This window comes from Adiantum capillus-veneris, chromosome 1 (assembly GCF_014529385.1).
Source record: "Adiantum capillus-veneris isolate H3 chromosome 1, ASM1452938v2, whole genome shotgun sequence".
Lineage (NCBI taxonomy): Eukaryota > Viridiplantae > Streptophyta > Polypodiopsida > Polypodiales > Pteridaceae > Adiantum > Adiantum capillus-veneris.
Genome location: NC_140931.1, coordinates 18,555,215 through 18,627,303, shown reverse-complemented (window position 1 = coordinate 18,627,303; position 72,089 = coordinate 18,555,215). Strand labels below are relative to the sequence as shown.

Genomic DNA, 72,089 nt, shown 5'->3' with positions numbered 1-72,089 from the left:
CTGGTAGCTAGGACATCATTGACATAAGAATTAATGGGAATAATATCCAAATCCAGCCACATTTGGCACATTGCCCAAGAAAATGAAAAATCATGTGCACTTTATGCTGTATCAGGGATGATTTAGCAGCGTCACCCCCTCTAGCTTCATAGCCATCATAAAAAACCTTAGGACTTCTTGGACTTGTATCATCAGAGAGATTTTTACCTGGTTTTTGAGGTTGATAATGAATAATAGCTTTATCCTGAAGATCTTCATCCATAACATCCTTGGAAAAATCACCCTTGGAAGTCTCAACGTTCAACAAAGCTTTAGGAGTTGGATCCTCTTGCAGCCCATATATAAGCATAGATGTAAAATCCATGTCAATATCATGTTCATAATCATCATAATCTAAGCAATCTTCATACTCATCCATATAATTCTCTGCTTTCTCATCTGCATCCATGTTACTTAGCAATACATCATAGCACTGCAAAGGCTCATCTGGCACCCCCTCTGAAGAGGTACACACATCAGAAAGCTCTTCTATACTGTCATAACCATCTCCTTCAGATCTAGACAAGAAATGATCGATTATGGCATCTTCTTCCATGATAATAGCATCTGCAAACATATGATTAGTAGCAATCATAGGTTCATTGACATCCTCAGGCTCATCCTGTGCTGGATCCACAATCTTCGTCACTTCATCAGCTACTGTGTATATAATAGCTTTGTTTATGCACTCATCTGCAACAAAGATGTTGTCATGCTCGGCTATAGTGCAAATAGTTTTAGTAATATCCTGTAGAAGCTCATCTGCTTGACAAACTCCTTCAGAATAACCCATATCAAGGTCAACAACTTGTAAACCACTTGATGTATAGTCTATGTCTTCACCAAAACCATTATTGGAGGTAGCAACCATGCCAACAATCTTTGGAAAATTTTCATATAATTTTGTTTCAACATTAAATTCATCGTTTACCTTTTCTTCGTTGCTCAAAATAAGTTCATCTGGAACTGAATCTGCTACTTCGAGCTTAGCATTTTCTTTGGATTTGCTTCTTGCAGAAATATGCTCCCAAAATTCATCATAGTTGAGGATTTGCATCTGATCCCCTTCACCTTTACTGAAGACAACCTTATTTCGTTCAGTAATCTCCTTTATTTCCTGATCTAGAATCCTTGAGCTTTTGTAAATAAATTCCTCTGCAAAATACTCCCACCGTGTGGGATATTCTTCTGCCAATTCTTGAACCTGCTTTTTAAAATCCGAGTTTACAGCCTCTTCAAAAGCTTCAATCATCCGATCTTCTGGAACATTTCGGCTCTTCATCTTAGCTTCGTAACATGCAATAAAACCTTCTGGATCATATCCCTGAAAAACATAATACTGCTCACATACAACATCAAGTGCTAGCTCTATAGCATCATCAATCTGCTTTTTTATCTGCATGGCTTTTGCTTCCTGCAGATACCTCTGAACCAATTCCATCATTTTTGGCAAATCTCCAACTGCTAGATTTTTATCAAATCCATTGGCACTAAAATCTTCAATAAACTGCTTTAACTGTTCTGGCATCTCCATCTTTACCTCCCACCCCGGCTTGTTTCGCGTTGGGTTCACCAAGAATGTCGGGGGATTTGTGTTCAAAAGGTGAGCCGGGAAGGCGCGGGGCCTCTTGCTGTGAGAGGTGTGTGGAAAACAGTTGCAGTAGACACAATGAATGTAGACAAAGCTTGAAATTAACAGCTTGAACAAGATCCTGAAGCTTGATTATCATTAACAGTACCACTGCTTACATTATTTAAAATCCTTCCATGATTAGAGTGGCTTGGAAGCATTAGAGTGGCTTATTGTGTCTTTGATTAGATTGGCTATGGAAGATTGGATGAGAGTGGGCTATGGAAGCTTGGCTTAGGATTAGAGTGCTCAAAGCTTATATAGGCTTCCTCCCCGCTAATACAGCATAGCACGAAAACTTGAATATCTCCTAGTCGGTGCAGAATTAGCCTCTGTGCGTGAGACACAAAGATGTTTAAAACGCCCTTTTCCTTTTGCTAGAGAGGGCCGTTTTCTCCAGAAACCTGTTTTACAAAAAAATTTCAGAATAGGACTTTTTCGGCCTCCCTCATGCAGAGATCTGAAGTCTCTCACACACTTTCCTTTTTACCACTGACCACATGTCTTCCTCTACCCAAGTTGCCTTATATGTCCTAAGAGCCCTTTCACATGTAAAACCTTTTCTTCAAGCATGAACTCTCTACGCTTAGGCCTTCATAACCACATAAAGCATACACTTTCTGGATCTCCTTGCTTGTTTTCGAGCCCTGGTCACTACTCAATAAATGTGTGATCTTCAAATAGACTTTTTCTGCTTCTCTTTACTCTTTTTTCCATCGTGGAAGTGGAGAGGCACGACATCGCACTAAAATTTATGCAGCTTCTATCGTAAGCTCGCTTCATACTCCTTTGAAAGACTTTGCGGCCTTAGCTTGCCAAACTTGCTAGAACCCTTGAGAGGGTATGATTACTCAGGGGGTGTGTGCCCATGGTGGATACACACCCTTAATCAATTTTAATTGGCCAAATTGTATGGCCTGGGGCTCCCAAAGGTATGAAAATACCTTCAAAGCTAAGCTATGGCAGCTTTGCAGGCGACGAGCGAGGAGAAGAGAGAGAGATTGCACGTTGTGTGCCGCTCTGTTGATGATGTCACAGGATCATGAGTTGCTTCCCCGTAGTAGGGTGACCCCAACGAGCCCACTCGCCCCAATTTTTCTACGATTGACATGCTCCTCCTTCTTGACCTTGGAGTCACTGCACACGACCACCCTCACTTCTTCTTCCTCGGCTCCACAACAAGCAAGAACATGCAAAATGCATGCAAAGACAAAGAGACCACGCCCTCTTTCCCCAAAATCTCTGAGCTCTGATACCATTTTGAGAACCCAGAGAACTGCCTTGAGGATTCTCCACCCTAGCATCCTTTCTATAAACCTTTGGCCTTACAACTAGATTCAGTTTGTATCTACTTGATCCACTTATTCAATACATGGAATCTCTCAAGATCCCATTCTGAGCTGTTGACTGCCTCACCACTTTAAAACTCCACATGCAACAATTGCCATTGATGGTCGACCACAAGACATCACGCCCACTGAAGAGAAATTAGTGGGATAAGCCACACCACCGTGAAAGCCTAGTTGCTGATTGTTTGAGATCCTTTATATTAAAAAAAAGGCTTTGTTATTGCCTCCCCCTGTGCACGCTTGTGTTCCAGCACTTCAAAACCTCTCTCTCTCTCTCTCTCTCTCTCTCTCTCTCTCTCTCTCTCTCTCTCTCTCTCTCTCTCTCTCTCTCTCTCTCTCTCTCTCCCGAGATCATTATGAGTTTTAACCTTTTTAAAATATATTCTTAACTCTCATGACCCCTCAATAGTCACTTTTTTGCCTTTTGAAGGCCCATGTGAAGACTTCACCTTGTTTTTTCTTTTGAGAGCACCCGCATGTGCGCACATATTGTATCAAACCACATTGTTTTCTTAGAACTAAACTTTTTCTTATGTTTGCTATATTCTCTAACTCGTGTTTTTAATTGTGTGAGATATGAGATTTAAGAATTTTCTATAAGGAGAATTGGTGGTCAAAACACTTCATAAGGGTTTTGACATGAGGGAGGACCTTTATAAAATTGAACTCAAGCAAACATGTCCCTTCTACACCAAGAAATATGAAAAATCTATGATTTTTTAGTAATCAAGGCAACGATCCTCTTTCCTAACAGCCAAGTAAACAAGCAATTTTGGGAAACCGAGTGCATTTCCTAAAGGTATGTGAAGATCTCTTTAATGATATATCGACCTACAATTGCATCAAAGTTGTGTATAGGATGAGTCAATTATGTATCTATTAGTGCATGAACCAATGAGCTCGTGGTCATGTACAAGTTATTATATGGATGTTGTTTAAAGCTATGGCTGATTAGATGAATGTTGTTTAAAGCTATGGATGATTATGTTACTATCGCATGACAAAGTTATGGTTGCAACTTAATGTACCCTTTTAACTTGAATTTCGTTGACATTGAGCAACTATACATCCACCAATCTAGTTTTTGTGTTGGGTTGTTAAGCTTGTTTCTTGAGTCTTTACATGTTTAAACCGGTGTGAAAGCATGCATATGCGTTGGATTGTGTCCTTATTGCATGCAAGTTTCAAAAAGTTGATTTGGTCCTAGGGTGGGGATAGAAAAAGCTCTTAAGTCCTTACATCACTATCTATAGTTATGTCCTTTGCAAAAACCTTTAGTCACACACGGTTTGGCATGCTATCTACTTTCTTATGACAACATCTGGCTCATTACGGTTAGTCATAAGCACTTTAACAGTAGTTTGGTGACCTAGCATGACATAAAAGTGTCCTTCAGGGTTTTGGAAAAAAAATCAAATACTCCTATCATATGTAAGTATTTGTAGAATTCCTTACTTCAGCTCAAAGCTAACACCACACTTCATGTGGAAAAAATAAGAAACAGTGATAACTCTTGATTCTATGTTCATAAGGAGCTCTCCAATCCAAATTGAGTGCTCAGTTTGACAAAAGTTGGCAATTTTCTAATTGAACCATTTTACACAAGGTACCAAAATGTAAGATCGCCAAGATTTGGGTATCTTTTGAAAATTAAAAAAAAATAATCTAATATTTGTTTTGTCAAATTCTGATTTAAGATGCTTGACTGACAGTATTGTAAGGTTCTAAAGTAAAAAGCAAGGTCGTTTCCATGTTCCAGTAGGTTAGGTGGACATTTGGTTTAGTTTTGAGAAAAACTATTATTTTTAGCGTTTTCACGCTTTTTATGCTTTTAGGTGCTTTTTTGCAAAAAGCAGGGTCGGATCCTTAACCTACGTATTCCAAGGAAGCTATGGTTCAATTTTGGAAAAATATGCTTTTCTCTCTATTTTTAGCTTTTCATGATTTTTAGTGCTTTTTAGTGAAAAGTGAATCCGCTTTCTTATTCCAGTGGACAAGGAAGGGGAACCCATGGTTCAATTTTAGAATTTTTCTCTTTTTTGGCTTTTTATGCTATTTTTAGTTTTTTGTGCTTTTTGGCATTTTTGAAAAGCAATGTGCTTTTTAGGATGACCTAAATGTAAAAATATTAATCTTAGTCTCCGTCGGATTTAAAAATGACCACCCGAAGAAAAAACGAGACCAAACAGATTTTTACGATAATCATTTTTACAAAAAGTAGTACCGTAAATATGCCGGGGCAGTACGGGAAAGTCATAATTATGTCGGGACATCACGGTTCGGCATAGTCTAGTCAACGTTTCATTAGTTGGTTCGGATATTGTTCAATTGGTCAATTTTACTGTAAAAATTAAATGGTAAGTGGAAAAGTTGACCACCAAAAGCCAAGACATGTTTTTAGCAAAGTGCCCAAAAGCTTGCAACTATTCCGAGCTGAAACACTAACGCTAGTTTTTGGCTTGGGCATCTCTGGCTTGCTACAGTGCCTATAAATTGGTAGGGAGTGCTCAGTTTTCAGTGCCGTCTATTGTGTCTACTACCGCAAGGCAATACTTACCTATTAAATGGAGTGGTGCAAGCTCTTCATCACCATATCCATAAGCTCTCCTCTCTCGTTTACAGGAAGAATAAGGAGGAGGAGGAGGAGGAGGAGGATACTCTCTCTCTCTAGTTGCTTACTATCTCCTCTCTCGTTTCATGGTGTACGCGCTCTTTGAAAGCTCTCCTGGTGAATACCTCTACGTAGTTCTTGTCATCGCTCTCTTGCCACAAAGCAATAAGCCTTTTGACAGACCCTAATCAATTCTAAATCATGGTGAGAAGCTCTAAACTCCATAGCCATCATCATCTCTCTCTCTTTATGTTGTTTTTCTGAGTAGACACCCTCTCGGTGATTGTTTTTTCATAGCTCCATGATTATTTTATCATTTTAGCACGCTGATTTATACACACAATGTGTTTATGATCACGTGCGAGCATAAAAAGCAATTTTTGTTTCACGTTGTGAGCGGGATGGAAACACACACTACGACTCTATAATGACCCGACACACACTCTTGGGATGATATAAGCACACACTATGGGGCACCACTCGGCTTACACATCCCACCTGGCCGAGACAGGGAACACACCTATGGAGTGAGAGGAGAGAGACTACCCATTTACCCACTCCACACAGAGAGACACACACACACACACCCAAAAAACTCAGCTCAAAAGAGAAAAATTTCTGATGTTTAGATACAATTGAGCTTGGGCCAACACCAATGGGGCAAATAGCTTATACAATATGGGTAAAATATGTCAGATACAATCACAAATTGAAGGAGAAGCTTCGCTCATACGAGAAACTTACATAGCCAAAACAATGAGAAATTTGGCAAAATGGACAGCACCATCGCGTCCGGAACGGCCCAAAACCCCAGTCTACAATGTCAAAGTGCTCAAATCCGACCTCAGATGAGCAGTTTACGGTCAAAACAGGCTTCAAAAACAGCAAAAACACAGTTGCGGTTGTTCCTCCTCTTCTCTCCACGTTTTTTCTGGTTTTCTCTCAGGTTTTTCAGTTCCCACACTTAGCTTTATTACTTGGGCACCCTTGGCCTTTTAGTTGACCTCAAACGGACCCCGAACAGGTCAAAAAGTGGCCTCGCAGTGCATAGTTGTCACTTTGCTGCATCCATCCGCACACCTGGCACTCAACTCTTTCCAATAATGCATCCCTCCACCATGTGAAGTGACCACAAAATATGGTCCTCATGATGACCTTTCTGCATAATTATCACAAGAAAGCACCAATGTTGTGTCCGTACTTATCCACGTGCAAATATTGACCCATTCAACCTCCTGACACCACTAGATGCCATCTGACGCACCTGCTTACCTCATGTCGTCGGCTCGCTGATAGCTTCCTCGAGAAGTTTTACGCGCTACCAACTCCTCATTATTATAGAAAAAACACACTGGTACTGGTGATAGTGAGAATCGATGCACTATGTACATGCTGTCCTACCTGTACACATATGGGCCCCATGTAACCACCTGGCCCTGGAAAATGGACAATTCTTTATTTTATGAATCATGCATGTGTATGTACATATGCGCAATCCCTTGCTCCAAAAAACTCCTGACATATTTGCCCATCCCCTAGCCTACTAGATCATTCATGATCAGCAGCAGCAAAAACAGATATGAGACTCGCCGCGTCACAGGTTTCCTCATCCCTCACCAACATTACCTCCTCCACAGACAGCTCATCTTGCTCCACCATCATTAACCTGGCATGATACAATTTAAGACGCAATCCATTTACCCTTGACTTATGTAGAATCCCATCCAGGTTAGCCAATTGATATGTACCATTTGGAAAACACTCCACTACCTTGAAAGGGCCTTCCCACTTAATTTGAAACTTCTTTTGGAAGGTGTTTTCCAGCTTACTATTGCAGCGCAAAACCAAGTCATGCTTCTTGATACCCTTACTTTTGACCTTTTTATTCATCTTTGACAAAGCCCTATCTTGCATCTGCCCATAATGCTCCAATGCACTCATCCTATCCAGCTGAACCTCTTGTAATTGTAAGAGCCTCTCTTTGAATGCATCACTAGGCGGCCCAAGCAACTTCTCTAGCATCTTTACGGCAGGCAACTCTACTTCCACAGGCAATAGTGCTTCCTTTCCATATACCAGATGAAATGGAGTAAACCATGTACCTGTCTTTACCGAAGTACGGTAAGCCCATAATGCACTAGGTAATTCCAAGTCCCAATTCTTTTCTTGATGCTCTATCACTTTCGAAAGAATTTGTACCAACTCACCATTGAATCTTTCATTCAAGCATTACATTGTGGGTAATAAGGAGTGGTTTGTTGGTGCCTAATCTTCATCTTCGTGCATAAAGAATCTAGCAGTTTAGCTCTAAATCCTGGCCCCTTATCTGAAAGTAGCTCTAATGGCACCCTACTCTTGCAACATATTTCATCATACACAAATTTTTCCACATCCTTTACAGTGATCTTTTTTACTGCTATAGCCTCTGCCCATCTAGAGAGATAGTCCACTGCATTCAAAATATAGCTTTTGCCCCTGCTTGTGATAGATAACGGGCCTATTGCATCAATTCCCACTTTTCAAACACATCAAACGCCAAAATGGTTTTTCGTAGCTCTGGCTTCAACACTCTTTCCCAAATGCTTGACACCTATTGCAAGACCTACACCAATGGTGAAGATCCTTGTGCAAACTAGGCCATACATACCCCTCTTGCAAGATCTTATGCAAGGTGATCTTTAAAGCAAAATGTCCTCCGCATGCGCCTTCATGATTCTCTTCCAACACTCTGTAAATCTCCTCCCGCCAAGGTACACGTCTCAACACGAGATCAGCCCCTTTCATGTATAACACATCACCAATCGATTTGTACCTGGATGATCTACGCACAAAACCATACTTCTTAAACTTTAGAATGTCTTTTGGAATGATTCTTGTTAGCAAAAACTCCTCTTCTTGAGCCAAACTTTCCCGGCCATGATAAAGAGGTAAATTGGTCCTCAACACAAATAGCTCCCCAATCATACTTTGAGCTGCTTCATGTGCCTCTCCATTTAGAGCACGTTCAATGTGTCTGATGCTCCATGATTCAAACGTTTTTAACAGGCCTTTAATTCTGAAACACATTTCCTTCAATGAGGTGTTCTTGCTCTTCCACACACCCAGCACTTGGTTCACCACTAACAAGGCATCACCTTTAATGCTCAACCTTCTAACCCCATGCTTCAAACAAATGTGTAATCCGGCTTCCAAAGTAGCATATTCAGCCTCATTGTTAATATGAGCATCCAATTTGAACCCTCTCTTGCATACTAGCTTCCCCTCTGGATCATAAAGTGCTATACCCCCTGAAGCTGCATTATGGCTCTTTCTGTATGAGCCATCAAAGAACAACACATGTGCATTCCTGATCTGTGGCACTTCTTCAACTACCTTTCTCACCACCTCTTCCTTAACAAGGAGGGGATTCTCCTGTAAGTCAAAAAATCAGCTAGGGTAGCCCTTGTACTGTCTTCCACTAGAAAAGAGAATTCAAACTCTTGCAGCTCAATTACCCATTTCTTGACCACATTTGACATGTTAGTGCCATTAATTAACTGTGGCAAAAAAGCATAACTCGTCAAGAAAAGAAAAGGTCGTGGTAGCAAGTAATGACAAAATCGTCGACAAGAAAATATTACACTGGCCATCACTAGCTCTACTTCCGAGAATTTTCTCTCTGCTACCAGCTTCACTCGGATTGCACAATACACTGGCCTCATATAATGACTGCCCTTCCCCTTTTGCAATAGCATTGCTCCAATGGCATCATCCTCTACTGATGGATTTACATAAACACTTTTTCTAAATCAGGAGCCTGCATGGCTGACAACCCCCCTAACACCTCTTTCACCTCTTGAAACACTTCTCCACACTTGTCATCCCATTGCAATGGATCATGCTTTGCCACTTGTTGTAGTGGATAAAGGAGCTGTGAAGACAACGAAATAAACCGCGCCATGTACTTCACTTTGTGTATAAAAGTTGCCAATTGCTTTGTACTCGTAGGTGATGGAAGAAGAATAATAGACTTAACCTTGTCTGGATCTGTAACATTTAATGGCCTAATAACTTATGTGTAGAGGAAATTAGCATAAACATAGTGGGAATTTCATTAGAATAGATTCCTAATGAGAATTACAAGAGTGCTTGGGTGGAGAGAGCAACAAAAACCATAACACCTAGTTAGATAGCATCGACAATACTTTCAAAAGAGAGAGAAATTAAGCTAATGACAACAGTTGAGGACCGGATTTGCATGGATCCGGTCCCCCCTCCAAAAGGCTTTGTATTATGGTTTCTCCCATCAAGAGAGACATTGTACAATACAATTCTTTGTGTTCCTTCAAGACTAGCTAGTGCAATGAAGATGAAAGATTCATGCACTAAGCAAAACACTTAGCAAACACAACTTGAATTATCCCCGTTCTCAGACCCAAGACCTCACACACCTTCGAAGATGGTGAGAGCTAGCAGGGTATGAGAGTAGATTGAGAGGAAGAAGGAGTATCTTACGAGAAAGATGTACATCTCCTCACATAATCACTCATATTAGCATAGCTTAGCTTAGTAATTAGCTTGGTAGAGGAGATGAGCATGCATTGAAGCTTGGCTCTTGGTTGGATTTGCATCCACATGCCAAGAGAGTGTTGATGTAGGCTTCTATCTCACAAGCTTGGAGTAGGTGATGAGCTCTCCATTAAAGCTTGGGAAGAGATAGTCTTCTTTGCTTCACACATAAACTGTGTGTGAGTGTGTGTGTGATAAAGCCTTGCAAAAATCAGCCCCCTCTCTCTCTCTTGGGCGAGCCCTCTTGCTATTTGCTCTTGCTGAGCCCTCATTTGCTCTCCCTAAGTCAAGCCAATGACCATTAAGCAACATAAGTGATAGCCTTTTGACATGTGTCCCCCTTTCCCCTTTTGTGAGAGCTTTAGGTAATTAAATAATTAAACTAAACTCTCATTGGACCCCTTGGCCTCCTGGCCAATAGGAATCAGGCAAGCCATTGGGCTCCTGGATGCTCATTGGACCCCTTGGGAGACTGCCCAATAGTCTTCTAGGAGACTTAATTCTCATTGGTTTCTTTTATTAAATGTTTTAAATTAATTAAACTAGATTTACTCTAGCTTAATTCTCATTGGTCCACTTCAAGGGTCATCCAATAGAAACTGGGCACACCTTGTGCGCATCTGGCCTAGGGAGCTGACATGTGTCCCTCATTCCCTTTGTGTAAAGGGAGCCTGTGTGTGTGTGTGTGTGTGTGTGTGTGTGTGTGTGTGTGTGTGATTTTCTCTCTCATCCCCTGCCTTTAGGGCTCGCCCCCTCCCATGTAGGGATATGCAAAGACTTTTTTTACACACACAAAGCATCCAATTTCCCCTAGGTTTGACCTTTGGACACAACCTTTGAATTTTGGAATCTTAGCATTTTGGAAGTCTTAATGGGCTGAACCTTAGAGTCTTTTTAGCCCATTGTTGCACATGGCTCTTTTGCAGATGCCCCTCCCCTTTGGATCCCTATTTTACCTCCTTTGGATCCCTACTGTGGCCGGTCTGCTAGCTTCACCAATATTCTAACCTTTTCTCCCCTGGCACTTCCCCACATTAAATGATCAGTTTAATATGAGAAAGTCATTTAGGAGAATTAGATATTGATTATTATGACAGGATCAGCCTCAATGCAATTTTCTAACACCATATGGCCCAATAACTTCACCGTTGGCTGTGCTAGATGACATTTCTTTGGATTTAATTGTCCTCCACATTCATCATATCGAGCCAATACAATCTACAGCTTCTCATGGTGTTCAGACCTACTGCTGTAGACACAGAAGTTGTCCATAAAAGCTTTAATACAACTACCAATGAATGGTGCCAATAACCATTCTGCTCTCTCTTGATAAAAGGGTGGTCCATTTCTCAACCCAAATGGCAATACCGTGTAACAATAACAACCCCATGGTGTAATGAAAGCTATCTTTGTTTGGTCTTTAAGAACAATCTTCAATTGAAAATAGCCTGAAAAACCATCACACACACTGTACCTCTCATAACCTGCCACTGAATCCAAGATCTGATCAATGAATGGAAGAGGATATGGGTTCTTCTTAGTGGCTGCATTTAAGGGTTTAAAATCTACACAAATCCTCCACTTCCCATCCTTCTGTGGTTTCCACTGGAACTATGAACCCTGCCTTCAATAACTTCTCCACCTCTTCTCGCAAGGCTTCCATCTGCTCTTGACCCATCTGTCTTAGCCTTTGCCGCACTGGCTTAGCACCTTCTTTTAGCTCTATATGCATCTCTTTGCCCTTGAACCCTCTAATCTCTTCATATGAAGTAATGAACATATCAGGAAAACTAGCCAGCATGTGCAAAATATATCTCCTTCTCCATAGCTGAGAGGTCTCCACTGATCATTTGTGTCATCAATTCCTGCTTCTTTGACAATTCAACCTTGGTTTGCATCAGCCCTTCAATCACTTCATAAGGCCCTTCACTTTCATCTTCAACCTCATTTGCAAATGCAACTAAACCAGACTCCTGGATTCCTTTGTCCTTCAAAAGAAATGCAACATCAACATCCTCATCACTGTTGGTAGTACTGTCACTGTCCTCGTCAGACATTGTGGAATAGTCTTCATCACTAGACTCATCCTCATCTTCATAATGCTCTTCCAATCATTTCCTTGTGTCCATATTGTATAGCTTCTTGGCACCTATCTTTCCATAGAGGCTAATAGTACCACGTCTCCAATCTTGAACAGCTCCCACTGCACGTAACCATGGTCTTCCCAATATAATAGGATATGCTCCCAACCCTGCTGGCATCACATGAAAATCAACCACCACCTTTGCATCATACGCCTCCACTTCTAAGCTCTTTACAACACCCAAAAATTTTACTTTTTGATGGTTTGCCAATCTGATCCGAAAGCCTGACACCCCAGTCACTGTAATACCCATCTTCTCAACGCATGAGTGTGTTATGACACATATTTGGGCTCGGCCATCAACATAACCTTGTCCCAAATTTTTTCTTTGTGCCACACATCTACTATTGGAAAAATATTTGGTAGCTCATCCATCGCCAATACCTTTACTGAACCTCTCTCTGGCTCTTTCTCCATTGGGTTAACCATCCTCTTCCACTGTCGCTTTAGCTTAGGCACCATCTCTATAAGCTGCCCAAAAGTAACATCGGCATTCTTGCTTGTCAGATCCTCCTTCAAGTCGCCCATCCCCTAGTGGAAAATCTGGACATGAAACTTGCGATGAGCCCTTCTTTTCCTCTTGGCCTTGACATCTTGGCCTTCATGGCTCTTTCCCTTCTTCTTAGTAGGACATGGGTCACTTCTTCCTTCCTTGTCCTCTGTGATCCTCTTTCCAATAGGCATCACTAATGTATCCTCTAGCTTTGATGCCTTCTCCAAGGTGACTACACTTATCACTTTTGTCTTTCCCTTTTCCTCCTGGGTTAATCCACTGGTTCCTTGTTCTCCCTTAATTTCGATGCCATAATCATTTGACCTAGTTAGCACCTGTCTTGGCAATGGATACATGTCTCCTGCCATCCTTGGTGGCTTATAATCACATTGCAGGCTGATGTGGCCTAACTCTCCGCAATTATAACATGTGGGCGTCTGCCTCCAAAACCTACCATTGCTTTGCCTAACACCATTCCTAGGTCTTTCTTCACCTCCAGGCTGATTTACAAACCTCCCTCAACCTCGATTATTTCCCACTTGACCTAGCATGTTTAAGCTGAGATTATTCATTAAATCTACCACTTGCCTCATGTCTTGCCTTAGCCCATCATCTTACACTGATGTAGTGACCACTGCTGGCATAACCTGAGGAGTAAGAGGAATCCCAAAATCCGAGCCAGTAAAAGCGAGCAAACCATAAACCGAGCAAAACTAACAATTTTTTTGGATATCCTTGTACAATATATTAGTTGCAATACAAAATTACGCAAACCATAAACTTTTTTTTTATATCTTTGCAAGACAAAATTTTTTGATATCCTTGTCCAATATATTAGTTGCAATACAAAATTATGCAAACCATAAATTTTTTTTGATATCCTTGCAATACAAAATTACGCAAACCGCAAACTTTTTCTTGATATCCTTGTAATACAAAATTATGCAAACCATAAACTTTGCAAAACTTACAATGTTTTTTTATATCCTTGTGCAATATATTAGTTGTATATATTGTGGTGTGTGGTTGTGAAGGTGGAGTCCGGCCACCTAGTGTGGTCAGACATGTTATGGTTGTAACTGCTTGATGGTAATATAAGGAGGTGCCGGATGAGAGAGAGGCACACTTGGTTTGGACGTGTAGGCAGAGTCGACAACACACCACAATATCTTGGATTTTTTCTGGTTAGAGATACTCCCTACCTAGTTTCTTAACCTAAAAAAATAATTTTAAATTGTTCTATCTCTAACACATGCCAAAAACCTTCCATCAACATTGAAATTAACCAAAAAGGTGTATTGCATCTACATATCAAAATGGAGTGTGCAACAAAAAAAATATTGTCGCACTGGAATATTTGGGGCAAAAGTTAATAGCCATAAGCACATATCACCGAAAAAGCTACTGCTATAAAATCATAGCAAGGTCCACAAGCCTTTAAGGCTGCATCAGCACCCGTGAACCTCCAAGTGCTTGGACTAACTCCAATTTCGTTAAAGCCGCCTGATGCATGAACTCATGAGCATGAGGGTCAAGGCCAAGTACTTGCAGAAATATGAAGTAAATGTGCTTACATGGCATATACACAAGGCGCTTGCTTTCTCGGTTTTGAAAATCCTCACAAGTACATCTAGGAAAATCTGACATTGTCATAGAGTATGTCACTCCCTTTGCACTTGACCCCACAGTATTAACATAGAAAACATGTGTTTCATTGAAAACCACAATGAACTCTCGCACCAACTCTGCTGCCATGGTTCTACCCACTTCAATCTTGCCATGAAACTCCTTTGTTAATCGTGATCTCCATTTCACAATCTTTCCATCTCTAAATTTGGGACGAATGCTGCTAGCAACTCTTTGGTTCAATGGAACTGTTTCATGCATTCTTGATGCTGATGCAACTCCTGCTCGCAAAACAAAACCATTGGCTTGCAGTTGCGTTACCTCTTGAGGTTGCAAATTTGTGCCCTCTGCGACCACCCAAACACCGGGAGCTAGACCTAGTGGCCCTTCGACTATGCTGTGAACCTTCCAGGTGTGCATGTTATTGGAATTACAAAACCAAATGAACCCTTCCACAAGGCCTCCCAATTGTGAACCAGATGGAGGATATTTCCTCCGACCCCAAAAACAAGGAGCTGGCACCCCTATTTTGGCATCCGTTGAACAGGCATTAATGAACCGTCCACATCGATCTCCATCTTTTGACACTACACCAAAACAAGTCATCTTTCGCCCAGGTTTTGTTCTCCTTATTGCCCAAACTGACTTTGCTACATTTACTTCTGGATATGGGACATCCTTTGAAGCTTTTTTTTGGTGTTGAATCCCACCAATTGAAGTTGTCATTGTAACATACTCTGGCCTGTGGCTATCCTCCTCCAAGACAATATTTGCATCAGCAAAAATTGGCCTCTTTTTTCTAATACTCTTCTCTTGGAGTATATTTCTATTCATTTCTGGACTATTGACACCCATTTCATGCATTGAAGAATGTGTGAGGTCAACTAGTTTCTTTCCAGCTGCCGCGGAAGCAAATGAAGGTCGGTTCATGAAGCGATTTGCCAAATCTTTAATGTCGGGACCGGTGGAGCTCCCAACACCTTTCAAATAGGCATTATATTTCACACTTTGAAGCACAGAAGCCAGATTTGCACATGCTGCCTCATACAAACTTATGTGATCCTTGTAACCAACCGAGGCACGCATACTAGCATGTTTTGACTCAGACAAGTTTGTGTTAGGAACAAAGATACCTGCAGCATCTTGTGATACAAATCTTTCCCCCCAATGAGGCACTCGTACATCCCACCAAGCCAAACATGTCTCCAATGAAGAAATATCCCCTTCAATGGCCATTCCTGTTTTCCAAAATCTTCTAAGGTCTCCCTTACAATGCTCAGCCGCATTCTCTGTAGGTGCAGTTCTCCACTTGAGACACAAAATCTTGTGCTCCTCTTGAAATGCTGGACGGATGCACTTGACAGTATGTTGAACCATACTTTTCTCCCAATGAAACAAACATGATCTCTCTTTGTCTGGAGTAGACTTCTTTGCTCCCCCAAAATAAACAGTACGCAGAGCAATCCAATTGGCACTGGCTTCATCTGCCATAAATCCCCTAAACTTTGGCTTATCAAAACCCTGTTGCTTAACCACATTGTTCAGCATCTTCCAAAATTCAATCTGAGCATATTTATTTTCCACGCTAAACTCAGCAGTTGCAATGGTGAGTAGCTCTCGTACATAAGGGTGATAGACACGCGCTGACATAGTCGGCCATCCTTGAACACGATGAACATGATCAAAGTGCACCCACATTTTCTCCAAATTACCTACAGGACTCATACGATTCACCAAATAAACTCCACTGCCCGGTCCCTTAATTGACATTTTAGATACATGAGGTTGTACTTTATCACCCAGCTGGCCTGGAAAAAGGATACTATGGATAAAAGGATATCTGCACTTGATTTTCAAGTCAAGCACTGCCTCAAGACCTTTTGAAGTGATATTCTTTGATCTTTTTGCAGACTCCAAACTTCGTTCGACTCTCCTTTTATTTGACAGGGGAGTCATACTGTCAAGGAATTCAGCAAATTCCAAATCTTCAATCATAGCACTTGCAGTTGAACCTGCTCCAATAAGCTTTTCCATGATAAGATCATTAGTGGTGGCCCTCTCCAATTGTTTCGCAGTCACCATAGGGTCCCGACTTGCTCGATCAAGCAACATTTCATCTATGTGACTTTCAACCATCCGACTCCTCCCTTCTGCACATGGATGATTATATTCTCCGAGATGCAAAGCACACCTAGTACAATTATTCTTATCTCTAGGCAAACAATAGTAAATCACTGCAGGACATGTAGATACACATTCTGGAATCTGTCCACAATGAGTGCATACCAGTGTGCCATATTGAGAAGAGATCAATCCTTTAGGACTGGATTTAACAAGCCAACCTCGCCATTGAGACTCATTGAACATATTTGAGCGCAAATAAAATGGACAATCAATGTTGATGCAGCGCAAATGCCCAGAGCATCTACTAAATCTGACAATGCCATTAAAACTATCACTGCTAGAAGTGACATACTCTGTCCACATGTGACTATCATGTCTTTGCTCCATACCACTCATACCTGAAGAATTACCAAATGGCGGTAATTCAAAAGCAATATACCCATCATAATGAGCTGGTAGCTCATCAGTACAGACCACTTCCTTGGCTTGATGGAGGGCAATATATAAATTGCTTTGCAATGGGATGCACTTAATCATGTCAATAACACTCGCATTGATCTCAGAGAGAGGCACTTTCTTGTCTTTCATGCCTTGAGAAACTCTGCCAATGCCAGCATCAATCTGATCCTCACTTCTCATATCCACCTTGTAGAACTGGTGTTGTTCATGATCAAGCATAAAAGCTTGCTCACAATATGATGATATAGTAGCTTCTACCTTGACTTGCGGTCCAGATAATGTTAGTGGACGAAGACAGAAATTAGCATCACGAAGCTAAAAATGTTCTTGCAAAGAAGCAACTGTCAAAGAATAAATTCTGGTATCGAACATAAGCACTAGCTTCTGTCCTCGCCCTGGACCAAAAACTGGAATGCATCTCCCCATGGGTTAATAGTGTGTTTAGCAGAGGGTAAGAATATCAAGGAGTAGTGGCATGGTTGTTTTTGATACAGCGGGTGTAAATAGAATAGAGTGATATCTTTAAAATTCTATCCATAAGCACAAGCCGCCAGCAATATTGCACGTTTGTGTTCACACGAACATTAATTATTGTTTTATAAAATATATATTAGAAATAATAATTCACTATATAATATAGTCAAAACATGAAATATAAAGTGTTCAAAAAACGAGCCTGCTTTGAGTGTTAAAACACTTAAAAAGGACCTGTTTTAGTTTTAAAAAACACTAAAAAAAGGAACCTGCTTTTAATTTTTAAAACACTAAAAAACGACCCTGCTTTTAGTTCTTTGAATTTTACGATTTTAAGTCAATCAAGCATATTAGTGACAACCGAACTTCACCTACCCAGTTAAATGTCCCATGCACAATATCCCATGCCGAAGTTAAGGGTGTTTACCCCATGCTGAGTGTTTTTGGTCACAAATTTCTAAAATGCTCTTCAAGTTTTTCAAAATTCCCAAAGTACCCCTTGTCGTGAGATTGAATTTCTTGAAAGGGAGAAAACCTGTAGCTTTTCATAAGAAGACTGACTGTCTATTAATACGAGTAATTGATTTATTATTTTTAGTTATAATTTTGCATGGTAATTTGTGCCAAATTACATGCTAAGAAATTAAAAACGGAGTCATGGTTTCATATTCTTTAATCAATCTCGGAAAAAACCTAGATATAGTGTAATCCCAACTACAAATTTTGAAATTTACCTTTAAATTTTATATTTGAAGGTGAAAAAACCCGTAAAATTTAGAAAACATTTGTGTAATTTGGTATAAATTACCATGCAAAATTTTTGTTGTTCCACATATGTAAAATTTAGAAAAGATATAGTGTAATTTGGTGAAAAAACCCGTAAAATTTAGAAAAGATATAGTGTAATTTGGTATAAATTACCCGTAAAATTTAGAAAAAATTAGTGTAATTTCCGTTGTTCCACATAGGTAAGTTTGCCAAGTTTCTGAAAAAAAGATTTTTTCAAGCATTGTGATCATTAGCTATACGCGGGAAACTCCATGATCATTAGCTATACTCCATGCACTAATTAATACCTCCTGAGAGAGAGAGAGAAAGAAAGAAAGATAGGGAACGATCATAATATGAAAGGGGCCCTGTAGGCCCCTACTATAGTTTTTTATAGCAATTCACAGGTATAGCTTTAAAGAAATTCACATGTCTCTGTAGCGCTCTATCTCATCTCTCTTTGCAGCGCTCTCTCTCATCTCTCTTTTCGTTGTCTCTGTAGTCTGATGCCGCTTGTAGAGTTGCCAAGCCTCAGGTTCCCTCTCAGGTTCCCTGTCACCTCTCCCCTCCACCTGCTCGCCACCAAGCGGCTTGCTTGCGCCCACCAAGCCTAATGTTCCCTCTTGCCTCTCCCCTCCACCTGCTTGCGCCCACCAAGCTCTCAAGCTGATAACGCTCGGAGAAGGGAGAACCTACTGGGAGTCAAGTTCGGAGCTCGGAGCTCGAAGAAGGGAGAACCTGCTGGGAGTCTAACTCGGCCATGGGGAGAAGGGAGTCTACGTCGGCCCGAAAACCTCCTGCCAGGTAGATTTGTAAACTACCTGTAGCCATCCACACCGGCGTGGATGGCTACAGGTAGTTTTTTTTTCAATGTTTTAAAGCTATGTTTCTAAGGGTTATGTTTTAATTAAAATGAGAAGCCTTCTATAATTAAAGCTATGTTTCTAAGGGTTATGTTTTAATTAAAATGAGAAGCCTTCTATAAGTGTAACTCTTCACTCTGAAATTGGAATTTGAACCTTTTTGTAACTATAACGCTCTCTGTAAAGCCCAAGAGAGATGTTGGAGGGGTAGTGCACCCCCCGCAAAGAGAGAGAGAGAGAGAGAGAGAGAGAGAGAGAGAGAGAGAGAGAGAGAGAGAGAGAGAGACCTTCTTGCCAGTGTATAGGAGAATCATGGCAGAAACTCAAACCAAAGCGCTTGTATTGGGATAAATTGCCAAGACTTCTGTGTAATTTCCTTATCATTATGATTCTAAGCCTAAACTACCTGTAGCCATCCACGCCGCCGTGGATGGCTAGAAGGATTTTTGGATGTGAAAATCTACCTGTTTATAAGCTCTCTCTGAGAATCTTCAGATCTATATAGCTTCTCTTAAAACTACCTGAAGCCATCCACGCCAGCGTGGATGGCTAGAAGTAGTTTCTTGCAACATTTGTTTAGCAGTAGTGATTCATTTTTGCTTGAATTTAATCATGTTTTATAAAGCTAAGCAAGCTCACTCAAGCTATCCACGCCAACATGGATGTCTAGAGGGAATTTCTCGAGATTAATTTTTATAATTGACCATACTTTTTTGAAATTGTTAGCTCCCCTCTATCAACCCAAGCCGACATGGATGCTTAGGTGGAGATCAATAAGATAAAGTTTTGATTTTTTGAATTGCCTCTAGGCATCCGCGTCGGCATGGACGCCTAGAGGGAATTTTAGTGAACTAATTAAATTGTTTTTGGTTTTGTTTTGCAAGTCCTTCAATTCGTGGACGAGGTCGCAGAGGGAGACAGCTTTCTTCAACTCAAGCTTCCAGTATCTTAGAGAGCAGTGATCAAATAAGTGCAGTCTCTGTCACAGATATGTCAGATGGTTTGGATACACAGGAGGAGGAGATGCAAAGTCAGGGCTTGGGGCTTGGATCCGTAAATGAAGTTGATGAATCTCTTGCCCCACAAGAGGCATGTTTTCAAACAGTGCCTTATGTCGTAAGAGATGAAGTAGCAGTAGAGACTGAGACAGGGGAAGAGCACAAACTTTACATGCATAGAGGACAAGATATTCTTCAATGTACTCGCATGTTCAGTTTTTTTGACTGTCCACCAATTCCTTTATGTCGATTGATCCCATATGCAAGGGTGAGAGGCTTACGAGATGATGTTAGAGGATTGAAAGCTGCTTTTGCAAAGGAGGGCTACATGCAAGAAAAAGGAGCTTTTATTGTTTGAGTTTGGAATTGCAAGAAGGAGGAAGCTTATGTGACAGGTATTTCATTTCTCTGCTTTGGTCTTTCCTGCTCTCTATTTCTATGTTGTTTTTTGTTTTTCTCATAAATAGTAGTTGAGTGTGCTTTTCTGCCTATGATTATCTTTTTTACAGAGGACCTTCTTTCTTCATGGGACCCAATATGGGTTGATATACATAAAGAGTTTGAAATTGAGCTTTCTAAAAGACCAAATCTTCAAGTTCTCTCTAATAAAATGTTCTATGTTTGGGAGGGTAATCATAGAACGGTCACTTGGATGGTTGCTATTAGAGAGAGATTCTCCGTTGATCAAGAGAAACATTGTAGTGTGCTTTGTACAGTTATTGATCCTACTCGAGTGCCAGAGATAGCTCTGCTTAGTAGCTTGCAAAGAATGAATTTGTAAGCTTCATGACTTTCTATATATTTTAGTAGAAATTTTCTATGTTGTATTTCTGACTTTGTATATATTGTATATGACCTTGGAATAGCATGAATACACATTCCCTTGTAGTCACGCATCTTAGGGATGAGCTTGTCAACTGCTCCCACATTTGTGCAGCAGATCATGAAGCCTATGTAGCAGGGCTACCAGAAAAAGATCAAAAGTTGATTACTGTAGTCCGTAAGAAATACTCCAAGGGTGTGGAGCCTTGGTATCCACTTACCCGTCGATACTTGGGAAAGCTCTTATACGATGTGAGTATCTTTCGCTTGCTTTTTTGGAACGATCTTATATTTTTACATATATTAAATTGTGTATTGAAGGATAAAATATGCAAGTAATTGAGCCAAAGAGTATGTGCTTGTTTTTTGCAAATTATTTATTGTTAAGTATGTTTTGAAGGTTCAAATGTCCAAGGAATTGAGCCAAAGAATAGAGCAAGCTAGGCACACAATGACAAACGAAGAACTAATAAAAGAGGAGGAGAAAATATTGAATGATTTAGCACTCAAATATGGAGAGCGCGTTGGGAAGGTGGTTGAATTATTTTTGTTTTGGGTGTTTTGCACATAGTGTAATAGCTGTTTAAACTTGGTTTTCTATTCATTCCTCAAAAACTGCAGCTGCTAAATATTGTTGATCCGAATCTTGGACCGCGAATTTTGGACCGGATTGGATGGTTCGAGTTCTTGCACTCAAATGGGGTCCTGATAGTTGGGCTACGCTTGAGAAACTGAACTTGATTGCTATGCATGATGCTCCTGTCTTGAGAAAACTGTTATGGGTTTCCTTGCTTGAGGCAGATAAGATTACTAGATCCTCTTATGGTTTAAGGAAAGGAGATCATGTGTATCTCATGTGAGTAAAGTTTCTTTTGACTTTCAAGAATCTTTGATGTAGAGTTTCTAGTTTTTGTGATTATTTTAGTTTTTTCTCAACTTCCTTGTTATGTAGTTGGATCCGTAGAGAGGGCCTTCTACAAAAGATTTTTGATAGGGCCACAAAGTTTGTGGAGGACTTGAGCAACATTGCTGGTGGTATTTTGTTGCCTCATGATTGCTCTCTTGCCTCTTACTTTGAGGAGGTCAAGTTTGAAGCACGACCATATGTTTATCCTTTGGAGACCTCTCTTGAAGCTAAGACAAAAGATGTTGACAAGCAAGCTATGAAGAAAGTGGACACGGTACGCATGGCATCTCGGCGGCTAGCCTACAGGTCAAACTCATCATACTTTTATTTCAAGCTTTCCATAATTACGAAGTGTGTAGTGATGTTATTTTGTTATTTTGTTATAGATTTCTATTATTCTTGGTTGGAAAAGGCTTTCTACCAGGGATTCCATTCTTAGCTAAGCAGTGGGCACAACTATCTACTGGGGAAGGATGCATGTACTCCCCTTCCATGCATAAGCTCACTACTTGGGAGATGGAGGCATGTCCATGGTGGATATACATGGCTTCTAGGCATGTATTGGCGAGAGAGAGAGAGAGAGAGAGAGAGAGCTTCACGATACTATGAGAGTTGGTGGCACATCCATCGATGTGCCTCTCCCTCTTAGAGTGGACGAGGTTATATCCGGTAAATGGCTACTCAAAATAGCCTCAAACATAATTTTTCTAAGAGCTTTAAATTCTCTTTTTCCTAAAGTTATTTGTTATACATACCGGTAATATTGTGTTTCTTTGGTTTTTTCAAGCTACAAATACTTCTCGCAAGGGAAAGGAGGTAATTGTTGAGACTAGGGTGGATGCAAACATGGAGATCATGGTGAGCTTTCACTTGCGATGCAATTGTTTGTTTCGTTTATTTATTGGAGTTAAGTCACTTTGTACTACCTCTTGTATCGCAGTACCTCTTGGGGAGATTGTTGCAAAGAAAATCATTTCTTTTGTCTACATCGTTGATACTCCCTTGTCTTCTCTGTCCTCATTGCCTGACTCACGATGCATGGCCATTTTTGGGGACTACATAGCCATTGTTGCTGCTGATTTTAGGGCCGGTGTTCGACATCTGGCATGGATTCGTGTTCATGAGCACATGGGATGTGCACGCCTAGATGGGACCTTGTGTGTGCGTGGTGGGAGAACAGTCTCATGGGCTGCTGATTTTATTTTTTTGGATCTTCCCTTTGGTGGTTCCCCATTAGCCTCCCCTGTTGTACCCCTTTGGGATTTTTGTAGCGCGGATCATGTTCGTGCAGGCATGCAACTTGCATATTCAAGTTTGTCAGACTTAGGGTGGTTGTTGATCATGGTCTCTATGGCAGGTTTTTGCTTCATTCATAATTTTATACAATACTTGTTGATTTTTGTTGTGTGTTTTCTATTGTGACTTTTGAAACCTCTTGCAGGAGATACCATTGGTTGGGTTGAGAGATTTTGTCGTGCATCAGAGATGGATATTCATCGTCGCATTGTGGTCCTCCATCATGGAGCTTATGGTTATGGTAACAACTTTGGTGGTCAGATTGAGATAATGCTCTTCTACATATTAACGGGTTAATTTTATTTGCGAGTTAATCAATTCGTGTTTTTTTGCTACAGGTGATGCTTTTTCGAGTTTATAGAAGCATGGATTCCACTCATATATATGCTCTCTAAGGTGGCGTTGTGGTATGTTAAATAAGTACCGAGGGAAGGAGAGAGAAGAAGGATTAGACGGAGAGAGAAAAACATACTTGTGAAATAGAGATAGGATCGGGGTGTGAGAGTACCGACAACGAGAGAGAGAGAGAGAGAGAGAGAGAGAGAGAGAGAGAGAGAGAGAGAGAGAGAGAGAGAGAGAGAGAGAGAGAGAGAGAGAGAGAGAGAATGAGGGGAGAGAGGGGGAGAGAGGAAAGATAGGTTCAAAATGAAAAAAGTCCAGCTAAAGTTTGGGCAAGAAGGTTCTCAAGCCGATTCAAATTATTTCATTTAGTAACTTGGTATAGAATTGTTTATGTGTTGGTTTAATGTATATATTTTATAAATATCCTACATTTTAATTGAGATGAAAGTGGAGTTAAGTAAAAGTGGAGTTTTGTTGTGAAGAAGGAGGTTGTGTGCACGTTTTCTACTCACGTGTGTGTGTGTGTGTGTGTGTGTGTGTGTGTGTGTGTGTGTGTGTGTGTGTGTGTGTGTGTGTGTGTGAGAGAGAGAGAGAGAGAGAGTGGGAGATGAGGGGGAGAGAGGAAAGATAGGTTCAAAATGAAAAAAGTCCGGCTCAAGTTTGGGCAAGAAGGTTCTCAAGCCGGTTCAAATTATTTCATTTAGTATCTTGGTATAGAATTGTTTATGTGTTGGTTTAATTTATATATTTTATAAATATCCCACATTTTAATTGAGATGAAAGTGGAGTTTTGTTGTGAAGAAGTAGGTTGTGTGCACGTTTTCTACTCACGTGTGTGTGTGTGTGTGTGTGTGTGTGTGTGTGTGTGTGTGTGTGTGAGAGAGAGAGAGAGAGAGAGAGAGAGAGAGAGAGAGAGAGAGAGAGAGAGAGAGTTTGCCTATTCATATGCGTGTGAAAAGGTTCCAAAGCCGGGTCCACAAATAATGTTTTCCGAGCCCTTAGAGAGGCAGTTAGTGGTGGTTACTCATTGCACTATTATATGCCTATAGTATTCATAGAAGAATAATAATCATAGTGTTTCCCGAGCCCTTAGAGAGGCTGTTAGTGTTGTCTACTCATTGCACTTTTAGATGCTTATAAATCTTATAGGGGAATAATAATCGTAGTGACAAATCATGCATATTTTATTGCACACCCCACTTTAAAAGTTAGTGGTGGAGTAGTAGACGATTATAATATTCATATTGACAAATCATGCATATATTATTGCACGCTCCAATTTAGCAGTTAGCATATGCTGCGTGGGACCCCTCATGTCACTAACACATGCCACTCTTCCATCACTATCAATGCTTTTTGAGAGCATGGTGCTTTAGCCTATATAAATGTTACAAGGCAAGCACCATATGCTGCACAAGTGAATCGGAGGTGCTAATCAAGAGAGATTTTTTCATTTTCCCTGTACTTATACAATGCCTATAGGATATGCAACTACTGGTAATGAGGTAGTTGCAAAAATCCATGAAGAGCTTCACAAACTCCCCCCCAACGCACCCCTTGAAGAAAAGAAGACGTTTACACAGAGAGAGCGTGACACAAACAAGGCGATCCGGATGTTCAACCACCTTAATCGCGCTCGCAACACAGGAGACCAGGAACTCAATGATGGATTTGAGACAATGCGAGAAGTTCTGGGCAAGTGAGAGACATGGGGGTATATAGATAGCTCTCGAAGGGCCGCTTTACAGGCGGAGATTGACCATTTGCTTGTCTGCAAACGCACAATCAACCTGGTCGACATCTCTGGCTCTAATGTGGTTGAAGATTGAGGCAAGATTTAAATAATTATGCACTAAATAATATAGTTAAATAAATATGCACTAGCACATGATAAATTGTACTAGTGTGATGCAAGTTGTACTGTGTGTGTGTGTGTGCAGGTTTGATTCCCTACCTAATCATGTAAACAACTTATTTTAATTATATGATGCTTATTTTAACTATATGATGGTGTTCCACTCTTCAGTGCCTTGGCGAGAATAATTCATATGTCTCTGTCTGACTTATTATTATTGAAGTAGCTGTGATACTTTTAATCGGCCTGGTCTACTAACACATCTTCAAGATCTGTCATAATTTAGGGTATTGTTGATATCTTGTAGCTAAACTGAACCGTCAAATGTAACTACAAGCTGTTTGAAAGCCAAATGTAAAGAAAATCTATGTGAGTTTTTTATATAATGCAAGAAAAAGATGAGCATGTCTTTAGTATTTACCCTACTTTTAGTAGAATATACTTTCCTGTCCATGTAGGTGTTGTGCGGCAAACAAGGATGAATGCCTAATAAGCCAATTTGAAACTAGGAATCTAAAAAATATTGATGGTTGTACTTTTTTGGGCAAAGACCTCAAAGTAATGATACACGCATAGACTCTTGCATATAAAATAGTAATTAAGAACACTTTACTGAGTTGAAGAACTGCATACGTACATAATCACACACATATAAATAACTATATATATTGTATAAACAAGTACTTAAAAACACTTTACCGAGTTGAAGATCTCCTTACGTACATAAACACACACATATAAATAAATAAATAAAAAGATATTATATATATATAATATAAATATTATATATAAAACTATATATATTCTTAGACCGACAGTGTAAAGAAATACTGACAAGCAAATGAAATTTTGACAGCATAACAACGTGAAAAATAAAAATAAAACCATTCCATACTTGCTTCTGTGAAAGCTTGCCTAACTTTTGTTAAGCTTTCCTATTCTTTACTTGCTTCCGTGAAGCTTGCCTAACTTTTGTGTATGCATGAAACCATGATTATGTTTCTAAACATGAACAAAAAGCATGATTATATTCACAAGCAATCAAAATTTCGACAGCATAACGGCGCGAAAATACAAACAAAAAAATTTCCCATTCCATACTTGCTTCCGTGAAGCTTGACTAACTTTTCTGTATACGTGAAATCATGATTATGTTTTCAAACATGAACAAAAAGCATGATTATATTGATAAGCAATCGAAATTTCGGCAACATAACGGTATGAAAATTCAAACTAAAAAAATTCTCATTCCATACTTGCTTCCGTGCAGCAGCGAATGCTCACGGGAAGAAGAAATTACATAAGCAAAAAAGCATATGTTGGTATATTACTTTGGTAAATCCAAAGCTCTCAACAAACTTCTATCTAGTATAATAAATATGAAATCATGGCTGAATTGATAAGGACGATCAACACCAACAACATGTCTTTAGTAATACCAAAAAAGTGGCACCCAAACACCATGGTCACACGTCGTTCCATAAAAATCACAAACTAGAAAAAATGATAGATAATACCAATGTTGATGTCAATCAAGGGCAATGTGATCCGGGCTCATATTGTTGCTAATCAGTCTCCTCATCGCTATCTGCATCAACTGCTGAAATAGCACGTACACATGGAGCCTTGAAGCGTGAAAGATGTTGATGGAAGACCTCTGGATCACTATCTATGCAGAGACAGTGTCTAGACAACTCAACACAAACATTGCCCAAGCCACCACATCCAAAAAACATATCAACAATGTAGGTGTGCTCCGCAGTAAATGTCCACACAAGCCAGCTAAAAAAAGCAAAAAATATGCGTATTTTTACTTTATGTAACATAGTCCAATAACGCATAGTAGGAAGCATATATTCTTACCGAAAGAAGTCAAGGCTACGCTCGGCGGCACCTCTAAGAGCGTGTTCTCCAATGTACTCTCCGTCGGCGCGCTCCACCAGTATTCCAGACTTGGCATCGAAAGAGTTGTTGTCCACGCTCTCTCCATCTCGTCGATCGTAGATAGGACGTTGACCCTTACGATAAAACAATCCTAGCAATAGTGTTTCCACCTACAAATTACAATTAGAATGTGATCTAATTGAAGAAAACTACAAGCATGATTTTCAATCAACAAATAAATTTACTTACTCTCTCAATCTCAATGGTCTTTCGCACATAACCATCGGGGATCAAAATAAGGATGGTGTGCATCATTTTGAATCCCATCTCGATGGCATGGCTAGACACAATGCCAAAGTGATCAGTGGAGCTTAGGGTGATGTACCACCCATTGTCTGCCACATACTTTGAAGCTATTACGGCCATTTTCTTACTTAATTTTTGAGAGAATTGATTCCATGGAGGGACCTTCATAATACGCATTGTTAATTTAATTAAAGTTCCAAAACTATCATAGACTGTCGTTCTCTGAAGGATGCATACCTCGTTCTCTGAAAAATTTTCAACTTTAAAGTTTGTTGGAAAATCCGCAAACAAAAGAGAGGCCACTTCATTGCTCTTTTCCCCATCAACATGGGCTGAATGAAGAAAATCCAAGATCCTGCATACGATCAAATAAATGTAATTCAAACATTCACAACACACACCACACATAGTTAGTCTTTCTTTTCACATGTGTTTACCATTTCTCATCATCGAGAGAAATTTTGTAAACATCTACCATGTTCCCAATAACGTTCACATCACAATCTATGCAAGGCACTGCATAATCAAAAAATAAAATATTTCATCAAGAATTGTTGAGTAGAAAGAAAGTGACAGCTAGATATCTATACAAGCAAGTTTACCTGTGGATCCTTGAGCACCTTTTTGGTTCTTTTTGGGAGACTTCTTGGGCTTCTTGGATCTAACAAAATCCAATCGTTTCTTTATAGAGGAGATTGTACTATTGTTTACTCTTTTCGAAGAGGTGGCTTTCTTGGAAGCTGAGCCAATCTCCTCAATACCATTTTCATTTCTTTCAAGAACGTGCTCTAAAGCAAACAAAAATATATTTCTCACAAACATAATCTAAATAGTATGAGCACTTTAACAATTTTGTAGTTTTTATAAATGCCAAAAATAACCTTTATATAAGTTCCCTTCATCACGTGGGTAGGTGCCTTGAGTGTAATCTAGCCACCAAGGGCAATACTCAATTTCCCAAGCAATCAAACCATAATCTCTCATCCATAGTGGATACATACACTCCTCACAAGAGAGGTCCCTCCAACTTTCAATAGCAATTGGCAACTTCTCCAACAAAGTTTGATCGTAAATCTGAATTAGCCATCTACATAAAATGCAGTTAACTTTATTTGAGCTCCTTTCCTAAGTGACTTATTTATTATACAAACTCTAAGTAAAAAATAGAATAACAACCATAAAGATATCAATTGTATTACCTGAATAATACTCTCCTTGAAGATTCCATAAGCCCTGGAATTTTTTCATCCGACTCTTTTGTGTTGAGCTTACTCCAAAGCTCCACAAAAGCTTTATCAATGTGGTCCCTCAATTGGTGATGAAACCATGCTTCAAAGCCCTCCGGCATTTCTTCAATCATTTTCCCTTTGATCCTCAAGCATTGCTTCAAGATACTTCCCCAATACCACTCTTTACGCGAGTACATTCTAAATTTCATTGCACTAATATAACGCTCAGAAGTAACATCATCTACACGGCAATGCATCAAAGAGTACAATATTTACTTTTTCCTATAGAACAAACAATAAACAAACCATAAATGCATTGATTCATTTGATGATTTCATGTGTATTTTTTATCCAAAAATTACTACCTCTCTGGTGATATTTTAGAAGTTGCCAAAGAGTGGACTTTGTCTCTTGTAAGGCCCACTTGATCCTTTTCTCTTATCCAATTGAAGTTAAATAATAAAGAGAAGAACCCTTGGCCATTGGCGGGGTTGGCAATGGCCAACATCTATGTTACATTAGCACGAGATCAAATCAAATCAATTTTTCAATCAAATATATCAAATTCAAATGACATGCCAACTTACAATTTTGTAGAAATTCAAACATAAACGGGGAGAGGAGAAAGTGTTTACCTTATAAGCTCTTTCTTTGAATATTTTTTCTACTCTTCCTCGAGCAACCATTTCCTTTTCTGGCAGTGAAATCGAGGGATCATTGATCTCTTGCATCTCTTTGATAAGAGACAAATCAAAGTCTTCCTTTTGTAGAGCAAATGAAAAAAAAAAAAGTAAGATTTTACAAAATAATGTCAAGCTTTAGAAATTACATAAAAAGTGTACTTTAAGGCAAAAAAATATACCTTCCATATGAGCATTGCTAATAAAAGAGCAGGAGCATTGTACCAACTCCCTTTAGATGCCTTCTTCTCACAAGCAAGCTCCACCTCTATCCATCGAATCCAATCTTGGGGAAAGTATTTCATTAAAGAATCTTTGCTTGCCACAACCAGTTTTTGGAACAAGAAGATCTCCTGCCCAAAATTTGTGCTCACAGTGGTTCTACCAATCCTAAACCACAATATCTTAAATTAAATGGCAGTAGAATGACATCGATAAAGTAATAGCAATAACGTTCAAAACAACAAATGTGCTTACTCATTTTGAGAGTGCAAAGCTAGCATAAGCTCCCCCTCTGCACTTCTATCAACAAAGACAAATTGACATTTCACAGAACAATGTCTCCACTTTATCATTGAAAATTCTACAACAACAAAAAAGAAAATTAGAAAGCATAGAGTAATACAAGTCAACTTTACATTAAACAAAAAAGAAATCACTTACGTGTTTTTATTAAGCGCATCCAAGTTTTCAAACGGTGATTACCATCCCAAATGATAAATTTTTTTCCCCTTAAGTCTTCCCACTCAAGGGGAAGGGAATTATCAAAATCATCGCTTATTTCTCGCCAAATAGGCCCCCATTCATCTTTGTCTAAGTCGGAAACATAATGTTGATCATGGCCTGGCTTCTTAAATGACACAAGAAATGGAGCTCCAAGCACACTGTATCTAGACATCTCAAACCTTTTCACCAAGCCCTCAGTGCCTGGACCCACCGCTCTAATGGCTTCATTTTCCATCAATCTGCAAAGAGGAATTCGAGGAGGTTCCCCACCTCTCTTTACAATAAAACCCTCTACAATCTCCTCCAATATTCGACCATGAACATCCTTTCCGAATACTGTTGGATGATCGGGAGGTTTAGCAACAATTGTTGTTGCTTCAGACACGCTGTGAGCCACCAATTCACCTTGTGTAGCATGAATATCTATGAACACCTCTGCTTCATGCACATCACTCAATATATCCTCTTCTTCATGCACATCACCCAAAATATCCTCCTTTCGATGGACATTGGAAGAAGCAATGGAAGATTGTGCATTGGCCCTATGCCCTGTAGTGCCAGACCTTAATGTGTATCCTACTCCTACAAGCAAAAGACAATAAGAACACAAATAGTTTAGTGAGTATGATGAGACAAAAGAAAAGAAAACAAATAGCTTAATGTATTTGAACTTACTTTGAGAGATACCTGTCCTGCCACATTTAGATGGTGTACGAGCCATAATCTATTAACCACAAACAACAAAAATCTTCTTAGCAATGACAATACAAACATAAAATTCTAAATTTCGGCAGCATAACGGCGTAAAATGCAAATTAAAAAAAAAACCATTCTCAACTTGCTCATGGCAAGGAAAAATACAAATCCACTTTGACATTTGTATACCTCTTCTCTACAACGACCTGTTCTTACATCATTGTAATTGTTACTGTAAGTGTGTATGCAAGTGTGTTAAAGTGTGTGAATGCAAGTGTTTATATGTGTGTGTGTGTGGATGCATGCATGATTGTGTGTGTGAATGTAAGTGTAATATGTGTGTCTTTATGCATGATTGTGTGTGTGTTTGTGCTATGTATGCAAGTGTGTTGATGTTGTGAATGCAAGTGTTTATATATGTGTATGTGTGTATGTATGCAAGTGTGTTGATGTTGTGAATGCACGTGTTTATATATGTGGGTGTATGTATGTATGTGTGTGGGTGTATGCAAGTGGATGTGTGCATGATTATGTATGTGTGAATGTAAGTGTAATATGTGTGTGTATGCAAGTGTGTTGATGTTGTGAATAAAAGTGTTTATATATGTGTATGTGTGTATATGCTTGACAATACAAATATAAAATTCTAAATTTCGGCAGCATAACGGCGTAAAATGAAAAAAAAAAAAAAAACCATTCTCAACTTGCTCATGGCAAGGAAAAATACAAATCCACTTTGACATTTGTATACCTCTTCTCTACAACGACCTGTTCTTACATCATTGTAATTGTTACTCTAAGTGTGTTTAATATGTGTGTATGCAAGTGTGTTGATGTGTGTGAATGCAAGTGTTTATATGTGTGTGTTTGTGTGGATATATGCATGATTGTGTGTGTGTGTGAATGTAAGTGTAATATGTGTGTGTCTGTATGCATGATTGTGTGTGTGTTTGTGCTATGTATGCAAGTGTGTCGATGTTGTGAATGCAAGTGTTTATATGTGTATGTGTGTATGTATGTAAGTGTGTTGATGTTGTGAATGCAAGTGTTTATATATGTGGGTGTATGTATGTATGTATGTGTGTGTATGCAAGTGTAATGTGTGTGCGTATACATGACTGTGTGTGTGTTTGTGCTATGTGTGCAAGTGTTTTGATGTGTGTGTATGCAAGTGTGTATCACTGTGTGTGTGTGTGAGTGTGTGTGTGTGTGTGTACTTACCTACGCACGCTCGCCCGATCCACCGGAGGAGGTCCAATGGAAGCTCCATTGGAGCTCCTCCATGCCTTGAAAGGCATGGTGAGAAAGCAGCGCGCGCTGCCCTCTCACCATGCCTTTCAAGGCATGGAGGAGGTCCAATGGAGCTCCTATTGGAGCTCCCCCTTGCCTTGAAAGGCATGGTGAGAAGGCAGCGCGCGCGCTGCCCTCTCACCATGCCTTTCAAGGCATGGGGGAGCTCCAATACGCGCGCTGCCTTCTCACCATGCCTTTCAAGGCATGGGGGAGCTCCAATAGGAGCTCCATTGGACCTCCTCCGGTGGATCGGGCAAGCGTGCGCAGGTAAGCACACACACACACACTCACACACACACACACACACACACACACACACACACACACATGAGTAGAAAATCTACACACACACACACACACACACAGTACCTTGTCTTCTTTTACTCCTTCTTCACAGCAAAACTCCACTTTCTCTTCACTACACTTTCATCTCCTTCTTCACAGAAAAACTTCACTTTCACTTCACTCCACTTCAATCTCAATTAAAACTCCATTTAAACTTCACTCCACTTTCATCTCAACTACTACTTTTTTCACACACACCATATATTACAAAAATGATATTGTGGTATAAACACTCACACACACACATTCATTTATATATATATATATGTATATACACACACAAAGATATACACAAAATGGATTCATATATATAGTTTTACTAAAAAAATACTATGTTTTTTACACACACACACACACAACCATATATTTAAAAAAATGATTGTATGTGTTTGTGTGTATAAAAAACGTAGCATTCTTAAAGTTAAGTTATGCACACACACACACACACACACACACACACACACACACACACACACACACACAAAATGGAAAAACTATGTGCACAGTTAAATATCTTATGTGCACATACACTCAACTTAAATATCTTAACTTTAAAAAATACACATACACTCAACTTAAAAATATCTTAACTTAAACTATGTGCACATACACTCAATTTTAAAAAATGCTACGTTAAATATCTTAATTTTAAAAAATGCTACGTTAAATATCTTAACTTAAACTATGTGCACATACACTCAGCTTAAATATCTTAACTTAAAAAAATGCTACGTTGTTTACACACACCCACAAAATCATTTATACACACGCACAGTAATGTATATAACTTAACTAAAATAATTATATATACACACTACCAAAAACACACACACACATATATAAAATGGCAAGATGGAATCATATATATAATTTAACTAAAAAAATTGCTACGTTTTTTATACAAAGTCAGTCATATAGAATGTTATGTTTTTTATACACACACTCACACAATCATATATATATATATACACACACACACACACACACACACACACACACACACACACACACACAAAAGATGGAGACCCTATTAGACTGCATTAAATGCAGTCCTTGAACCACCATTTAGAAATTAAATGGCCCCTCAAATTTGATGACATATTCCACTGCACATATATTCACAACCGTCATATATTAAATGCACTTCTTCAATTATGATTTTCATTATTCTTTGAGCCGTCACAAGATCTTATGCACCTGTCTTTTCGTCTATCTACCAATCTTTCACTTTCATTAACCTTCACATCTTTCATTAACTTTCACCAGTTTCATTAACCTTCACTTTATCTTTAACTTTCATTAACCTTCACCACCTTCACTTAATCCACCACAGTTTTCTCGCATCTCCACCCTGTAATCTATTGCTTGAGAGAATATGTCCAATATGAAAGTAACAATAACTTGGAAGGTTGGTGGTCAGATAGTCAACCACGACATTCAGTTGAAGGGAAACTCATTGTTGCTTAGTGCTTACTATTTGCAGAGTTTACTGCCTCCATCCTACCATTTTCAGTCACTATCTGCTCTTATTGAAAGTGATTGTGGCCTAACAAAAGTCTTGCTACAACCACAGTGGGATATAGAAGGTCATCAGCATTTCTTAATAGATGGTTCTTTTTCGAGCTTGTTTGAGATGCTTCATTCAGACACATTTATACAGGTATCTGACAATGAGAAAGGAAATGACAAAGAGATATCTGAAGATGTTTTAAGCATTGTGCATCTTGAAAGTAGTGGTGACAATATAGGACAGCTCAAAACTCATTCAATCGTCATTTGGATTCAACAAAATCTAGGGGCAAAAAAGTTAAATGATCTGTTAACATTATGTGGAGCTCCTTTGCAAGTTGCTGAACTTCCACAACATTATGATGGAAATTTGTGTTTTGAGTTACCTGCGACTCAGGATAAAACAAAACAAATGACAGGGATGGAACAACACTTTGATGGTCACTTGTGGACTCGCCCATCTGTGACAACCATGGCAATAGCATGCACAATTCGTCTAAGCCACTGTTTGGGATTCATGCAGTGCAATTATTCAACGTGTCCTCATTATATTAAGGAACAAGAATTCAATAGTAGAGATTTTCATGGATATTTGAACAGACAGGTGAAAAAGGACTACCTTGCAATGGAAGAGAATACAACAATAACTTGTCATTATTGTCAGAAGGTTGTTACTTGTGTTGCTGCTTGTCCCTGCAAAATCTATTATGTTTTGCCTAGAGATGGTACAATGTCGCGACTGGAAATACATGTTGGTAAACATTGTCATAATGTTAAGGCAGGAACCTCTAGGGCTGCTATTTCAAGAGTGTGGAAACTGGTAGGTGCAGTACTAAAAATAGAAAAGGGTGGCCCAAGAAAAATTCAAATGTTGGTGGCTCAACAACTTGTTCTTCACTCCTTGACTGGTGAGGAAGCTGAAGCTACATCCGATGTACAATTCAATGATTTTTTGGAAGAAATGATGCTACTGGTTCAAACCAAAGGGTAAGAAAACTCAATTTGGTTCCTTGAATTTGTTAATTTTTTAACTATTATAAATTTAGCCTTCTTGTGATGCATCGTGTAGGTTTTCTTCAATTGTTTCAAAGGAGAGGAAGAGTCAAGGTGCTGTTATTGGGGATGGATATGATAATATTTTATTGCTTCAAAAAAAGTGCATGTTTCCTTTTTTTCATGGGAGTAGATTTCCTGGACAGGGTGAAGAGGATGACAAGTGCTTCCTATTTAAAATGTCCACTACAGGACCAGGTTCTGGGATTGATCTAGTAAATCGGATGAAAAGAACTGAAATTGGTGACTTGAGAAATGCGTGGGTACATTTTGATTTTACCCATAGAATAGATGGATGGGCAACAATGTCATGCTCAGTTTATGATCCAAGGTAATCTTTAAGTATTTAAATATCTCGTATTTTTTTATCATTAAATAAAAGAAGATGTGTGAAAATGTTTATGTTGAATATCTTGCAGCATACGATCACTACAAATAATTGCTATATGTGAAACTAAAGAGGAGGATGCAAAGACTCAAGTTATTTTTTGGGAGAGCCTTAATTCAACAATGGAAAAGTACGGACATGGTGCAGCTAACTTTGCAGGTTTTATGTCTGATGAAGCTGGTGCAAATTGGAATGCTATTCGAACAGTCTTCAATGGCGGGCCAGATAATATCATGGAGGGACGTGAACGATCATGCCTATTTCATTGGGAGCAGAGTCTCCACAAATATGCTAAAAAGTGGATACCTCAACATCTAACAAATCAACACATTGATATGTGTGAGGAATGGAGAGCTTGTAAAACCATTGTGATTGCATCTCAAAAGGCACTTTCAATTCAAAAGTGGTGGAGACAACATCTATCTATAGAGAGCATCACAAGAGTGAGCAGATGGTTTAAATGGTGGGAGCAACGAATTTCACACTGGGGAGGAATTGGAACAGATGTAAGTACCTTTATGACAATCTATATTTTTAGAAAAATTTCTTTTTATACATGAAATTTATAAATTATAATTCATGTTTTTTTGCATTTCATAGGGTGGTCTAAGTCCGTGGGAGCGGGCACAAATTCCCAATGTTAATTTATCAGAAAGTGTACATGCCAGTTGGTTAGCAGGTGAAGGTGGAAAGAGAAAAATATCCTTGTATGATGCATGTGTAACAGATGTTATAAACTCATATATTCAATGTGCAAAGCGTTTGGGATATACTACTGGGCGTTATATAGGAACGGGTCCCACAATGGAGACCTTGCTTTCTCGAGTTGAATCTCAGCAAACTCCAACTCCAACCAACGTGGCCCATCTATTACACGAGGCTGTTGCAGGGACTCCCATGTATGCGCAGCCAATTTTGCATGGAGACAAAGAAACAGTACAACGCAAAAAGAGGGGCAGAACAGGAACAAGTAGCTCTCATCGTCCGGAATATGTCATGGAATCTAAGCAACGAAACCATCGCGGTCGACCAAAAAAAATCAAATTTGATACCCAAGGACCAGGTATTTCTAACATTCCACTGCAAATTAGTGACAATGATGATGATATTGGATCTCAAAAAGAAACAAGCACACCTTTGTCATCTCAAAGAAACAATGTGTTTGAGAGTGATGTGCCACGCACTCAGTGGGCCCTCAAGAGAATGCCCATTCAAAGTCAAAGAAAATGTTTTGGAACAGTAGGGAGAAAAAATTGTGACAATATCTTGCATAGTCGCTCAATTGGTCTTGTTGCTCCATGTATATGGTCCGAAAGAATGTTCAAGGGTAAAACAATCGAGCAATGGTTATGGTTTTGTAATCATGATATTTTGCATACCCAATCAATCAAAAGACAAGTCAAAGATTTACCTCCTACTCCAAATGTTTGGCCAGTAGCAAGAGGGACAGATATCTCCACACAGGAACTTGCCGCGCTGCATCAGAGTGCATTTCGGACAGAGAATTCAATGGTAAATCCACAACCTCTTGCTGGCGACTGCAAAGAATGTGGTGGTAGCTCGAGGAAGAAAAAGTGGAGGCATGGAATCTCTAAAGAGGCCATGAAGAAATTGGAAGCATGTAATAGTATGACAATTATATTTTTGGATGAAGTGAAAAGGTCTCAAGAGCATGTAATTTTTCGAGTTCTCACTGAAAATAGTTATGAGATTCATATAAAACAGAGTCCAACATGCACGTGTCCGGATTTTCAGAAGCGAGAGAATACCAACAAATCCTTTTTGGCATGCAAACATATGTACTATGTGTACACAAAAGTGCTCGGACTTGAACCTAAGGAGCACATGATTATTCATTAGCCAACCCTCTCACCAATGGACATCGCTTTTATTCTTGGACAACCAAGGAGGATTTCTCCCTCCATTTAATTACAACTGGTTTGGTATGCTTCTTTCACTCAACTAGAATATTGATCTATGATATGAAAGTGTTTTTCTGTATTTATTTTGGTTTATTATACTTGTGATTATTTATCTTGAAAAAACATTGTTTATGCAGCAAAGGATTTCAAACTTCAAGTAAAAGATATGAAGCATCTTGCAAGCTATTTGGGAGCAAATTACTTGCCTTTTAGAGTGACCATTACATTTATGGCGACTATCCTTTTTTGTACTCTAATTTTGATCTTATCCTGTGGTACTTTTTCGAATGTACTTACATCCTCAAACTTACGTTGTTTCAAAAAGCAATTGCTTGGGAAAAATAGTATTGTCTCTATCTGGCATTATTTTTGACTTCATCACATTTATATATGCTGTGGATTATATTTAACTCTGAAATTAGTGTTGTCTCTATTTTGCATGATTTTTTACTTTATCGCATGTTTATATGCTGTGGATTATTTGACTCTGATCACATGCGTTGCGAGCATATTTGACTCTAATGGCATGAGATGTGAAATGGTGATTTTATTTGTTTACATTTTTTCCGTCGTTATGCCCTCTCGGTCTCTCTCTCTCTCTCTCTCTCTCTCTCTCTCTCTCTCTCTCTCTCTCTCTCTCTCTCTCTCTCTCTCTCTCTCTCTCTGCGTAGTGATATACAACTCTATGATTTTACTTTCTCTCTCTAGAAGAGAAGTCACTCTCTCTCTCTCTCTCTCAAGGATTTATGATCTCTTCTTCCAATGGTAACTCGCATAAATACTATCTCTCTAGAATTTATACTTTCTCTCTCCGTCAACCACATATATATGGAGTCTTATGACGATTGAAGATTACATTAAATAGATACTTTATGCTATGACACATATTTGGTTAAAAAAACTCTAAAGATTGCTAAAATTGTCAAAAAAACTTGAAATGAAAAACTCGCAAATGTTAAATCCCCCATATTAACTTGTTTGTTTCTCATTTTGGTGTGTTATTATTATTGTGATTGTCCTCTAATTGTCTATGTGGTGGTGTAGTGTCATTGTTCTCTCTTACTTATGGTGCATAGGGTTGGCATGCAACCACCTTGCTTTGTGGTTGAGAGCACCCCACTATTCAATTGGCTTGGCATGCAGCCTTTGGATTCTTACATGATGCACCATCTTCCAGAGTCTTCTCTAGCCAGATAATCATCAGGGGAGCCATGGCGTGGTGGCTTGCAACGAAGTCACTCTTTTATTGCATGTTTTGTGGAGCTTCTTTGTAGGCCTGGAGGTCTTTGTTTGGAGTTGGGATGTGGTACAGCGCCCGTATTGGCAGCATGCTTAGGCAAAGGGCGGGTGTGTGCAGTAGTCGACATTGATGACACTTTGATTTCAGATTATGTGCAACCATTATTTCGCCCTAAAAAGCGAAGCAGAGAGGGAGCCTCCACCTCTCTTGATGTTGATGATGTGGGTGACATGCCTTCGCGTGTCAACCCCTTTGATCACTAGTGAGAGTCCACCTTACACTTCATTTACCCCACCTATTTTATGTTTCCATCATACTTTTATGCTATTTTGTCACTTTTTTGTATCATTGTTTAGTATTTGAAAATTATCTATAATGATTCAAACAACAATTTGACATTTCTTGTGCTTTTACGATGTAGATTTTGTATTGCTTGCATGTGGATTGTGAGACTTATCTTTTTCTTTTTGTGTGGAAGTGTGTTTCCAGTTTATGCTGAGGGAATTGCAAAAACCATGGCTGTTGATATACGATACGATTTTGACACCCACAAGAAGTGTCAGAGACGCAATGTCTTTATTGATGACGAGTGTGACTCTTCATAGTCACGAGATAGAACCATAACATTTCTTGTTGTCATTAGAGTGCAGAGGCACGACATGATGTTCTCTATATTCCACTAAATATTCCACTTGTTATCTTACAAATCTGAAGAAATCTCTATTTTTTTGTATAAGATATGGCAATTCTCTCTTAGTACAGTTTTAGAAACTTTGTAGATGTATGAGCATTGTTGACTTGCATTAGATTGCTCCGTAAAATTTAAAGTTAAAATAAAAATTATGGTGTTGAATGTAGTTGTGGATCATTGCATGGTTTGTAATAGCTTTGCTACTAGCTTGGATTTCTCATTGCTCAACATCAAGTATCAACTGTGCAAAAGAATCTAGAGTTTAATTTTGAACAATCATATTGCTACGATTACTTAGGGATTCAAGATCCTACTATTATTAAAGTAGGATCTTCATTCATCTTTCTTATCAAAGCCCATTTGGTTTCCTTATTCATTTGCTCGGATTTTCCTTCGCTCGAAAAATCTCGCTCACCACACGGTAAGACTCAGTAAGAGGAAGCACTGGTTCATGGTGAACCCCCTGCATGCGACCTTGTAAAGAGTCCATAGGCTGAAATTTAGACCTCATGGGCAAAGACTCCACCCCTAAGTGGCTCATTTTTCTCAGCTTTCACTCTTTGTTCCTTGCTACCTCCAATGCATCTTCATATGTCCTAGGATTCTTTAGCTCCACTCTCCAACGTATATTCTCCCAAAGACCACCAGCCAAGAACCTATCCTTCTTCATCATGTCAGGCGGGGGTACTTGTGGTGCTAAGGCCTTGCACATCCTCTCCCATGCCAATGAAAACTTACGTATGTACGCATCTACTGGCTTACCTTCCTTTTGCACCAAACCCTGTACTTCTTGCCACACTTTGTCAGGATCTTTTATCTTCACAAACTCCACTTCCAATCCATGCCTTAGATTGTCCCAACTCAATCTTACAGGTGGATCAGCCACACACAACTCCTCTTCAAATGCTTTGGACCAAACTCGTGTATCACTCTTCAAACAAATCTGGAGAAGACGTAACATCTGCGCCGGGTCATGAATCTGGTTGCTAATACATGCAACCTCCATCTTTTCTAAAAAGTCTTCTACATCTTCATCACTTCTTCCATGAAACTCTGGATAAGAGAAAGCCATGGCTACCCAAGTTACGATTATTTGAGAACCCCTTCAAACACACGTGCAAGAACCCAAAACTTTTGACTGACTCAATCCCCAGAAACTTCAATGGAGCTTGTCTTTAGGTAAGGACAAACACATGCACATCAAATGAGTTTTCATAGTTAATCATCGAAATTACAACAGGCAAAGGGCATTCTAGTATCTCTCTTAATCTTCTTGGCCCAAACATAAAGACTATGCGCTGCTGGAAAAAAATCTTCCTGGACGCATGAACATTTATCTGGATTCTTTGAGTTAAATGAAAAGGAGTGAATTGAGGGCCATTTTGATCATCCATTCAAGTCAGCCATGCCACTCCCAAGAAAGCACACTTGTCTTATCCACTGATTTTGCCAAAATTTCAGCAGCATAACAGCATAAATGGCTTAAAAGACCAAAAAACCAGCCATCACAACTTGGAAATTTTTTGAAAAGTAGAGCAGTGAGAACCCAAAATATAGACTGTATATGTATGCATAAACTGCCAACAATAGAACCCAAGCATCAAATAGGAATCACTAATACATAACCTATGGTGAGGTCACGAAAAGGGTGCTCCAGCCACCTGTATCATCGAAAGGATCTCACATTTGAGAATCGCCCAGCTCAATAAAACCTCACGCTATCGACCCTCTCACGAAGGCTTATGCAAATCGCGTATAGTCAAGTCTCAGAAATGGCTGGGACTGCCAAATAAAACCAAGTATGACTCCACAAAGGCGTACAATGGCAGTTTCCACAAGTAACGTAGAATACCAACAGACAATGCGCTCAAAAAGGCGCCAAATGATGCATACCCACGGCAACTGCAAGTGACTCCCATTATCAGTGTATCACTCTACTCCAGCTACATGTACCTGTGTGAATCACTGTACCTGTACCTGTCCCTGTAACCTATAACCTGTAATCCTGAATCTTGAAGCTTGAAGCTTAAAGTAGAAGGTACCCGAAGAAGATCCTCCGTGGGGGCACCAAAAGAATGTGAGCGGGATGGAAACACATACAACGCCTCTATAATGATCCGACACACACTCTTGGGATGATATAAACACACACTATGGGGCACCACTCGTCTTACACAACCCACCTGGCCGAGACTGGGAACACACCTATGGAGTGAGAGGAGAGAGACTACCCATTTACCCACTGCACACAGAGAGACACACACACACACACACCCCCAAAAAACTCAGCTCAAAAGAGGAAATTTTTTTATTTTTAGATACAATTGAGCTCAGGACAACACCAATGGGGCAAATAGCTCATACAATATGGGTAAAATATGCCAGATACAATCACAAATTGAAGGAGAAGCTTCGCTCATAGGAGAAACTTACACAGCCAAAACAATAAAACAATAGTGAGGAATTTGGCAAAATGGACAGAACCATCGCGTCCGGAACATCCCAAAACCCTAGTCTACAATGTCAAAGTGCTCAAATCCGACCTCGGAAGAGCAGTTTACAGCCAAAACAGGCTCCAAAAATAACAAAAACACAATTGCGGCTGTTCCTCCTCTTCTCTCCACGTTTTTACTGGTCTTCTCTCAGGTTTTTCAGTTCCCACACTTAGCTTTATTACTTGGGCACCCTTGGCCTTTTAAGTGACCTCAAACGGACCCCGAACAGGCCAACAAGTGGCCTCGCAGTGCATAGTTGTCACTCTACTGCATCCATCCACACACTTGGCACTCAACTTTTTCCAATAATGCATCCCGCCACCACGTGAAGTGACCCCAAAATATGGTCCTCATGATGATCTTTCTGCATAATTATCACAAGAAAGCACCCACATTGTGTCCGTACTTATCCACGTGCAAATATTGACCCCATTCGACCTCCTGATGCCACTAGATGCCATCTGACGCACCTACTTACCTCATGTCTTCGGCCCGTGGATAGCTTCCTCGAGAAGTTTTACGTGCTAAAAACTCCTCATTATTATAGAAAAAACACACTAGTACTGGTGATAGTGAGAATCGATGCACTATGTACATGCTGTCCTACCTGTACACATATGGGCCCCACGTAACCACCTCGCCCTGGAAAATGGGCAATTCTTTATTTTATGCACCATGCATGTGTATGTACATATGCGCAATCCCTTGCTCCAAAAAACTCATGACAACGTCATAGAAGCAGTAGAAACATTGTTTTGGTCATAACTAACAAACCGCTATGAATCAGCCAGAACTCTTTAAACCAGAGATAAAACACATTATTTAGAACATTTTTTCTCTCAGGTACCGTGTCAAAATTACACACGAGCTAAGAGATATGGTCAATAAAAAGCTTGATGTTCACTGCACTTGGGCAAAATTTTGGACCCTATGCTACTTTAAGAACCACTGTATAGATTCACCGGATGGGCAATACACATGTTGGGGTGCTACCTAGGGCGTTACCATATGACGTAGTGAGTTAACCAAGCCGTTTATGTATAATTTATGGTTTATATTGGTGAGCTGATTTCAAGTATTAGATGTCCATAAACTCATGTGAAGGTATATGGTTAGTCAATCCAAACCGCATAGGCAGTTATGAATAAAGTGGCTTTCTTTTTGTGTTACTGTTTGTTGTGAGAGTATCAAATGGGGAAAGTGATGTGATGGAGTGTTATTATATATTAGGGAGCTCACCTTGATGCATTGGTTTGAGGTCAAACACTTTCATTTTGCATGTTATGTATGCTCCCAAAAATGGTAAAAAGTTGTTCTTGCATATGTGCAAAGTTATGGTTTATGGTTGACCTAAGGGTCGGAGCTGTTTTGCATCATGTTTATGGTGATGGAATGATGTCATATGATGTATGGAACCTTATGGATATATGTGGATGCCTCATGTGCATGGGTGTGATTGCTTTCCACCTTTCTAGGTCAAAACTAGCTATATGTGCTAGAGAGGTGAAGTGCAGATATGATGCATCAACTTTGCATGATTAGATGTTGTAAAAATTGGATTTTTATATCATGTTTAATTGTTGGTCGGATTTATTTTATGCATGAAAAGCTCATGACTTAATAGTCATGTGTGTGGACTCCAATTGATTGCAGGGGATATGTTAAACTCCAAGTGTCGGAGTTGGTTCAGTGTGAATATGATTTGTGGATAAGGGTTGAGATTCCCTCATGGATTATGGTTGTGATTTTATGGTGGAAGCCGGTGTGACTCTTGATTTTTTTTCTGGATATGGTTATGCTGCCAAAATGTTTGCAGCCACGATTATTTTCTAAAGTGGTTATGAAGGATTGGTTGCACCTCACTCGAGTTGGGTGGAGTGCTCACCCATGTGATGTGATTGGATTATGGTTTATGGTTTTGGGATTAGATTATGAAGTGATTTGGATGGTTTATGGTAGACTTGTAAGGGTAGAAACCCTTTACAATCTAACTGCTTGGAAAATATTGTTTGTGCATATGGAAGGTGCTATTATGACTGGACTCACGTGTTATGTTTCTCATGGCCGTGTCGCTACAAGACTAGGATTACCTACATCGCTTAGCCTTAGATAAAAGGGTCGTTGAACTAGGGCTTTGTTGGATCGAGGGTGTTGCCTAGGTCTCCTTATTTTTGTTAGGCTTATCTCCACAGTAAGTGTGTTGGGGGTTGAACGACCTACACGGCTAAGATGTCATCGATTTTGCCTTGGCTTTTCCTAAACACCCGATGCTGGGTATCAAAGAGGGGTGGCACCTAAACTGGTATGGTTGGTGTTGATACCCTACCACCTACTGGTATTTGGGATCTTTTCAGAGCTCGGGTTCATGAAGGGAGGGCAAAGCGGCTTCAACTTGTGTCTGGCTTAGGTAGGTTGGAGGTGTTCTAGCTCGCTATCGGCCAAGTGAAATTCTCTATGTCCATAGTAGAGCAGAAGTGGGTGGGTGGACCAATCAATCCCTACATAGGGTCCAGTGCTCTGCTAGTTATTTTATCATATTCTTTTTGATGTTATGGTATACCCAGATTTGTCATTACATTAATACATGGTTGCATGTTTCATTTCGATGGGGCATTTAAAGTTTCTTTGTTGTCATTCTCTCATGTCTCTATGCACTCTATTTCACCCTCCACTATACTCTCTCTCTCTCTCTCTCTCTCTCTCTCTCTCTCTCTCTCTCTCTCTCTCTCTCTCTCTCTCTCTTTTCCCGCAATGTGGTGTACACATATATTCACCCTCCACAATGTATATTTTCCTTGAGTACGCTTTCATTTATAACACCCATTTAGGGGTAGCACTAGTCTTTCTAGGTGCCTCTGGATGCAATTCGACTCATGGACTAAACTCCATGCTTGGTCGGGTGCTGAGAAATCCTCTCCTATGCAAATGCTTCCGCAACTCTGATGTATATTGAAAACTGTATAAAGATGTAAATTGTATATTTTGTGCATAGACCCCTGGGGAGGGTATCTCTCACCTGGTATCAGAGCCGATGCTTAAGGTTGTGGGGATAGCCTAAAGCCTGATACTAGTCGGGTTAGTTATGCATCGTGCACACATTCATGCATAATGTTTGGAAAAGGATATTGTATTCATGATGCATCTATAAGTGACATTGGTTGGTCGTACGTGCTTGACTTGTCTCTTGAATGGAAGTATTTGGTTTGAGTTATGGTGAAGTGGTTGAAGTGTTCAACAATGGCATTATAATTTCTTTGAATGTTTGTTCTATAGTAACAAATGGCTCCCAGAGTGACGTTTGAATGCTTTAGCCAGGGGAATGAGGTTTTGGCAATAGTGCTCAACAATATGGAAACACGGTTATCAAGAGATGCAAGGGAACTCTTTTACTTAGAAATTGGGACCAAAGTCTTCAACATGCCAGGAAGCACAACTTGTTGGAAAATTGTTGACCGTAGTTACCTTACCCATCACCAAGAACCCTTCCGTCAATTCTTTATCTACATTGACGATAGTCGTAGAGACTCGTTTGCCAACCTCAGGCTACTTCAACTCCAAATGTGGTTAGGCATAGAAGACATGCTCTACTACTCGGCAATGCGCTCCCAAATGTTAAGGATTGCCAACTCTTGCTAGAGAAGTTTGAAGCTCTTACAATTGTCATAGGAAAATAAAAACTAGAAGATAACTATAGGCCACGTTGTCACATGAGAGGTCTAAGAGAATACCCTATCATGAGAGTTAAAAGAATATTTAGAGAGTTGGCTCCGAGATACCCATAAAACTGTAATGAAATCATACAAATCAAATTTTGATGAATAAAAGAGACATAAACCTAGTTTTGGTTCAAATGTGTACTAAGTTTTATCTCTCCTTGTCTTGTTTTTAGATGGATCTTCTTAATTGTCTAGATGAACTCCCAAGTGATTTTGCACAAAGGATCTTTTTCAATTACGCGGTCGGACTCAATATCCATTGGGGAATTGAAGTGGTTCGAGCTTCAAAGGGAACTAGATACTATCTTGTTTTGAACACTTATGTAGCATGGGAGTTATATGTTGAATCCCAACCCAAACATTGGACACAAGTGCTTTGGGACAAGGAACAGATCCAAGAAGGCGACGTCAAACTATAGGGATGTGTTCTTTACCTTAACGTATGTTTGGTTTTTGACATACCAAGTCAAGAGCTCATTCTTAGTAAGAAAGCCCTCATGCTAAACCAAAGATATGGCTTTTGTGAAAAGATCATAATCGAGTTTGGAAAAAGTCAAATTGTGGCAAACGATTATATCATGTACCTGAGGATTAGTTCAATAGAGTCCATGGACCTATTCTAAAATACAATCCTCTCACAATGTCACTATTACCTTTCATGACTACAAGGAGCACAGATACATTAGTGACTTTGCTCAAGGGAAAACAATGGCAATGAACTCAAGTAGATATTTCTACACAGATGATGTAAATGATCGACACGTGCATGTAAATTGCTTTAATGCAATACCGCCCAATGGATGTATCACAGGGAGAAGAATTGTACAAAAAGAAAGTTGGAATTTTAGTGCACAAGTTGAAGTTCTAAACTTTGAAACTTGAGATGTAAACAAATATAAGGGTAGAACCCCGATTGTAGGAACCAAAAATTGGTTCATAGGACCCTTTCGTATCCATGTATCTTCCTAAAGACACTGTGTATCTTTTTGGTTTTCTACGGTTATAATTTTTCTATATTTTGATAGGACTCATATTGTGTTAAGGTCATAATAATTGAGTTTGGATCTTGGTTTTATCATTCTAATCCAGAGGTCGTATCTAGGTTTTTCTTTTCCATCTTTACAGAGAGTCATTGTTCCCCCTAGAGGTATGCTTGCTACCTCTCATAAACAAAAAAAAGCATCAACTCATGATGTTCAAATCCTTTGGGAGCATGCATGACACAAGAAGCCTGAAGATCATGCTTGGTCAATTCGAGTAGGTGTTTTTGGGCATGATCAAACAATTATTGAACTTCTTATTGCTTTATGTTGTTGATGATAAAGGTCTCAACAATGAGGAAAGCGTTTTCAAAGTGGTAGGTTACTTGTTGATGTCAGATAAAATACCTCACACAATATCTTATATTTTCTTCTAGAAGGCAAAGAAAAACAAATTGTGAATGACAAAGAGAAGAAATATGCTTTCAAACTTTCTTTATAATTTCAGTTTTTAGTTTTGTTTATGAAGCTTTGTTACAAAAGTAGAGATAATCTTGTTACTTAACTTTTGAAAAATTAGATGCAAAATTTGGGGTTTGTAAATTATAAGCATGTGTTTTAATCACAATAGTGAAATCACAAAGTTTATGTTTTATTAATTGGTCAAAAATTGATGTGATTATGGGAATGTAATTTTTTTGAGTTAAACATGTGATTGTAAATTCGTCAATTCTCCATTTTTTTAAAGATCATTCATTGTTAAATGAAACATGACGTAGAAATTTTATGATTTTTTAGCCATAATTTTTTTTTTGAAAAAAATTTGCGAGCTTAAATGCTCATTTTTTTGAGTTTTTTGGGCTATTTTGGGTTTTTTTTGTGGCAGTCAAAACTACACCTCATGCCCTGTTGTAATTTTTGATACCGAGTGTTATATATTGTCATGTTTTTCATGCTTGTAAACTCATGCATCATGCTTACAATTGAACCGTACAGCATGATTCTACATGTTGCTGATATTGTGTACTTCTCCATATTCTAGTCTCTCTGACTCATTGCAAGCAAGAAAAATTAAGGCATTCTAATTCTCCATGATTTATATTTAAATTTCCGTTTTGAAGTTCATTTGAATTATGTTGTGAAGTAGTAAGGAATACCGAAGTCAAGGTAACAAGAGCTAATGCCATTAGCTCATAATGAGAGATTTGACAACAATAGATTGGAGATAAGTCACAATCATGGAGGAAGAAGTCATCACATTAGTTGTGTGAGGGGTTTGATAGATGAGAAAACAATCATTTTAAAGGGATTCCAAATCATGCAAGTGATGCATCTAATGTGTGAGCTTCAAGTGAGGTATTGAAGATTCAATGTATAAAAAGGCATGGGCATGAAGACTTGTGATGATGTAGTCATTGCATCATGGTCCTTAGCATCGTATTGCATATTGATTAAGAGCATGTATTTTGTAATGGCTATATGTTGGGAAAGATTAAGTACTCCTTTCTTCTAGAAGAAATGTTTGATGATGTAATGATCTATTCACATTAGCTTTTGAAAAGATGAAAATCGATAATGGAAAACAGTGACCAAATTTTGGGTAAGACCTATCTTTCACTATAAAAGTGTGCACCATCATGGGGGGTGTTAAATTTTAGTAGGTCTTTTGATTATTGTTTAATGTTTGAATATTTTCACTAATAAGGGCTTGTAATGAAAAAGGGACATGCCCCTTTGTGGGAAGACACAAGCATTGTGTATGGTGGCTTTTGGGAATGTAATGATGCAAAAATGAAGAAGGATGATCACGTTTCTTGTGTATCCATGGTGTTCTCTGTATTTTGTGTTTTTAGTTCTTCTTCAATAAACTAACTAGTTTGCAGTGTGTAGCAGAAAATAACATAGACATATTGAGCATTTCATTAGAACAGCTTCCTAATGAGCATAGCAAGACTGCTTGGATGGAGAGAGCAACAAAATCATAACACCTAAATAGATAGGCATAAACAATACTTCAAAAAGAGAGAGAAATTAAGCTATTGAAAACAGTTGAGGACCGATTTTACATGAAGCCGGTCCCCCCTCCAAAATGCTTTATATTATAGGTTTCCCCCATCAAGGGAGATATTTTATAATACAATACTTTGTGTTCATGCAATAACTTGCTGGTGCAATGAAGATGGAAGCTTCAAGCACCAAGCTCACACTTGAAAACACAACATTAATCTCCTCACAGTCTTAGACCCAAGACCTCACACACCTTTGAAGATGGTGAGAGCTAGCAAGGTATGAGAGCAGATCAAGAGGAAGAAGGAGTATCCTTACGAGAAATAAGTATGTCTACTCACATAATCACTCATAATAGACTAGCATAGCTTAGTAATTAGCATGGTAAAGGAGATGAGCATGCATTGGAACTTGGCTCTTGGTTGGATTTGCATCACAAAGCCAAGAGTTCTTGGTGTAGGTCTCCCTTCTCACAAGCTTGGAGTAGATGATGAGATTTCCATTAAAGCTTGAGAAGGAGAGATAATCTTCTTTACTTCACACATGAGATTGTGCGAGCGTGTGTGTGATAATGCCTTGCAAAAATAACCACTCTTGCTTTTTACTCATGTTGGCATCATATTGGCCCCTGCAAAGCTTAGACAATGACAATTAAGAAGCATAAGTGATAGCCTTGTGACATGTGTCCCCCTTTCCCCTTTTATGAGATCTTTAGGTATTTAAATAAATCAACCAATCTCTCATTGGACCTCTTGGTCTTCAGGCCAATAAGAGCCAGGCAAGCCATTGGGCCGCTGAATGCTCATTGGACCCCTTGGGAGACTGTCCAATAGTCTTCTAGAGAGCTTAATCTCTTTTTGTTCTTTTGTCAAGTGTTTTTAAATGAATTAAACTAAATTTAATCTAGCCTAATTCTCATTGGTCCACCTCTTTGGCCATCCAATAGGATTTGAATGCACCTTGGGGGCAACTGGGGTAGGAAGCTGACATGTGTCCACTATTGCCTTTGTGTAAAGGGATCTTAGAAGAGGTTGTGTGTTTCTCACAAGAAAGGTTCGCCCCCTCCTATCTACGGATGTAGGAAGACTTTTTGGTCTTCCCCATGACCATCCAATTCCCCCACACTTTGGCCATTGGACATTACCTTTGAATTTTGGAACCTTAGCATTTTGAAAGTCTTAATGGGCTGAACCTTAGGTTCTTTGAAGTCCATTGATGCACATTGCTCTTTTGTAGATGGCCCCCCTTTGGATCTTCTCTTTCCCTCCTTTGGATCCCTAATGTGACCGGTCTGCCAGCCTAACCAATATTCTAGCCTTTTCTCCCTTGGTACTTTCCCATATTAAATGATCAGTTTAGCATGAGAAAATAATTTAGGAGATTTGGATATTGGTTATTATGACATTATTACTCTCTTGAAATCATAGTCTTCCTTGACTATGATGTAGAGAAGATAAAGCCTAGTCATTACTCCGTTTGCTAGCGGGTAGAGGATCCCTATTTTACCCTATGACATCGTCCCAGAATGGATGACTAGTCCATCTGGTGCTTGAGAGCGTTAGCTGCCACAAGCATGTTTGCACATTAGTCTGTATCAATCTTCCATAGTAAAGTGACAAGCTCTACTTGGTGTTCGGGAGGCGTTGTCTCCACAAACATGATCCCAAGCATGCATACTCATTAACATGTGCACATTATAAAGAAAACGAGAGTCTTATAAGACAAAAACTTTGTTCATTTAAGCATTTGTACATTTTCTTACTCTAGGGAAGCATTGTAAGCATTGACAAGGTTTAGGTTATCCTTTAATTGTATGCCTTGCATCCATCTAGCATCTTCAAAAAGATAGTTCTGAAACTTAATAAGATATCATCGGATAATTTCACCACCTCTCAATACCTTGTCTTCATGTTGGAGAATGGACTTGGGATGCAGCACCTCTTCTTGGTCCTCGATCTCCGGTGGGTCTGCAATAGTTGTTTCTTGAGGTGGCTCTCCTTTGTAAGGCTTTAGTAGGCTCACATAAAAATCATTGTGTATGAGCCAATGACTGGGCAACTTGAGTTGATAGGCCATCTCATTGATTGGTCTAAGAATCTGGAAGGGGCCATAGTACCTTTTTGCTAATTTAGCATAGTACTTTTGGTGTCCCGTAGGATTCTTACCTGTTGGGTTCCTTGTTGACCGCCAGGTCAAGAACACAACATAACTCAAGTTTCATACCAAAGTCTTATCTTTTTCAAGTTATGAAATGCTGCGGATTATGGCTATAAACGTCATTTGTAATGAGTAGTTATTCTAGTTTCAGAAGCCGGGGTGCAATGGCACTTCCAGATTGTAAATACAAAGCCATTTGACCCTTTCAACCCCATTTTTGGTTAAACCTAAGGTAGCCTTAGTATATAAGGTACCTAGGTCATTTTGTAAAGAGAGGACTTTTATCATAATCAAAACTGAGCGCTGCTGTCTACTGTGTGTGAGAGAGAAAGAGAGTGAGCGTGAGCTTTATCCTCTCGCTACGCCCGGCTCGCTCAACACATTGGAGATCCGACTGCACCATTGCTATAGGCTCGAGTAGAGCTACGCGACAACACCAAGCATTCCACGTGAGACAAAGCGCACACGCCGACGCATCTACGAGCTATTTGTGGCCGTAAGTGTATCAAACGATGTCTGTTTTCTGCGTGCTAGTAGTCTATAGAATCGTGGCGACATAAGCTACGCATAGGTACATAAATTTCAGTTTCGGGAACTTTCAAAATTCTGCTCTGTCATCCTACACATTTTCCGCATATGGGTTTAGAGTGAGGGTTTTGAGTGTAGAAGCTTAGGGACAGGTGTATCCTAGTGAGGGGATGGTGTTCCTTAAGTTTCGTACGAATCTGGCATGATTAGGTGAGTTACCTTCCGTATCTGTGTATGTGGCTAGGTGGTGTAGTTGAGAGCAGTGAGGTTCTTGATTGTGGTTTAGTTGGCCTTCCTGAGTGTTGTATGTGTAGGATGGTCTCAGCGTGGCAAGCTTAAGAGATTTCCTCCGTGTGCCTATCGTGTCATATGTGTCCTCGATTGACATTATGTTGATCTAGGTAGTGTTGCATGCACTTCATGGGTGTGTGAGTCGCCCGTCCAACATGCCTTAATCGAGCCTTGGGAGATTTAAGCAAGACCCAATCATTTTCTTTACAGGCTTGGGAAATTTTGTGCTTATCAGCAGCAGCCTTTTGCCTTTGCTGTGAGATAGAGATAGCATCCTTAATATTTTGGAAAGATTCTTATAGGTCTCAAAGCTATACTCATCTACAGCGAAGATCTTCCCGTGTACCTTAAGTAGCAATGGACTTTTATATCTTCCCTCAATTACCTCAAAAGGTGCTTTTCCGGTGGAGGTATGTATAGTGTTATTGTAGGCATACTGGGTGAAAGCATGAATAGGTGGAAAGGTATATATGTGATATAATTAAATAGCATAGCATGACATTGGGGGTGTGGTCATTGGTGCCATATTTCAGACGTCCAAATTTATATTCTAAAAAATGCTATACTTAAAATTTCAGCCTTCAGACACCCACTTTCTTTCATGAGTAGTTGGCAATTTCAAACACCGTGCCCCCCCCCCCCCCCCCCCCCCCCTCTCTCTCTCTCTCTCTCTCTCGCACGCGTGCGTCCTCAAGGGACTCTACTGTGCTTAGAGCTTCTACTATGCAAGCTTGGCTGCTTCAAGGAAAATTGCAGTAACCGCCCTCTTCTCTTCGAGGTATGTCTCTCCCATAGAACATGTACACTCTCTACTGCTTGAGCACGCGCACCCCACCTGGGATCATTTAGCTACATTAAGCTGCATATGGAGTTGCATGAGTGCCACACCTTGCTCATTTGCAACAAGAGGCGAGGAAAACCTAATGCTGTTGCTGGCTACATGAGAGGACATAGACTCCCGAGGTAATTTGCTAGTCCACAATCTGCATGCAACCTTGGGGCAAATCCCATAGCACATCACCTTGAATGCCCTACTTACAAGAGCAGGCCCTTGAAGTTCTTGCTTCTTTTTAGCAGGGATGATAAGAGAGGGCACACCACGTCTCATGAGTTCATTGGATGATGTGCAGGTATATCACTTGAGACTACATCATGGCACCTTCCTCAAAGCATCCAATTCAAGCAAGCATCCAATTCAAGCAAGCAGCAGCCTAGTTAGGAACATAGAACCACCTCTGCAGACGAAGTTTTGTCGTCTTGTCGAGGAATTTCATATGGATTGTGGATTTCCATTGGAGGGAGTTGATCCACGTAGCTTGACAAGAAACAATGACATCTCTGAGGAGGACAGGGTAGCTATCTTTATATGCCCAAAGCCTGTTCCGGGTAGCCAGAAGAAAGTGAAGGCATACCATGCTCGGACGGAGTTCTTACAAAATCTTGTGTGGAGACACTAGGATGTCTACTAGGAGGGTCCCTTAATGTATGAAGTAGGGACTCAATTTGCAAAGGCCTTTGCATTGGAAAACTGTAGTGAATCTCACAAACATCAAATTTCTTGGGCTATCTTTGCAGAGAGGGCAATGAGAGCCTCAGAACAAAGACACAACTTGCAAAATAAGATCAAGAGGTGGGAATATTAGATGAGTGGTAGAGGGAGAGGTTCCAAAACCACTGCTACCTCTACTAGATTATCATTGAAAATAGAAGGTACGTCTATACCATTGTCAAGCGTGCCTACATGAGGATGCTTGGTACAATTGGCAGAGGAGGATAGCAGGGCACTTACAGAAATGAAGAATATTGCAGAGGGCAGATTGCAAGACAAGACTAGAGGGTGCAAAGAAGCAGGTAGAGGATCAAGTCAGAGAATTGCATAGGGCTGAGGGTGCTCAAAGCTCAAACACTTTGGCCATAAAGTTGCAAACGGAGATTGATTGCGTGCAAGACCCTGTAGCTCAACAACGCCTGATTGATTTGATTGGACAGTTCTCGAGTACTACTAGAGAGAACATTGCTGAATTAGAAGCCAATGTGGCTAAAGCAAAGGTGCATACCCTCCTACATGTGCTTCACTTTGTTTTGGAGTATGTGGTTCACTTCCATGTGGTTATGTGGTTAGAGTGTTTTGTATTGTATGGTTATGTACTGTATGAGCATATTCTATTTCTGCTATGTGCTATATAGCACAAAATATGTGCTATATGGTCACAACATAGCCATCATCTTCATGAAGTGGGTGGTTATATGCTATGTGCCATGTGTGGTTATGTGCTATGTGCTTTATAGTTCAATCTAGGTGCAGCATGTTCACAATAGTACCTCATCTATTTGGAATGTGTGTGATTCTATGCTATGTGCTCTGTGTGGTTATGTGCTATGTGATACATAGCACAATGGACATGTGTAATATGTGCTATATAGCATAACCTGTATGTTATATGCTCACAGTATAGCCTTGAAGTGTGTGTTAAATATTGATATGTGCTACATAGCACAATCTTTGTATGTGTTATGTGCTAAATAGCACATTTTGTGTGTTATATGTTCACAATATAGCCATAGAGTATGTGGAATAGTGAATTGTGCTATATAGCACAATCTCTATTTTTGATATGTGCTACATAGCACCATCTCTAATTGTGCTATGTGCTACATAGCACAATATTTGTGCTATATGCTATGTGCTATGTCTCATATAGCCCATTGCATATCATATACCCAACAAGCTTGTGCTATATAGCATATAGAGAAAATGTTTGGGCTATATCTGGTATTTTAAAAAGTATCTCTGCTATGATCTATAGTAAATACTCTATGTAGCACTTATAGCACATTATACTTGGACTGTGCTATGTGCTATATAGCACAGTGCATATAATATGTGTTGTCTTCTTTGTTTCACAGGCACTACTTGCAGAAGTAGAGACCAACTTAGCATAGGAATCATAGCACTTTAAATTTTGTGTTACCATGGAGAGGACTTCACATAATGTGAGGGCCAGTTTGATGAAGCCTTTTCCTCCTGTGGATTTTGAGCAGAGCATTAGCAAGATGGCACTTAATGGGTTCTACCATTGTCTAGGATGTGGATTTCAGTATGCCAGAATCTTGGATGTATTCTCCCTGCCTTGCACCCATGTGTACCATATGCTATGCTTCATGCATGTATGTAGGGACTATGGCTATTGTGTTGCACTAGATTGCAACATGTCTATTCCCCCTAGAACTAAGCATATGATTGGTCTGAAGGTGAAGAGTGTGATTACTATACAAAAAACCGACATGTTTAAAGTTCTCTAAACTTAATGATTGAATGATGTAATTTTATTTTGGTGATATGATGTTGTCATACTCTGATAGAGTCCTGCTACATGGCACACATAATAGCATAGACAGGACCATCGGGCTATTATTACACATAGTTATGCTATATAGCACTCATAGTGCAAGAAATACTATGACATAATAGCATAGATAGGGAGATTGGGCTCTTATTACACACACTTACGCTATATGGCACACATAGTGCTCTCAATATGTAATATAGCTCTTTCACATACCACACATCATATCATAGACAAGAAAATTGTGCTATGTGAAGTATATCACGCATGTTGCTATCTTACTACAATAGAGTCCTTTTACATGGCACACTTACAGCATAGACAAGGACATTGGGCTATTATTACACACACTTGTGCAATATAGCGCACATAACAGCCTAGGTAGAGACAATTTACTATCTTGACACATTACTTGGCTACATATCACATATAGTAGCATGTACACAACTCCATAACACCCGATGGGTAGCTATTCATAAGAGTGAGATGTTTAACTTGAGAGTTATTCATTGTAAGAATGAGACATGTTTACCTGAGATTCATCAAGAAAGTGAATGGGATGCTCTTGATAATGTTTTCTTCCCAATCGTTTCCAACAAATATCTTGGATAACTTTTTTCAAGGTGCAACATGTTCACAATAGTAACCTCATTATCTGAAATGTGTGTGATTCTATGCTATGTGCTCTGTGTGGTTGTGTGCTATGTGATACATAGCACAATGGACAAGTGTAAGGAGGTACTGAATGGTGAAGGCTATATAGAACATAATATAAGCTTGTTAAATAGGTATCATGTTGCTTCATAGGGCATGTAGTTCCAGAGATAAATAATATGTCTTTGAGGTAGAATCTACCAAAGGCATGTCAAACTTGATTGCCCGAACAAGGTGAGAGTACAGGTTAGTAACTCCCCTATCATCAAGTAGAGTGTAGTGATTTGGGTCCCCCTCTTGCTGTTGATAATAACACCCTGTGACAACATAAGTGTTTTTATCACATTTGTTTTTACACTTATCTCTTAAGATGCAATCTGTCATCCATTTTCTCTTTGTACATCTCAAAAGAAAGAACTCTACACCTTCTGCATTGCCAGTGTCTGCATTGACTGCAAAGTTATCACCTTCAATAAGATACTCGCTCAGCATATCCTGGGATCCCTCAAACATTGCAGCTTCATCTTCTGGTGCCTCAGTCTCTTCTGGTACCTCAGAGAGTGGTTTTAATGCCTTATGTGTCCACTTGCCTGCATATGATTTGCTGGAACAAGTCCTCCAATGGCCCTTCATGCAAGCATCACAAAAACAAGAAAGCCGCCTGGTCCTTAATTGAGTAGGATCATGATGACAAAAGCCTGAAATGCAATGGAGTGATCGAGATCCTGGTACTCTCTCACAACCCCATAGATTAGACATGTCCACTTCTGTCTCTTTTACTAGCCAAAATTTCATGTTTATAGTAGGACCTGCTTTAGTGGATTGTGCATAAGAGCTACATGCAGCATTGGACATTATTCTCGTCAAAATGCAACCACGTCTGCAGCTTGCCTAAGAACAACTCCATTACTCTTGAGTTGTTCATGTGTAAGGGCTCTCTTTATCATAGCCCTTGCGCCATCATGCTCCCCGTTGCCATGGCCAAAGCCAAAAAAATTCCATGTCATCTATGTACCTGCTAGTTGGTAATATCTAGCAACAAAGTAAAATGGCGTTGCAGCCTTGAATTGCGAGGCTGCACCATCTGACCACACCCAGTGCTTCTTGAAATTCAGCCCCTAGTCTTTAAGCCACTGATCACAAAGAAGAAAGCAATGCTGGACAAATAGCGTATCATGTTGCCTATCATCGGAGATGTAGAAATGCATATGCTTGATAATACTGTCATCTTCATTGTCACGCATGTATGTTATGTGAACAAGGATGGTGCATTGATCTGTATGACAATGCATGGATTGTACTTCATTTTGCTCTTTGAACGAGTAATTTTCAGCAAAGTCTACTACAGATATAATGGTATGCGAAGGAAACACCTTCAAACATTCTCTGTATTGATGTGCCTGCCATCTGTAAGTGAAATTGTGCTCGATGAAGATTCTGATGTCGTCTTTTATCCTCCCTGTCAGCTGACTTAAATCCACTTGTTTGAGTGACAACATCTTTCTCTTACTTAGACCATGCTTAGTTTGAACTTTAATGTCCTCGAAGACTTGCAGTGGAACTGTCTTTGTCATCTCTGCACGTTCTCGTGGACAAAGGCTGAGCTTTTCCACACCACAGTTTTTGCATTGGCCCATCAAGCAGGTGTGTTTATGGAACATATCCCCCTCAGCCTTTGTACATACGCATGATTCCCACAACTTCGTGATCCCTAAAAACGAGTACTCAACAGCAAGACATTCTGCATTCACCCCATCTAATTTGCAAACATTGCATTTACATGTACATGACGTCCCATGAAAACCAAAAGTAGATGAGCGCATAACATTAAACGCATCTTTGAGATACATCAGTCGTATATGATAAACACAACAGCAAGTATTTCGATCTTTCAATTTTCGCAGGAACCAAGGCTTCAGCTTCTCAAAGGACCTTTGCCCAATTGTCACATGTGGGTGGCTATCTTTAAACTTCAAGAAATACTCTGTTTGCTTGAAAACAAAATGCATTAGAATTACACTTTGCTATATATCACACATAATAGCATAGCTACAGATGCATTGGTATAAATACATATAGCTATGCTACATAGCATAGATAGATAACTCAACTTTCATTACATGCTCAATTTTGCTATATAACACATAATAGCATAGATAGGGATTTGTAGCTGTTATTACACACACATCACACACGTCTACTATAAAGCACACATAGTGCTCTCATATTATAACACAGTTCTTCTACATAACACACAAAAGAGCATAGACAGGGATATTGTGCTATTATTACACATATCACACTCTGCATAGCACACATAATAGCATAGACATGGATACCGTGCTACTATTACACTAACATCTGCTATGTAGCACACATAGTGCTCTCATAATATTATATAATCTGACAACACACATAATACCATAGATAGGTATATTGTGCTATTATACACACATGTCTGCAATATAGAAAACATGTTGTTGTCATACTCTGATAGAGTCCTGCTACATGGCACACATAATAGCATAGACAGGACCATCGGACTATTATTACACATAGTTATGCTATATAGCACTCATATTGCAGGAAATACTATGACATAATAGCATAGATAGGGACATTGGCCTCTTATTACACACACTAACTCTATATGGCACACATAGTGCTCTCAATATGTAATATAGCTCTTTCACATACCACACATCATATCATAGACAAGAACATTGTGCTATTCTTACACACACTTTTACTGTATAGCACACATGTTGCTATATTACTATAATAGATTCCTTTTACATGCACACTTATAGCATAGACAGGGACATTGGGCTACACTTGTGCAATATAGCACACATAATAGCCTAGGTAGAGACAATGGACTATCTTGACACATTACTTGGCTACATATCACATATACTAGCATGTACACAACTCCATAACACCCAATGGGTAGCTATTCATAAGAGTGAGATGTTTCACTTGAGAGTTATTCATTGTAAGAATGAGACATGTTTACCTGAGATTCATCAAGTAAGTGTATGGGATGCTCTTGATAATGTTTTCTGCCCAATCGTTTCCGACAAATATCTTTCTTGTTTGGAGACACCCTACTGTGCTCTATCCAAAATGTAATAATTGTCTGCTTCAATTCCTCCGATAAGGACCCAGCATTTCCAGACTTCCTTTTTCATAAGTCGAACCTTAGCGTACTTGACATAGGATCACTATCAAGTCTACCCAAAGCTGAATATAAATTCCTTGGATGAACATTTAATAGCTTTGCCACTTTATGTAGAGTAACACCTCTACCCTGGCTCCAATTATCATGCAGTAATCCATTCACCAGAATGTTGAATGTGCTTTGTTTTAAAAACATCTTGTCATATGATTTTGGAATCTTTAATTCCTATAAGGAGACCTTGAGTGTAGAAATAAGGCCATTTGCAGGAAGATACAAATCTTCACAGAATGGCAAGATTCTATCATCATTGAAAACACCTTGAAGAATTGCATTCTTATCTTCTTTCCCGTAACTATGCAACTGTCTCACAATGTGCTGAACAATATTCTGAATAGTATGTTGCTTCTTGTCTTCCTTTGTGTGTACATCAACGTCCTCCCTATGAAAATCTTCCCTATGACAATCTTCCGCTCCAATGTTGACGCTTGGCTATACTTGCTTTCATGCACGACATCACTTTCTTTACTCACGTTTAGCATGTGCTTCATACTTCCTCACTCCAATAATTTCATCCTCATTTAGACAAGCCTTTCTCTTGGAGTGCACCTACATATGAACTATATCTATTCCATGTGCCTCATCATAAAATCCTTCGTCCACCATCCTGGAATAGTCTGCAGTAGTTTGAAATGAATGAAGTCGTACAAAACTTCATGATTGTAATAGTGAACTGAAATCCATTTGTGTTGCATTGTTGAGTTCAAGAAGCTCCATTGCTGCTTGTGAGGAGGTATGAGTTGGAACCAAAGCGAGAGGAAAAGAGTCTCCATCATCCATATTGTGAATAGGAGAGTAGGAGAGAGAGAGAGAGAGAGAGAGAGAGAGAGAGAGAGAGAGAGAGAGATGGAGATGGGCATTGGAGGCCATCTGAGAGAGAGAGAGAGAGAGAGAGAGAGAGAGGGAGAGGTCCATGCGTGCTAACCGCTCCATGTCTTTCAATCCGAGTAGTGGAGTTGTGAAGTCATTTATCTTACCTATATTCTTTTACCAATATTCTTTTAAGAGAGAGAGAGACATAGAGAGAGAGGGAGAGGTCCACGCGTGCTAACCGCTCCATGTCTTTCAATCTGAGTAGTGGAGTCGTGAAGTCATTTATCTTACCTATATTCTCTTACCAATATTCTTTTAAAAATTATTGACTTAAAAGCCCAGCTATTGTGCCATCCATAGCATCATACTTGGTGTCCATGGACACCAAGTATTTAGACACCATTCTATGCTTTCACCCTACTCCCACTAAGGGTAAGTACTTCTCCTATTGGGACCTTTGATCTACTTCCGTTATGTAGGCTTTTACTAGATCAAGAATTGTTAGGTTAGCTATTTCACTTTGGCCATTGTTTTGAGGATGATAGGCCGAAGAGAATTTTAGCCTTGTCCCTAAATTCTCAAAGAGACCCTTCCAAAAATTACTAGTCATTCTAGGATCTCTATCTGACACTATGGATATTGGCAAGCCATGGTACTTGAAGATTTGTGATATGAAGAGGGTTTCCATTTGATGGGCTTTGATGGTCTTTTGACATGTATAAAATGAGCTTGTTTGCTGCACCTGTCTACTATTGTCCATATTCCCGTATTCCCATGGATATACTTAGGCAATCCAAAGATAACATCCATGGATATTCTCTCCCATGGTGAATTAGGGATTGGCAAAGGTTGAAGCAATCCATGTTTCTTCCCTCTATCAAATTTTATCTTTTGGCATACCACACATTTAGAAACATATTCTTGTATGTTTTGCTTTCATGGTAGGCCAATAGAAATACCTTTCTATCCCTTTTAGGGTAGACTGAATCCCTCTATGCCCTACATAAGGAGGAGCATGAGATTCATACATTACATTCTCACATAGTGAGTTAGTAACACATAGTCTATTGCCATAGACAAGATAACCATCTTGTAAGGTAAATGGTTCCTCTTTCTTCCCTAGTGCAAGGGCTGAAATCACATCTCTAAAATCGGGATCAATAGCGTACTCATCTATCATAGAAGATAGATAATTGTGAGTTGCTATGGAAACCGCATGTTGGAGCCCCATTTGTCCAACTGTTGTAATGAGCCCATCTTGTAAAGCATATCAAATTCCCATTTTATGTCAAAGACGTCTTATCATTTTGATCCATTCGTCTGGGTTATGTAAAGATTAATCAGCTAGTCAGGACTCAGATTTGTTCACACTTTGTAATAATGAGTAAGAGAACCCCATGTACATTTTTGAGCTAAGGTGACTAAAGTATAAAAGTCACCTTCGAACCATTTTTAAAACAACATTTGAACATTAATTCTGTGTCGTACGAGCCAGAGAGAGGGGGAGAGAGAGAGAGAGAGAGAGAGAGAGAGAGAGAGAGAGAGTGTGTCTTATCCTCTTCACTACGCGCTTCTCCCTCATTGGATTCATGACGTGACTACACCATCGCAGTAGTCTCTCCGAGAGCTACGCGCCCACACCACGCATTCACATTTTTGAGCTGTTTGCGATCGATCCTTCCTCAAGCTTGTTTTGCTTGTAAGTAGCACAAACAGTGTCTGTTTTCAACAATCAGGTGCTTTATGGAATGAGAAAGAGATTAGCTACACATAGATACTCATAAACTTAAGTTTCGCCCACTTTTGGATTATGACCTGTTAGTCTATCGCGACTGTATTCGAGATAACTAGGGTTCAAATCTTGTGAGATTAAACTTATAGGTAAGTATATCCTAGTGAGAGGATGGTGCCTAGTAAGTTTGATGCGATTCCGAGTTCATTGGAAGTGTAAATGGTCTTATGAGCGTTTAGGGATAGAGTGGGTTGCATTCTACCAGAGTTAATGATTGATGCATCATAAAAGTGCGTATGTGTAGATTGGTCTTAGCCTGACAAGCTAACGAGATTGCCTACGTGCACCTACGGGTTAGTCGTGTCATCGGATGATAAGTATGTTGTCTGTGTCGTGCTCTTGAGTATGAACAAGGGAGTAGTTAAGCCCTAAAACATTGGCGCCGCTGCCGGGGACACAAGACCTTAAGTAGGGAGATCTACGTCACTCGTGTGATGGTTACTTTAGTTTTGACTAGAGAGAGCTTAAACTTTTAGAACAAGATCCAGGATAGAGTATCCTGAGGTCTAGTGGATAGCCAGGACGCTTGTGTCTTGCCGAGGGTCTGCGACTAGTTAGATTTAGTTAAGTAGGATAATGTGGAGTTATGGTTTTTGGTTTTGAGTGCTTGTTATACTTGTGAAGAACTACAGTAGAAAAACGCTGTAAAAACGCAAAAAACAAACAAAAAAGAAGAAACAATAAGGCTGTTTGCTTGCCTTGAAAGCAAAACCCACCCCATATACCCTTGAAGGGGGTGAAAAGAGTCGACATTGAAATTTATGATCCAACACTCGAGAAAACATAAAAATTGCGACCAAAACCAACAATAAAGAAACAAGTGATTGTCATAAGGAAACACTAAGTGAACCTAAAGAGGCCAAGAGGAGATATAACCATTAGCCTAGGGTAAACTGATTGTGTCATGAGGTACGACTGATGTTCACAAGTTAAAGATGAAGTGTCATCAAATAATTTGCATCACTTCAAGTTCAATGGAGTTGTGAATTGTCAGAGAAAAGTGAAATTTGTGAAGTACTTGAGTTTAATGTCAAAATAAGTCCAAACTTCATAAAACTTGGGGGATAGAATTATATGGGCACAGGGAACAAGACTATACAAAAACATACAAAAAATTAAATCCCCATTGCTCTCTGCCTAGTCTATTGCGATAGACTGATGAAGGTGGTGATTGACTAGCAACAAGGAAAAGACCTTTAAACCACAGGTTTAACACATCAATACAAGGGTACTCACAAAAATTGAGTGAAATTGAACACCATCTTGACCACAAAACTTCAAAACTGGTGTTTAGAGTCTGAATTCAGAGACAAGGGCAAGAAGTCTTTGACCAAATGTCCAAACAGTGCCAAAATTGGTCAATGCACTACACAAGGGGAGGCTGAACCAACTGTGGAGAAAACTTGAGAAAAATACTAAAAGAGGAGAAAATGCCGAGTCTATCGTGATAGACCAGGGAAAATGCTGTTGGGGAACTTTTCTTTCAAATTTCCCCTAGGGAGAGGTTTATCAGGGCCTATATAACAAACACACCAAAATTCAAGGCATTTAGATCACTGAAGGTCAATCTGAGGTTCAGATAGAGAATCAAGCTCTGATTGAAATACTAAAATGGGACCAAAACCCAACCCAAGTGTCCAAACTTCATAAAACTTGAGGGATATGCTATAGAGGGTAACTGGAACTCAAGGGTAAAGTCACAATTTTGAATTGACTTGTGCTGAGCAAATTGTCAGTCTATTGCGATAGACTAAGAAAGTAGTGATTCAGACACATTTTGCAATTTGTGACTATACTTCTAGGACATACTCTCTATATAGATCCCAGCCATCATTTCATATTTGAAATTGGACCACCAAAAGACTGACTAAGTGGTTGCTGTATATACTTGAAAGATTTTTTTGTAATTCAGGGAAAACCCTTGTGAACAGACTAACCATCCTTGTGTAGATCCCAGAAGGAGATCATCACAAAGCCACATAGGCAGAAGGAGTCCAGGTAAGCTTTAAGCTTGCAACCCAACTTTCATTCTTATGTATTTAAGGTCAGGAGCCTTTGTTAAGTCGGGAGCTAAAAGTGTCAAAAGTCAAGTAAGCACCACGTCCACCGATGAGAGTGTAACTCAGACGAGACTAGACCCATTAGCGCCAATCATTGAATTGGGTAGTGATACTGACACTTCGTCGAAAAAGTCCTTCTTCATGATGGGGAGTCAACAGCCAAGAGGTTTCAACGGTGAAGGACCAATGCCAGGAGGGAGCACCTCCCTACATCCTTTAAACGAAACCAAGTTCACTATAATCTTCTTGGAAGGAACTAACTCGAGGGGAGCCTTAGTTTATTCTGACTATTGGGGACACAAGTGTATTTGTATTGAAGGAAGACCGGCTCAGAGACTAGAGATAATTCGAGTCTATGATGACGGAGACAGATTCCGTGACGAAAAGGGGAACCACTATCTGATAGTGAGTAACCCTGAGTATTACAACAGATATGGGGATAACGTGGCAAAAGGGAAAATGGTTTCAGAAACCCAGGAACCGCCTCCTAACATTGATCGACCTGGAGCGCTTTTTATGTATGATAAGAAAACAACCAGGGTCCCAACCTATAATAAGAATGTAGGGATTTACAAGCATGAAAGCGAGGGAATAGTCTCTTACTTTTGTAATGTTTACGGGAACCTCATATTTTAAATTGGCACTTGTATTTTGGTCGCAGATGCTTGTATCATGAGTAAAGCCAACTCAGTTTCTTGTAATTAAGCTCTGTAGAAGCCTAGGGACAATTCAGGTCATTTGGCCGGACATTAGGTTTGAAGGCTTTGTATATAAGTTGAAACCTAAGGCTTTGTAAAAGACACATTACGTTATCTCAAATAATATACAGTCGTGGGTTCTGTAGCACAGAGTAGTGAGCTTCACGCACACACACCGTCGCGCACACAAATCACATTGCAGATATGAGAGTAGGAGCGTCTTAGCATCGAGGAGCTCTCTGCATCGACGCAAGCAGTGCAAGCCGAGGACCACATCGCGAGCCCGCCTGCTACGAGCTATATTTGGTCGTAAGTACCTCAAACGACATCCGTTCTGAATGATCGAGTAGTCGTTAGAATCAGGGCGAGAAGCTCTTCGTGTTGATGTCTTTGTAGACCAGTTTCGGACACTTTGGAAATTGCTGTTTTGAGTCTATCGCGACAGCAATTAGAGGTCTTACAGTTATGGTTTTCAGGGTTTAGGTGTTTGGCCACATAGGATATGTCCTTGTGAGTCTTACCGTCCGATTTTGAGTCATTCCGATATGATTTGAGACTGTTTCGAGCTTGTAGTGTTTCGTAGGATGCGTTGTCTGTTTCTTTGCTTTATGGTAGGGTTATGGTAGGATTAGTGACTGTAGAGTGTTGTTCGTGTCTAGATTAAGGTTGAAAACCCAGAGATTGCCTCCATGCCCTAGTCGGGTCAGCTACGTCCTCGGATTGACAGTTTGTTGGTCTATGTTCTCACTGTGCTCCATCGTCCGTTGCGGCCTACCCGCTAACATTGGCGCCGTTGCTGGGGACGAAGTGCCTAAACTAGCGTAGACCGTATCACTCGTGTTTGATAGTATAGCGTTTCTCTAGAGTTTTTTAGAGTTTTGTCACCATTGCCTTCTTAGTGGGAAGTCAGAGAGCGGATCTCTTGACTGAGGGATAGCCAGGGAGCCTACATCTCGCCGAGGTGGTCCACCATGAGGTTGAGGTATGGTTATATTATTTTGTTGTGTGTTTAGATTAGGTTTTATGGTTAGTGTGTTTGGTTGTGACTTATGGTTGTGAGGAACTTGAAAGAGAAAAAAACGCAAAGAAAAACGCAAAAGGTAAGCAGGAGGCTATTTGCTTGCCAGAAAGCAAAAACAACCATTCAACCATCCAAAGTAGGACTTTAGGTAGTGTAGGACATCTGATGTTGATCTAGAGCAATTTTGACATGAAAATGTGCTTGAAAACACAAAAGACGGAATTGTGCTGATTATGGTAAAAGTGCTCTAAAATGGTCGTTTGAAAGCTGATTTGAGTGCTTGTTTTTGCATTGGAGACCTTAGGTAGGGGGAAAAAACAGATTTGGTCCAATTCAAAAAGAAAAAAAAACTCAAAACCCAAAAAACAAAAATCTGAAACCAAATCTGCAATTTTAAAAAAAAACAAAAAGTTTGACCTCAAGACCTTGTTTTGCATATGCTCTAGAGCTTGTATGTGAAATTTCAAAGCATTTGCATCAGTGCTTGTGTATCTAAGTGGGAATTTTCTTTTTCTGATTGTAAGGAAGTGAACTGTGAAATGCTTGAATCCAAAGGAAAAGAAGTCCAAATTGAATGAAACTTTGGGGATAAGCTTCTAAGGACATTGGGAACCAAACTATCCAAAAACAGAGAAAAAAATACTTTCCAGTGGCTCTCTGCCTAGTCTATCGCAATAGACTGATGAATTGGAGATAGACTCTTAATCAGGCAAAACCCCTCATACCACAGGTAAAACACATCAATACAAGGCTGCTCCCAAAAGTTGAGTGTACTTGGACACCTGCTTGACCACCAAACCTCAAGTGTGGTGTTTAGAGTCTAAGTTCAGAGACACAGTGGTAAAAAGACCTTGACCAATAGTCCAAACATTGCACAACTTTGCGTATTCACTATACAGAGGATAAGGAAACTAGTTGTGAAGAGAACTTTGTAAAAAGACCAAAACTGGGAAACTTTATGAGCCTATCGCAATAGGTTGGGGATATTTAGATGTGGACCTTATTTTGCAAATCCCTCCTAGGGATAGCTTAAGCAGATCCTACATAGCATACACACCAAATTTCAAGGTGTTTGGATCACTAGAAGTGAATCTAAAGCCCAGATAGAGATTCAGGTTCTGACAAAAACACTAAAAATGGCCCAAAACACAAACCAAGTGTCCAAATTGCATGAAATTTGAGTGATAGAAACAAAGAGTAAGGGGAATCTAAAAATGAAGTCACAATTTTGAGTTGACTTTTCCTGCACAATCTGCCTAGTCTATCGCGATAGACTCATGACATTTTGAGTGGGACAGTTTTTGGAAATTGTGACTAGATAGCTTGAATCCACTCCTCACCTAGACCTTAACCATCATTTCAAATTTGAAATTGGACATCAAGAAGACCACCAAAGCACTTGTCTGGTGTTTTGAGTCAGACTTCAGAGACAAATTGGGTAAAGGGACTTGACCAAATTTCCAAACCTTGTGAAACTTGGTATGCATGATCTACAGAGGGTAGGGAACACATCTGTGAAGAGAAAATTTGAAAAAAGTGTCATTTTGGCATACTTGGTGAGTCTATGCGATAGACAAAGAACCCAGTGATAGAAGCCAAATTTTTCAAAAACCTTTGTGGCATAGCTTGGAAAGGTGCTATCAAGGACACATAAAAATTTTGAAGTCATTTGGACATCAGAAAGTGGGTCTAAGACCATTTGAGAGGATTCAGCTTGTGGAAAACACCAGATCTGGTCTAACTGACAAAGTAAAAGTCCAAACCACTTGAAAATTGGCAGGAGGACTAAGGAGAGGTGTTGGAACACAGTGCTATAGTCAAAGTCAAGTTTGACCTATAAAAAGGGTACTTGATGAGTCTATCGCGATAGACTCAAAGCAGGGCCAAAGAAATTGAAAATTTCAAAACCCTCTGGAGCATAGCTTGTTTAGCCTCTCAGGAGGTTACACACAAAATTTGGTGCATTTTGGACATTGGGAAGTCATCCTAAGTCTATTTTCTAGTGATCAGATAGACTCACAATTCTAGAGTTGGAGTTAGAAACCTAAGAAAAAGTCCAAAACAAGTGGAAATTGGTGAGCAAGGTGTACAGAGCATAGGGAACACAGTGGTAAAGAGAAATCTGGAAAATTTTCAAAACTAAAGAGTCTGCTGAGTCTATCGCGATAGACTAGGGTTTTTTCACAAAAACTGAAATTTTTGAAAATTGACCTTAGAGCCTTGTTCTACATGTTGTTGTGAGCCTATGGTTAAATTTTGAGTAAATTTGGAGCATTGGAAGTGCATCTAACTGGATTACTTCACAAGATCAGAAAAGAAACTGTTTGATGCAAGTTAAAAAGGAAAAGTATTCCAAATTGGTTGAAACTTGGTGAGTAGTATCTCAAGAGAAGGGGGAACTCAAATCTGTGAAAACAGTTGAAAAACTGTATCCCAGTAATACTCTGGTGAGTCTATCGCGATAGACTCAGAAATTCATTGTAGAAAAACCAAAATTCAAATCTGACTTCATATTTGGGTTCAAAAGGCCCATTATACCCTGTACACAAAGTTTGAGTGCATTTGGACATCTGCAAGGGGTACTTGGTGAGTCTATCGCGATAGACAACTGAGGAAAACATTTTGAGAAAATTTTTTGAAACCAAGTATACCACTGGGTTTACCATTGCCTAAGGAGTGCACACACCAATTTTGGGCTCAAACTGACCACTTGCAAAAACATCAAATAGAGCAACTTTCCAAATTACATCTCACTGTTTTGGTCATAAGTTTCACATACGGACTCCGATTCCAAAACTTTTTTTATCAAAACGTAGCTTGAGAGGAGCACTACAGATCTTAGAGTAAATTGACCAAAATGGTTGCCAATGGTGTTTTGAAAAAAATGTTGTTTAAGGCCTCAAAATGCATTCGAAAGTCAGAGGTGTCTAAAACCGACAATTTGAGAGAATTGTGAGGAAACGCTCACGGTTTTGGACATAGTTTTGGATTTTCCCAGACCAAAACACTTGAACACACTGAGAGAGGTATTACTACAGCAAGCTAGAGCTGTTAAGCCTAGAAGTCATGTTTACATCAGACTCAGACTTAGCTTATACAAGCACATGGGTTGCAGGGATAGATGAGCACCCGCCCAGAATAGATCTTCCAAACCTACAGTACATAAAGACCAATTTTGTGGAGAGAGTTTGGACGTATAACCATGAAAGTGAAGGACTATATAGGTATATTAATGGAGATCAATTCAACCTTTACAGTTGATTAGAGCCTTACCCAGATGAGCTGACAGAGTACAAGCTCTTATATGTCTATACATACGAGGTCGACCGACAATGGACATCTTTATTTGTTGACAAGTATGGACGAGAATATAGAGCTGTAGAAAGCACAAATCCACGAACCAAATTAGAGATGAGTGGATATTTGGTCAATGAAGGACCTCAGATACATCCACCAAACACAGGAACCTCTAAGAGAATTCCAAAGAGAGGACCACCACCTGGATTTCCTCCTAGAGCGATAACGAGAGATGAAACGATACCAGAGAGAAGTATGGTTCCATACTTTGCACCCCAAAGTATAAGACCATCTCCGCTAAGAAAATGGGTAAATAGAAAGTACAATGGAATAGGAGACCCATACGCCCATGTCTCGGCTTTCAAGCAAGTCCTACGAGCAGAACGAGTAGAGGACTTCCACACGCAGTATGAGGGTTTTGGACTTACATTGGAGGACAATGCACAAGCATGGTTTGAACTATTGAACCGAAGAGATTTCACAACCATTGAGAAAATGTTGGATGAATTTGTTCAAGAATTCACCAAGAGGGGCATAAAACATAACACCCTTCCTAAGATTCAGGAATTTAAACAAGGCGAAACAGAAACATTGCGACAAGCAATACTGCGTTTCAAGCAATATGTTGCTAGATGTCCTACCCAAGAGTTACCCACGCCAGAACGTCAGATCCTATGCTTCATCAGAGGACTTATGAGTGAAAATCTCCAAAAGGACCTACACGTGAAAAGATACCAAACCTTAGAAGAGCTTACCAAAGCGGCAGTTGACCTAGTTGACAATTGCAAATTCTATGACGATGGTCAGAAGAAGATGAATGATGCGAGTGAGAAAATTTAGAAAACTGTTGATCTTGAGGATCAAAGAGGGAATCTAGGACAAAACCAAGTAAATGTTGAGGAGTAAATCATAGAGAACGTGATGCAACGCATCAACCACTCTGACAGAGTACCAGCCTATAGAGTTTCTCAACAACGAAGGTGCATGACATGTGGAGGGGACCATTCGACGCAACATTGTCCTGACTATAGACCTAAGACTCCACCAAGGTTTGAGCATGTTATGTCTCAACAGCCTAGATATCATCTTGTAGCGGAACAAGTGTTCTTAAGTGAAAGACCCATAGCTGCTAGAAATGCATATGTGAGTCATGAGCTTCAAATAGAAAGATATGTGGTAGATCAGGGGCCACTTCAAGGTCAATATCAAGTATTGCCACAGCAACCAATACGTCCATGTGACAGATGTGGTAGTAGTGATCACTTGATTAAGGATTGTCCACACCATGATATCATGATAAATGTATATTGTAATGAGTGTGCAATCACACATATGATTTTGGATTGTCCTAAGAATCCAAGAAAAAAAGGTAAAATGAAACCACATGTTACCTTTCCTTCTACAAGCAAATCAAAGAAAGAACGAGCCACAACAAAATGAGAGACGACAACAACAACAGAGCAAGAAACAATTGCAAAAGAACAGGTGCTTAAACAACAAGAAGATGAAAGTAAGCAAGTTGCTCCAATAAACGTTGTCACAAGAGCACAAGCAAAAGTGCAAGAGCAGAAGCCAACATATGGAGAGACTAGTAAGAGTTCCAAAAGCCGTAGAAACTCTAGACGAGCAAGAAGGACTAGAATGAAAGCGAGACTAGAAAGGGAAAAAGGGGAAGAAAAGGCTGTTACAGCTGAGTTGGAAACAACTCAAGAGCAACAGACACAACAAAGGGAAGTTGAAACCCTTAAACCAGCTGAAGCACCCAAGAGTGCTAGTTGAGGAGGATCTGTCCTCGTGGACAAAGTGAATGAGCCTTTAGACGCGATTTTACAGGCTTATGAGGCTAGATTGGCAAATAGAGAGACCTTAGAACAAAGATGGATGACTTATCCTTATCATGAACTAGAGAAGCAAAGGCTAGAAATGTGTAAGCAGCTCATTAAAACTGCTCAAGCATTGCTAGAACCACCTCCACCAGAAGTGAAGGATAGGATAGTCACCCCAGTGCACAAAGATGAGAGCATTAAAGTAGACGAATTGCCTAGAGAAGAGGTAGATCATAGGGAAGAACCACTGCCAAGGTCGCAAGACTCGAGGGTAGTCCAAAATACAACAGATGAATCAATGAGGGATTTCCCACCTTATGTTCCTATAGTTGAGGAGCAGTGGCCAGAGGAGTTATGGAAGGCTGTCCGAGATGCCCAAAAAAGAGAAGAGGATGCTGGACCAGCACCGTTTCCTGAAATCACATTAGATAGACCATAAATGAGTGTTGATGCGAGGTCATATCATGGTGATGTAGGATCGATAGCCTCCGAAGACAGTAGAACTGCATCGTTAAGAACTTTGCCACAGTACATGGGAGATTTTGAGGCAAATTCTAAGATTGTGAGAGTTCCATCACAGAGGCTAGGAGGGACAAAAGAATTGGACACAAAAATTTTGACTGACTTGCTATCCACGCCAGTGAAGTGCACAATTACGTTGGCAGAACTTTTGAAAATCAGACCAAGTATGTGGACGGATATAGGAAAATGCTTGGAAAAAATTGGGATCAAAAGCCCGTTAAGGTTTCTGGAAAAAGAGCTAGATGAGATTGAGAAGCCTAGATCAAATGTAAGACCGGTACCTCTGAACAAAGTAGGAGAGTACTGTGAAGGAGAAGATGGTAATGCCACTTTGCCTGTCGAGTACAATGGGATTGAAACGAAAGCTATACTTGACAGCAAAGCAGGAATTGCCATAGCAACAAAACGAATATGGGAGAAATGGGGTAGGCCTGCCTTTAGAACAACCAGAATAAAATTAAAGTTAGAGGATGGGCATGTGGAAAGACCCATGGGATTGCTAGAAGCGATAGTGGTGTCTTCTTGTGGTATAGAGTATGCGCATACTTTTGCCATAGTTGACTTTGGCAAGAAAAATAACTATGAAATCATCCTTGGAAGACCATTCATGAGGCAACTCAAGATGGTACAAGATTGGGGTTATGATTATCTATACTTGAGACATGATGAAACCACAACACCTATAAATATGAAAAATCATAGTTGCCAAGATGTAACTAGAACGCCCGTGGAAGATTTTGATTCTGCAACACAAAGTGGATCAATAGACCATCCGTGGATGGGCAAAAAGAAAGAAATCTGGATGTGCGGAGCATCAGAGTGTAGTGACTTTGGCAGAAATGAGAATTCCTTAGAGAGGGTCTTAGAAGATGATGCTTACATAAGAGAACCTTTTCCGGAAGAGGTGTTAGAACCGCTAGAGTGGACTCAAATATTGGCTACTTTGGATGTCTGTGTTAATGAGACCACACCAACAAAATTTTGCGATGAGAATGGGTATGACATAGTCCCCTACTACATGCTAAGGGTTATGTGTGAGACAGATGAAGAATCTGAGTATGATGAACTCAAAGTCAAGACAAATGACTCTATGGGTGATCCTACTTGTGATTCATATAATGAAGGGTCAGATAGGCAAGAAGTGAATATCTCAATGATGTCTACAATATCATTGGGTGGTATTGATACACTTGCTACAACGGAGGGAGTTATGAAAGCTATCCAAAGTGCTAGATGCAAATCACCACCACAGGATGTATCTCTCACCACTGGAACCTCATACGACAAGGAGTCCAGGCCAAAGATTGCTCAAGTCACTCAAGAGAACACAGGCAATCT

At 39.7% G+C, this 72,089-nt stretch overlaps 1 protein-coding gene and 1 pseudogene across 1 annotated transcript; both read left to right on the top strand.

The window, feature by feature from the left end:
• The first annotated feature begins 19,024 nt into the window (after positions 1-19,024).
• LOC147464386 (uncharacterized) lies at positions 19,025-22,293 on the top strand (annotated as a pseudogene).
• Positions 22,294-22,459: 166 nt separating this feature from the next.
• LOC147464385 (uncharacterized) lies at positions 22,460-39,223 on the top strand. The gene is made up of 8 exons (XM_086525770.1): positions 22,460-22,523; positions 22,642-22,716; positions 23,146-23,211; positions 23,296-23,406; positions 35,112-35,122; positions 38,423-38,446; positions 38,798-38,880; positions 39,097-39,223. Exons 1-8 carry the CDS (start codon positions 22,460-22,462, stop codon positions 39,221-39,223), a joined length of 561 nt encoding a protein of 186 aa, XP_086381896.1.
• The last annotated feature ends 32,866 nt before the right edge of the window (positions 39,224-72,089 follow it).

What these genes read in the sequence shown, in the direction of transcription:
- LOC147464385 (XM_086525770.1), top strand. Translation starts at nt 22,460, where the DNA reads ATGAGAGTTGGTGGCACATCCATCGATGTGCCTCTCCCTCTTAGAGTG. An exon ending in AGTGGACGAGGTTATATCCG is followed by an intron (nt 22,524 to 22,641) that starts GTAAATGGCTAC and finishes GGTTTTTTCAAG; the next exon opens with CTACAAATACTTCTCGCAAG. An exon ending in GATCATGGTCTCTATGGCAG is followed by an intron (nt 23,212 to 23,295) that starts GTTTTTGCTTCA and finishes AACCTCTTGCAG; the next exon opens with GAGATACCATTGGTTGGGTT.